This window comes from Protopterus annectens, chromosome 3.part0, assembly GCF_019279795.1.
Source record: "Protopterus annectens isolate FY-2018-M chromosome 3.part0, PAN1.0, whole genome shotgun sequence".
Taxonomy (NCBI): Eukaryota; Metazoa; Chordata; order Ceratodontiformes; family Protopteridae; genus Protopterus; species Protopterus annectens.
In genome coordinates, this window is record NC_056731.1 from 1,693,584,637 (window position 1) to 1,693,656,725 (window position 72,089).

The window sequence follows — 72,089 nt, forward strand, 5'->3', positions numbered from 1 at the left end:
AGTATTTGAATCCATTCATAGTGCATGGAGTGCCATGATTATGTTCTGATATCAAGAAAAAGACAGGCCTGTTAATCAACCTTCTGATGTTAGAAAGCACTGTTAAGATCGGATCTTGCACTAGAGATTAACAGCTGACAGTGCTGGCTGGCCAAGTCCAGTGGCAGAAGGAAAAACAGCTTTCAAAGCTTTTAGATTCTTCAGTTTACCACACTTTTAACAAATTGTCTGGCAGAACAAAGTGTCTAATAGTTCTGAAGCCACTGACTCTTCAGAGGGATACTTTGATTTTGTCTGTGAAGTATTGTGTCTTATCGACTTTCAAAGGCTGTAAAAGCCAATAAAACATTTTGCACTCCTGCATTTTTTTTGTAAGTGGTAATACATGGAGCAGATAAGGATCCATAGACTACAATGAATTATAATCTATTCCCACCAGTGATAACACTTATATGTTTCTGATATGGATGCCAAGAAATTCACTTATTGAGTTTCGCTCTTGAGGTGAATTTCTTGTCATAGGTTCATAGGTTGGTACTAGGCTATCAGCCCTAGGGCCTATACAAGCCTAGCCATAACAATTCCCTGGCTATTTCTTCCCACACTATTTACTTCCCTGGACCCCTGTCAGCAGGGCAACTGACGTGATCCCCAGGGTGAATTTCCAATCATCAAGGTTTCTTTTGAAGAGGACCAAAGAGGTGCTCTGCTTGACATGTATAGGCAGTCTATTCTAGAGTCTGGGGAGTCTCTGGGTCAGGAACCTATCCCTTCAGCATGTTTTGTTTATTGTGATGACAAGGTTTAGATCCCTGGAGCGTGTGGATCTGAGGGATTGGGATTTCTTTAAATGTAGCATGTCCAACAGCTCTGTGTTTGACATGGCCTTGTATGTTAAGCAGAGATCGCTTCTGAGTAGATGATATGCGAAAGAGTATAGCTGGAGTTTTTTAAGGCGGTCAGCATAGGGCATCTGCTTAAGGCCTGTGATTCTTTTAGTGAGGTATTTCTGCAGCTTTTCCAGTTGTTGCAGATGTCTTGAGAGGTACATACCAAATGGGGAGTTATATTCTATAATGGGTCTAATGAGTGATGAGTTCAGTGGGACAATGACCTCCTTTTTCCTGGATGAAAAACCCTTAGTGATGAGATGTGCCACATAGAAGGAGTTCCTGACTGTTGTGGCAATGTGGTTATCGAAGGTGAGACCACTGTCCACCTGTGTCCCTAAGTCTCTTATCATACTTTCAGTGTTTAGTGTACTGACACCTATGTGGTAATTCACGGGTACATGTTTTTTCCCAAAGGGGATAACTATACATTTCTTGGCATTGAGCTTGAGCCCATGGCTCCGGAAGGACTGTGGCTGACCAAGTTTGCAGATGACTGCAAACTGGGTGCCATAATCGACTCTCCAGCCGACACAAGCATCCTACAAAAGGGCCTCATAGAAACAGACAACTGGTGCCAGAGCCATGGCCTCAAGCTAAACGCCAAAAAGTGTATAGTCATCCCTTCGCAAAACAAAGTGCCCACAAATTACCACATAGATGGTAATCCATTAAGTACGGAAGAAGTAATTAGGGACCTGGGGATCCAAGTTGATAGCAATCTCTCATTCGACAACCACGTGGCCAAATGGTTAGAAAATCATTTTATATAGCCCACCTAATCATGAAGGGATTCACATCTAGATCAGGGGAGGTCATCGTGCCTCTTTACTCATCCCTCATCAGGCCCATAATTGAATACAATGCCCCTTTTGGGATGTACCTTACCAGACACCTGCAGCAACTGGAAAGACCCCAAAAGTACCTCACCAAGAGGATCAAAGGGCTCAAACAGATGCCATATGCTGCCCGGTTAAAGAAACTCCAGCTCTACTCAGTGGCATACCGCCTGCTCAGAGACGATCTGTGCCTGACGTATAAAGCCATGTCCAACCCGGAATTAATGGACATACTGCACCTCAGAAAATCCAAATCCCATCGAGCTACGCGCTCGAGAGACTTGAACCTCAGCACTGAAATAAATAGGACATGCTGGAGGGACATATTTATAACTCAGAGGCTCCCTTCACTCTGGAATAAAATCCCAGTCCAGGTTAGGCAGAGTCCCTCATTGACTCTCTTCAAGAGGAATGGATGGGAGATCGTAGATTTACTCCGGGCATCACTTCTGTGTCACTGTTAGACAGAGGCACAGTATACTAACCTCGAAAAAGGGCATAGCAAAATTCATTTAAAATGAGTGGCGAAAGCCAAACACACTCTGGCTAGGCTTGTAAATGCCCTAGGGCAGATAGCCTAGTATGAACCTATGAACCTATGAACCAAGCATCTATTTCTGTAAGGCCCTTTTTTAGAGTATCCACATAATTTGGGGATTCAATAATGGCTCACAGTTTTCAGTCATCTGTGAACTTTGTTAGCCAGAGTCCCTTGGTGTTGGCCTGTACTTCAGAGAAGTAGATGCCAAACAAGAGTGGTCCCAGGACTGAACCCTGAGGTACTCCACTTGTCACTTGTCTGGAGCTGGATTTGGAGTTGGCTACTTTTACAGTGTGGGTTCTGTCAGTAAGCCAGTTGGCAACCCTTTGAGTGAAGTAGGGATTAATGCCTAGCTTAGTAAGTCTATCTATGATTCCAGAGTGGGGGATGGTGTCAAAGGCCTTGGCGAGGTCTAGATAGACAGTGTGGACCACCTTACCCTCGTCCACGGCTCTGAAGACTGATTTGAAAAAGTCAATCAGGTTCAGGAGACAAGATCGGCCCTTCACGAACCCAAACTGGGTGGGATCCAGTGTTTGAAGGTTGCCAATGTCATTGTTTATAAGTTCCTTGATAATACGTTCCATGGCCTGGCAGATCAGGCTCGTCAGACTAATGGGGCGGCAGTTGCCAGGATCCAAGTCTTCAATACACAATAAGGTGGTTATGAATGGATTTTAATCCTGTGTGTTGTAAAGTTATAACCCTTTACAATGCCTGTTCATATGAAGGTGTAGCTAAAACTGATAACTGTAAGTCGGGTTAACGTTTTCGGTATAGGCAGCCTCGCACCCAGTTATTTTAGGGTCAAGCAGCACTTTGGATATACATTCTTTTCCGCTCTCTGCCGCATGTTACTTGGAAACAGCAGTGAGAAATGTTCTTTTCTAGCTTGTCATTAAGGAAATTCAAGGAAGGTACTGATGAAAGTATACAAGTTCTACATGCATTTTCATCAAATCATTCAGAATGGAGCCACTGCCTAATGCAATAGTTTCTAGTCGACTATTATTTATTTATCTATTTATTTGTTTACTTCATTTGTTTGCTAAGTAGATAAACAGATAATTTCAATAATACCCTTTTCATTCATAATGTAAAACAACAAATAACTCAGTAGAGAAAATGCAATTACACATCTCCAAATGCAGTTAAGCTATTAATACAATAAATGCACTAAGATAGTCAAGACTGAATAGGGAGCAACACGGTGCTTCAGAAGTAAGATATCTGCTTGACAGCTCCATGGTTTGGGGTTCAGTTCTGACTTCTGGGTCATGGTTGCATGCTTTCTGCAGATGTCCCAGTTTCCTCTCACTGTCCAAAAAGATTCTGTTTGATTATTTATAATAAGTTGTCCATGTGTATTGTTTTTACCCTTGCTTTATTGTGGACTGGGTTGTAGTTGAAAAAGGTTTATGGACTACCCCACGGTCCTTATAAGCAAATGTTAGATAAATAAAGTAAGCTAAAGCACAGTATGCAATATGTATAAATAGCAACAAGCTAAAAGAGGAAGAACTAATAAACACAGCTGTTATTGGTAGATACTTTCAGGATACTAAAACAAATAATATACACCATGCAAGAGTCAATTAAAATGAATGGGGTTATTCACAGACCATTCCTGTACTCATACTCATGACATGGCTGCAATTCTGCTGTAAAGTACAATTCAGACATAGAAGAAAGCAATGTACATGTATACTGTACAATTAAAATAAATAACATGGCTTGACACAAACTGCTCATAACTGATAGCTTGAATATGCATACGCTCAAAATGCACGCAGTCAGGCTTGTCATCTTACAAGCACAGGCATCACACATAAACATTTCATAAGAATAACGTTTTTTTGCAGGTGGGCAAGACTCCCTGTATTCCACCCCTCATATTATAAAATAAAATCATTAAAAAAAAAACTTCTTATTAGATTTTAAAGATATCAAAACATAAAATCAAAAACTTTTTAAAAACACAATGATTGTTTAACTATTTACAGAAGTCCATAGTAAGATTTCCTTATACAAAACTAGACCAGTAATACTTTTCAAGTAAATCACGTAATTTTTGCCAAGATATGTATTGATGAGTGAGTAACTAAATATCATATATTATTAAACAACATTATTAACCAAAATTATCTGGTTTACTTACCTATCCATGCCTATTGAGCATCACTGCTTAACATTAAATAAGGGCATGTGCTTACCCATCACTGCCAGAGCCAGATTTCTACTAAATACACTTACCTTCAAACTGCTGAATGAAAATTACTGTCCACCATTAATGAATATGCTTATGATACACAAAAATTACAACCTACAAGATTATGAAGCTACACAATTGGCAAAACCTAACTTTATATTAGCCTGCACAGAAACAGTATTGTGCAAAATTGCCCCAGCTTCATGGAATAATATGCCAAATCAATTAAAGACACTTAATAGCTCATTTGATAAAGGAAACATGCTGTAATTGTTTTAAAGATACAGGCTAATATATTCCTCCATATATCTATTGGCATTAATGCTAATGTTGATTTCTGTTGCATTAATCTTACCCATAATTCTTCATAGGCAATATTTGGATGCAGTAAGCTAATATATATTATATATGTATACACACACACACACACACACATATATATATATATATATATATATATATATATATATATATATATATATATATATACATATAGATAGACAATATATATATATATATATATATATATATATATATATATATATATATATATATACACACACATATACAGATATTTGAAAAATAACACTGACCGTCCAACTTTAGTAATCATAGGATGCTATTAACTATTACATTGTTTTTGGTTTGGTAAATGGGTCTAGCAACACAATAGCCGTTGCATTAATAGTATACATCTCTGTGCTGCAATTTGTTGACTGAGTTGCTCCTTAGCTATCCATACTAAAGAATAAAATCTAGGATGTGATGTATGCATATCTCTCAACCTCTTATCACAAAATAATCTGGACAAGGCTAAAATAATGGTGGGACAAAAGCCCAAAATAGGGACAGAGTTTAAATATTGATCTTACAAAATTGCTAGAATAACAGGATTCATGTTGACATGCATTTTTTAAAGAATATGAAGTCTAAACTCAAATGTATGTCATTATCTGGTGGCTTCCGTCCTCAGTGATTTGACAGAGAAAAACAAATTTTGTTAGGAACAAACCAAAAATATGAGGCCAAAATTTGCACATTCTGTAAAAATCTGGACAGTTGAGAGGTATGGATTTTGATTTTCCACTATTGATTGACAAACTACAGACACTTGTTTTGTAGTGCTGCCTTGAGCAGAAATTCAGTTTATTCTCTCCTATTGTTTGTATTTATGTGCATTCTGTTACTCTGCTGTTATATATAATAAACTTTACAAATTTGTTACACAGTACGTCTTTATCATGGTGCCTGGGTAGTGGCTGAAAACAGTCCTTTGACCTGTCTACCTACTTTATTCACAAATGTAAAATAAAATAAAAATAAGTAAAAATTACTTTGAGACCACCAAACCTAAGAAAAAGAGAAAACAGGTAAATATATTCTAAAATATTTTCAGTCCGTGAAAGCTTGTGATTTTGGAGAACAGAAAGCAAACTTAAAACTGGACAAAAACATATTGCTTCTTCTTAAAACAGCTGACAAAGTAAGAGCATTGCTGCCTTAAGCAATAAAGAGTGAATTGAGCAGTAGAGCATCCATTACTTGACACCTAGTTAGGAAAGAAATTTCTAAATAGATTTTTTTTCAGCAATAAAGGTGTAAATCCTTACATAAATTCCATTAAATATACTGATCCCAAGGATATTGCCAATATCCTGGCAGATCGATTCAGTGCAAACTTCACCCCCCTCTCACCCCCTAAAGGGCCCATCTCAATACCAAAATATTGCCAAATTCCAGCACTCACGGCCACACAGGTAAAAAATGCACTCTCCAAAGCTAAGAATACAGCATCCATGGTGCCAGACGACATCCCAGGCTGTGTACTACATGAACTACAAAATTAACTGGCACCTCACCTAAGTGCCATGTTTAATCATAGCCTCACCTCAGGCTTCATGCCCAATGAGTGGCGCACAGTTACAGTTATCCCACTCCACAAGGGGAGATCCACCTTGGATCCTGGGAACTATTGTCCCATCAGTCTGACAAGCCTGATCTGCAAAGCCATGGAATGCATTATCATGGAACTTATAAACAAAGACATTGGCAACCTTCAAACACTAGAGCACACACAGTTTGGTTTCATAAAAGGCTGATCTTGTCTCCTCAACCTGATTGACTTCTTCAAATTGGTCTCCAGAACCGTGGATAAGGGTAAGGTGGTCTACACAGCCTATCTGGACCTCGCCAAAACCTTCGACACCCTCCCCCACTCTGGAATCATAGATAAACTTACTAAGCTGGGCATTAATCCTTGATGGGTTGCCAACTGGCTTACTGACAGAACCTACACTGTAAAAGTAGCCAACTCCAAATCCATCTCCAGACAAGTGAAAGGGGAGTACCTCAGGGTTCAGTCCTGGGACTGCTCTTGTTTGGCATCTACTTCTCTGAAGTACAGGCCAACACTAAGGGACTCTGGCTAATGAAGTTCACAGATGACTGCAAACTGGGAGCCATTATTGATTCCCCAAATGATGTGGATATTCTACAAAAGAGCCTTGTAGAAACAGATGCTTGGTGCCAGAGCCATGGGCTCAAGCTCACTGCCAAGAAATGTATAGTTATCCCCTTTGGGAAAAAACATGTACCCATGAATTACCACATAAGTGGCAGTACCCTAAACACTGAAAGTGTGATAAGGGACTTAGGGGCACAGGTGGACAGTGGTCTCAGTTTCGATAACCACATAGCCACAACAGTCAGGAAATCCTTCTATGTGGCACACCTCATCACTAAGGGCTTTTCATCCAAAAAAAAGGAGGTCATTGTCCCACTGTACTCATCCCTCATCAGACCCATTATACTGTATAATGCCCCATTTGGTATGTACCTCACAAGACATCACTAACAACTGGAAAGGCCACAGAAATACCCCACTAAAAGAATCACAGGCCTAAAGCAGATGCCTTATGCTGGCCGTCTAAAAAAACTCCAGCTATACTCTGTCGCATATCGCCTACTCAGAGGTGATCTCTGCTTAACATACAAGGCCATGTCAAACCCAGTGCTGTTGAACATGCTACACTTAAAGAAATCCCAATCCCTCAGAGCTACATGCTCCAGGGTTCTAAACCTGGTCATCACAATGAACAAAACATGCTGGAGGGATAATTTCCTGACCCAGAGATTCCTCATTTCTGGAACAGACTGCCCATACATGTCAAGCTGAGTGCCTCTTTGGCCCTCTTCAAAAGGAACCTTGACGATTGGATGGGAGATAGGAAATTCACCCTGGGGATCACGTCAGTCACCCTGCTAGACAGGGGACCAGGGAAGTAAATATTCTGGGAAGAAATAGCCAGGGAATTGTTATGGCTAGACTTGTATAGGCCCTAGGGCTGATAGCCTAGTACCAACCTATGAACCTATGAACCTATAACTCTCTGGATTGCTGGCTGTCTCACAGATAGGACCCAAGAAATTAGCATCAGTAAGGCCACCTCAATCAAGGGACCGGTCACTGGCAGAGTACCCCAGGACTCCTATTCGGCATCTATCTTTTGGAAGTCAAGGCTGCCATTCAAGTCCTCTTGCTCACCTAGTTTACAGATGACTGTAAACTGGGTCCTATTAGATCCCCCCTTAGGCACCAACATCTTGCAAATGGGTTTGATGCAGAAAAAAATAGTGGTGCCAAAGCCATAGCCTGAAACTCAGTGTCAGAAATGGATTATAATGCCCTTTGGGAAACTGTCAATCCAAGTTAATTACTCCATTGATAAAACACCCCTAAGAGTCGACCCAGTAATAAAGGATCTGGGAACATATGTAGACAGTAATCTGGCCTTTGACCAACACATAGCCAAGATAATAAGAAAATCATTCTATGTTGTCCAACTAATAGGTAAGGGTATGACATCCTGGTTCAAGGAAGGTATAGAACCATTCTACTTGTCCCTTATCAGAGCTATCATTGAATATAATGCCCCTTTGGCATACATCTAACCAGACACTTGCAAAAGTTGGCACACCCAGAAAGGTTTCTCACCATGAGGAGGTGGAGGTCCAGTGAAGTTATAGTACCACTCTACTCGACCCTTATCTGACCTGCCATTGAATACAATGCCCCATTTGATGTATCTGACACTTGCAACAGTTGGAGCACCCATAAAGGTTTCTCACAAGGAGACTTCAGGGCATGAATACTCTGTCCAATCTCAATTGACTAAAAGCTCTGACTCTGTATTCAGTCTTCTATCAGCTGCTGAGAGGAGATCTTTGCTTGGCTTACAGGACTTCCTCCAATCCAACCCTGATGGATCTGTTGAACATATACAAAACAAACCACAGCAGGAACACTAGATTCAAGGACCTGAGCTTCACTTTTGACATAAATAGAACATGTTGGAGCGGCAGATATGTATCCCAAAGTATCCCAACACTACAGAATAGGTTCCCCATCCATGTAAAACAGAGTTCATTCCTGACCCTGTTCACATGAAACCATGATAATTGGATGAGAAATCATAAAGCTACCCCCAGTCTGGCCTACATGTCCCTTATGGACAGAGGCTGTCAATAAGAAAAGTATTATCCTAACTATCCCCCCCCCCCAAATCCTTAGTTACCTTCCTTACCTCCTTGGTGATTCTGTGTATGAATGTTTGCAGGTTAGGATTAGAGTATAGGTTAGGGAAGGGAATAAATTTTGTCTTGTGAATATATCGTTGTGTGAGTACTGTGTGTCTGTGTGTGTTTACTAACATTAATATAACATTTAGTGTTGGTGTTAGGTTTAGGCTTAGCACATATAAATAAGGTAGAGAGGAGGGACAAAGTTAGTGTAGTGTGTATCCTTTCAACATTCTTCACAATGTCCCTTCTACAGTGGTACCTGTTTAGTACCTTAATATTGCATATTCTGAATAAAAAAGATAGACAGATAGATAGATAGATAGATAGATAGATAGATAGATAGATAGATAGATAGATAGATAGATAGACAAAAACAGAGAGAGAGAGAGAGAAAGAGAGATGACTATATAAACTGTATGATATGAGTATGTAAGCAATAATACATCAAGATGCAAGTATTAAACAGCCATTCCTTCATGCCCAGGATGTTATGCTTTATAGGCTTAACATGCAATTGCCTTGCAAGGTTCAGATTACAATCTAATGTGTGAAATCATTTCAGTTTCAAAATGCATTATGTATTTATTTATTTATTTTGCTAAGCAATTATTTTATGGGGGTACTATTCAAATTGGGAATTGAAACTATTGTTAGGCAAGCAGATATATATTAGTAAATATATGCAGTATAAACACACACACACACACACACACACACACACACACACACACACACACACACACACACACACACACACACACACACACATATAAATATACATGAAATAGAACTACCATTCGAGACAGAAAATGTTGACTAACTTAAGTTAATAAAATACAGTAGAAAAGTCCAAACCCCTAGAAAAACAAAGAAAAAACATGCCAGTTCAGTAGTACAGTAATTCATAGGTCTGTCGGCACAGAGAAATAAGGCTCTGAGTTGTTTATAGATGCTTCCTGTAGTCAAGAGTGCAAGAGTTGATTCCTTACACATCTATATGCCTACTGTGTGACTCTGAATAAGTTACATGGCCAGACAATGTCCACAGGTCAGCCCTGAAAAGGATCAATAAGTTTTATATGTATATGTATATATATATATATATATATATATATATATATATATATATATGTATATATATATTTATATATATATATATATATATATATATATATATATACATATATATGTATACATATATATTATTTTTTATATGTGTGTGTGTGTGTGCATATATATATATATATATATATATATATATATATATATATATATATTAGGTTAAGTCAATATACTTTGAAAATTAAACTGCAATTTTGCCAAAAAGCAATGAATTATGAACCTTGCTCTAACAGTTGAAAGTGCCAGTGGGCTGTGCCTGGTGCACATCTTCTTTGAAGTGCCTTGAGGATTTTCTCATAATTCCCAAACCATGGCTTTGTGGCCATGCCTTATACAAATGAGAGCAATCCAGTGGAGAGGTGCATGCTAATTAGCCATGTGCTTTCCCTCCCAGAACAGGGTCCAGGAAAGCATCTGCACAGCCAGTGATCCCTGATATCTCACAAGTGTGTAGAAAGCCGGCCGCACCATGTTGCAGTAGCTGACTGTGTTCATCTGCTGGAACTGAAAGTAGTATGGGGATCAGAGGGTGGAGTGAGCCACTACACACTAGCGACTACTCTAAAGTCATGAGAAAAATGGTACTTAAACCAGAATGGGGATCAGAGGGCAGAGGGAGCCTCTAGACACTAGAGATTGCTCTAAAGTCATCTGATGTAATGGTACTTAAACCAGGACGGGGATCAGGGGGGTATAGGGAGCTACTAGACACTAGAGATGACTCCAAACTCACATGCTGTAATGGTACTTAAACCAGAATGGGGATCAGGGGGTGGAGGGTGCCCCTAGACACTAGGGAGTACTCTAAATTCATGTGATGTAATGGTACTTAAACCAGAATGGGGATCAGAGGGCAGAGGAAACCTCTAGACACTAGCGATTACTCTAAGTCATGTGATGTAAAGGTACTTAAACCAGGATGGGGATCAGGGGGGTGGAGGGAGCTACTAGACGCTAGAGATGACTCTAAACTCACATGCTGTAATGGTACTTAAACCAGAATGGGGATCAGGGGGTGGAGGGTGCCCCTAGACACTAGGGATTACTCTAAAGTCATGTGATGTAATGGTACTTAAACCAGAATGGGGATAAGGGGGTTGGAAGGAGTCACTAGGCACTAGGGATTACTCTAAACTCATGTGCTGTAATGGTACTTAAACCAGAAAGGGGATCAGGGGGTGGGGGTAAGCACTAGCCATCAGGGATGCGACACTTGTGCCATATTAGCACTTACAGCAATACAAGGAGTGGGAGGTAGGAGTAAACACTAGCCCCAGCAATATAACATTTCTACCATAGAGGCACTTAAACAAGTAAGGGCACAGGAGGTGGGAAGGAGCACTAGACACCAGGAACATTACATGTTAATGGCACTTAAAGCATTATGGGGATCGAGGTGTGGGGGGAACCACTAGACACAAGGCAGTACTCTATACTCTTAGACCTTAATGACACTTAAACTACTAAGGGGATCATGGAGACAACTCAGAGATATTTACAATGACTGTGGTGTGAATGTGAGTGTTTCTGTTTGAATGTGTACTTGAGTATGTAGGAGATTGACTGAGAAGGAAGGCCTATGCGTATATGATGTGGCTGCATCAGTTAAATACTATGATGTGCAGATCAGCAATGACCTGCATGTCATGGTAGTGAATATGATACATGTAAATTAGCCAATAATGAACTATTTCCTCATTGTGGCTAACGTGTCTCTGAATTGCAAAATACCATGTCATGGGAGCAGGGCCTTTACATCTCACTCTAGTCCCCTTTCGTGAATCCCCCAGGATTGTCTTACTCTCACGATATTTTACTGTTAACTATTTGTTGATACAGTTGATGCATTATAATAATTACACTTAACATTAATTACAAAATGAATCAAAAAGAAATATTGCACTGTTATCATCAGCACTTTCACTTCCCTCCTTATCACATAGCTACAGGCCAAGGCCAAACATTCTATGGTTTTCCACCACATGCAGAAAGAACTAACCTCAGTTGCCTAGATGAAACAATGTTATTCCCTACCTATCAGTCACCCTGTCATCAGGGATACTGATTTACGGTTTTCAAAAAACTAAAGTCTGTTTCCATGAGATGAAATAAAGGAATTATATCTATGATTTTTAAATGAAATTTCTAGTGATGAATGTGATTTAATTGTAATTTCTTACTGCATCTATATATATGCAAAATTAGAAAACATTCTAGGTACACAACAGCCAATAAAGCAAGCTGCCAGAATTATAATTAGTACACATGAGAAAGAATAAAGGCTGTGGTAAATGAGTGCTCTGGCCAAAAATTCCAAATTCTGTAAAATGTCCATGTTTTTCTAAACTCAGGACAGTAGAAATTCTGTATTTACTAACAATTCCCCAGAAAAAAGTGGAAAAATTGGAAAAAAAAAAGAAAACTGTGTTCTTGTTTATCACTTTCAGAAAATCACCAAATGGAGTTTATCTTATGATCTTCTGAGATTTATTCATTTGTTTATTTGTTAAGTGAAGGGGAGCTATTCTCTTTCAACTTTACATTAAAAAAGAAGAACACCAGGTAAATACATGGCCATTGTTAACAGGATACACTGTCTGCACTGATCACCCATATTTTTGGTTTTAAAAAAGTTATCGCAGTAGGATGGTGCAAATATAAACAGGCAAAATATCATTCCTTGCAGGAGACCAGATAATATGGAAATAGTCAAACATCAGAGATGTATCCAATCAGAAAGTAGTCCTTTTTGGGTTGTGAAGGTTATGTTTGTGTGCATGTGTGCATGTGTGGGTGTGTGCGTGTGTGTGTGTGTGTGTGTGTCTGTGTGTGTGTGTGTGTGTGTGTGTGTGTGTGTGTGTGTGTGTGTGTGTGGGCGTGTGTGTGTGTGTGTGTGTGTGTGTGTGTGTGTGTGTGTCTGAGTGTATGTGAGTGTGTGAGTGTATGTGTGTGTGTGCGTGTGTGCGTGTGCGTGTGTGTGTGTGTGCGCAAGTGTGTGCAGGTCACTGATTCTTACATCTGCTTGATCACAGATTTTCTCCTAGTTGATCACAATCAGTTATCAGAGGTGTACTCAGTCTGAAGGAACATGCTGTTAAGGAAAAGACAATATATCAGGTTTTTACATGAAAGTTACCAGTGAAGGCACTTAATCAAAGTTAAATGATCGTTGATCTAACTTAGTAGAGACTCTGTTGGCATGACTTTGTGTAATGAAGGGGAATCTTTGTGTGAAAAAATAAGTGACTTTGTCTTGGCCAAAGGAAGTACACTCTGTCGGAAGTTATGTCATTATTATCATCATTATCAAAATCAACCCTCTTTTTTTCCATTTTTTCTACTTGGGTTCGGGGTGTTGTATTGGGTGTTACCACCTTTTTTGATTTATGTCACTCCCCTACCTTATGACAGTCAAGCCTGACTGTCGCAGGTCTTCTTTCAGATAGTCCATCCATCTCTTGGCTGGACATCCTCATTTATTTTTGCCTTTTTCCTGTCTCTAACAAATCTTTTTCACTAAATCATTTTCTGGCTTCCTGCACATGTTCGATAACCACTATTCTGTTTGTTGTTCTTTGTGACTGGAACTGCTTTGGCTTCTGCTCTAATGTTAACATTTCATTATCTGGCTCACAGTGTGCATCCTACCACCTTTCCTAGGCACTTAATCTCCATCACCTCTAGCTTCCTCAGCTGTTCTGCCTTCACTGCCCAGGTCTGTGTACCATACAGAAGTACTGGATGCTCCACTGTTCTGTACACCATAGTTTACAGCTTCTTTGGCATTCTTCTGTCACACACTACCCTTGACATTCTGTGTCAGTTGGCTGCTGCATATCTGATTCTAGCTTTGACCTCCTCATTCAAACTTACCTTCTTCTTAACCACACCTCCCAGATACTTGATACTATTAATCTGTTTCACCATTTCCCTTCTATTTTAATTTTCAACTTCTTCTGATTTCCCCCATTTGCTGACATGTACTGTCTTGTCTGCACTCATATTCATACTATGTTCCTTCAGTTTTTCATTCCATTCCCTTATAATTTTCTCAAATTCCTTTTCAGAATCTGCTTGTAATGTCACATTTTCGCATAATGCAGCTTTGACCATATGTCCCCTCCAACCTGTTTTCTAATGTAGTCTATCTCCAGTATAAACAGCAGTGTGCTGAGAGCTGAGGCCTGATGCCTGATGCACACCCACTCGCACTGGGAATTCATTTGTGAATTCAAACACTGTTTTGCACTTGTGTCATTGTGTTGTTGCACATAGCTTGCACTAAGTATACCAATGTTTCTGTGACTTTGAACCATTGCAGGACTGCCCAAATCAGCTTTTTTGGGGCCTTGCTTTTTGCAAGTCTAGGAATGCACAGTTGGAGTCATTTCTGTTCTCCGTCTTCTTCTCCATCGTCTTTCTCACTGCAAACACTGGGTCAGTTGTGCTGCATTCTAAGCTAAATCTGAACTGATCACCTCCCATCCTGCTTTCTACTACTCTGTATATTCATTTATCAATCACCCCCAGCACTTCCATGCAGTGTTACAAGAGTTTGATACCTCTGTAGTGCCCACCTTTGTTCTTGTACATTGGTGCTAGCATGCTTATTTTCCAGTAATTTTAGATATGCATTTCTCTCCATACTGCTATGAGCACCCTCAGAAACCATTTTTCCCTAACTCACCCAATGCCTTGATCATTTCTGCTGTGATTTCATCTGAGTCTGCTGTTTTTCCCAATTTAATTTTCCTTAATGCTGTTCTTCTTTTAAGGTGGGTTCTTTTTCCTCTTTCACCATAGGCTGAGTATGGGACAGTAAAGCTTCTGTAGGGTTTTTTTCATTAATAACCCTGTCAGAAAGCATGCATTCTACATATAATGTCTCTGGGGAAGGATCCAGCACTGCTGTTTCGGGGTATCTTCTTCTTCTTCTTCCATCTTTCCCTGCTAGGGGTTGCCACAGTGGAATAACAGTCTGCAGAATGATTGGCAGTGGAGTTTTATCTTATGATGAGAAAAATCAAGACATAGCCTGTCTTTTGGCTTTCAGAAATATTTTATAATTGGAATTTCAAAGCATGCCTGCTACAAATGTCAAGTCAGCTCAACTCACAACAAATATATTTCTCATTGAGTAAACACTTAATTCACAAAAGCAGAAATATTTCAGTGTTTTTATAGCATCAAAATAAAAAAATTGTCCTGCAAGACTGATGATTTCAAGCATCTGAAATGCTCAAGAAGAAAAAAAAAACTTTACTGCGAACCATGAATTGGCACTCATAAAGTAAAGGTGAATGCATTTTATTGTTTGCACCTAAAAGCAAAACCTACATATAATTTATTAAATAATCTTCAGATTTGCTCTTCAAATCATTTTACTAGAAAATGCCAGTGTTTCAGCACTATAACCTGTATTGTTAGACATCAACAACGGGGCTGTTCTGACATCATAATGTGCCAGGCTGTTAAGTTACTTTGGGACTACAGGACTTATTTTTCAATTCAGGAAAGGAACACAGAACCAGAATATATTTTACTGAGACAGAATTATATAAGAATTGAAAACTGAATGTATTTCACCAATCAAGTGTAATTTTGGTTTCAAGTAGGAGTGTGCATACATTTTCCCTTCAGGGTAGAGAATGCAACAAAGAATCAGAATATACAGTGGATATAAAAAGTGTACACACCCCTGTTAAAATGCCAGGTTTTTATGATATAAAAAATGGAGACCACAATAAATCATTTCAAAACTTTTCCCACCTTTATTGTGACTTATAACCTGTACAATTTAACTGAAAAACAAGCAAATCTGTTAGGGGAAAAAACATAAAAAATAAAAATGTACAATAAGCTGCTTGCATAAGTGTGCACACCCTTAAACTAATACTTTGTTGAAGTGCTTTTTGATTTACTTTCAGCATTCAAGTCTTCCTAGGTAGGAGTCTATCAGCATAGTACATCTTGACTTGGCAATATTTGCCCACTCTTCCTTGCAAAAGCGCTCCAAATCTGTCAGATTGCGAGAATATCTCTTGTGCACAGCCCTCTTCAGGTCACCCAACTGATTTTTAGCAGATGCCTGAAGATTTTGGGCCAAAAGTGACTGGTATTTGGAACTGTTCATAACTCCCTCCATCTTGACTTAAGCCCCAGTTTCAGCTGAACAAAGCAACCCCAAAGCATGACAGTGCCACCACCATGCTTCACCATGGGGATAGTGTTCTTTTGGTGATGCAAAATGTTGTTTTTGCGCCAAACGTACCTTTTGGAATTGTAGCCAAAAAGTTCAACCTTGGTCTCATCACATCATAATACATTTTCCCACATGCTTTGAGAAAATTGATGTATTGTTTTGCAAATTTTACCCAGGCCTAGATTTTTTTTTGTGCAAGAAAAGGCTTCCATCTTGCAACCCTACCCCATAGCCCAGACATATGGAGAATACGGGAGATTGTTGTCACATGTTTGTTGTCACATGCAGTACACAATCAGTACTTGCCAGAAATTCCTGCAGCTCCCTCAGTGTTGTCGTAAGTCTCTTGGCAGCCTCTCTGACCAGTTTTCATCTTGTCTTTTCATCAGTTTTGGAGGGAAGTCCAATTCTTTGCAACATAACTCTTGCCCCATATTTTCTCCACTTTTTGATGACTGTCTTCACTGTGTTCCATGGTATATCCAATGCTGTGGAAATTTTTTGTACCCTTCTCCTGACTGATACCTTTCAACAATGAGATCCCTTTGATGCTTTGTAAGCTCTCTGTGAACCATGACATTTGCTATAGCAGGCAACTGAGTAAATGTCAGGAAAATCCTACTAGGACAGCTGAACTTTATTTGGGGTTAATCAGAGTCTCTTTAATTGATGGCAGGTGTGTACCCAAGAAGACTGAATGCTGTAATTAAATCAAAAGGTGCTTCAACAAAGTATTAGTTTAAGGGTGTGCACACTTATGAAACCAGCTTATTAGATGTTTTTTTTATTTTTTATATTTTTCCCATAAGAGATTTGTTTGTTTTTCAACTGAATTGTGCAGGTTATAGGACACATTAAAGGTGGGAAAAGTTTTGAAATGATTTATTGTGGTTTCATTTTTTATATCAGAAAAAACATGGCATTTTAACAGGGGTGTGTACACTTTTTATATCCACTGTATCTGTACTGAACTGGTATTATCCTGGAAGAAATCTAACTATATGTTTTTTATATATATATATATATATATATATATATATATATATAGCTGTGTGTGTGTGTGTGTGTGTTTCTGTGTGTGGGTCTACTTCAGATTGTTGAATGGCTGAGACCATATGCACGAAACCATGGAACATCAAAACCTAAAAAAAAGAAAACAAAAAAAACTTTTTTTTGCTGCAGCAGGGGGACTACGTGCCTCTGCACCCCCCACACCCGCTGGTACTTAAATATATCAACTCAGAGATCACGCTTAAATTGAAGTGAATGGGAATTTTCCCCTACAGCGATCTCCATGCAAATGGTTCAATGTTCTAAAAAAACAATGCTTTCGTCTCGGTGAACCGCAGTTCGACATTCCAGATGTTCAACAATCTGAAGAGGACCCATATATATATATATACACACACACACACACACATATATATATATATATATATATATATATATATATATATATATATATAAATAAGTGTGTGTGTATATGTATATACACATACACACGCACATATATATATAAATATCTAGTACATATGCTCAAATGCATAAATCACCGAATGTCAAATACACGAACACAAGCCACCAAAAACACTAAACAACGAAAATACATTCCACCGAATCATTAATCATCGAAAGTGATATCACAGCACTGAATTGCAGCATAACTACACTGACTTACGTAATGTTAGCACAAAACCCATCTGCAATAGAAACACTTCATTAGATAAGAAGTAAGAAACACATTATGTATTTATTCAGATATTTATGTAATTAGTGCTTATACATAATGGAAAAAGACATCCATAGATTAGCAATTGCTTTTAGGTACTCGAATGCAGTATACTCCTCCCTATGTAAGAATAAGGTTTGGAATTGTTTTTGCCGACGAATAACAGACTGCTTCTTTGGAGTGGGTGGGCATGCAGAAGACATCCTGCAGTGTACTTCTTCTACTCTGTTCTGCTCCCTGGTAACTGCTTGTAGAATGCTATACATGTCAAACAAATGTCTTCCAGCTATACAACAAAGCCTCCTGTGCCACGCTTCAACTGTGTTTTGCGTTCTGGGCAGATTCAACTCATTCAATTTACTGATGTTCCAGAATTGCACAGGAAATAGTGGAAGGAATCTGATAGAAGTTGTAGACCTAGTTTTCAGGCTTCTGGGTTTCCCTATCAGATACCACTCTTCAAAATACTTTAGTAGCACTTTGCCCATGATAGGAAAGTTCTGTTTTAACTGCTTGAAACATGCCTATCACTGCATCCTCTTTTAGGAAAGATAATGCTGTCAGCTGCTTAACACATTGCTGGAAGTAAATATCTGTGTTGTATAGTGAAGCCAGCCCTAAACACTGAATCTTCCTCCAAATGTTTCTTTCGAAATGGAAGAAACACCCTTTGCATACCACTCCATTAATATTGCGGTTTACGCTCTGAATTGCTGCAGGCTCAAAGTCACACAGCACAAATGGGATCTTTACATTTAGTTTCCGGTCAGTGAAAAACTCAAAGATACATCTCCACATTAGGTTGTATGCAAGTATTGACTTTTTATTCATGAAACAATACATAAGGGGTACACTTGCTTTCAGCACCGTACTTGACAACACTATGAATGGTGTACAGCTGACGACATTCTGCACCTCGTTTGAAGTAAGCGCCATCCATTAACCATATGTTTGCAACTGTTAAGTCATGCAAATTAGCATCTGTTGTCAGCACTAGTACCTTGATGTTATTGGTGATATCTTCACAGGACTGTTTAAAGAACATACCATTTTTAAGGGGGAATTGTGTTTCATCAAACTGAAAGAAATCTGTTTCAGTACACTTTGCAGTACATCTCCCTTTAGAACGAACACGCTTAACAGTTTGAAACATTGAACGTCTGTTAGGCAAATACAGTGCAAACTCTAAGGAAGTGGAGGCTACAGCATCATCCACTATAACACAAGGTGTATCTCTAGAAAGGCAAGCTCTTTGCTTTAGCTCCACTTTAATCCTGTATTTTTCCACTTCTTGTGGTTCACCTGTGTGACAATGTTCAACGGATTTTACAAGCTCCTCACCATCAGTTACAGAGATAGTAATTGCTCTATTGCTACATTTGCCAGTGATCTTGTATTTACAATTCCAGTATTTACGGCTTTTAGTTTTCCTCTCTAATTGGTAGACATATCCATCTAAAATTTGTATTTCTCCACATTGTGACATTGTAGTTTTGTAAGCTTGCCCCAGGACACCAGGTGGTAGCCTACACATATCAGCCATGTCTGTTTGTGTAATTCTAACACTTCACTCGCAGTGTTTAAATTTATATCACATGGACTGCTGTGAATCAATAAATTAGTACTTAATTGTGCTATTCTACGTTCTGTGATTAGTGATTCGGTGGAATGTATTTTCGTTGTTTAGTGTTTTCGGTGGTTTGTGTTCGTGTATTTGATGTTCGGGAATATGTACTAGACCTATATAGATATATATATATATATATATATATATATATATATATATATATATATATAAGGCACTACTTTTGTAGAACAGTATTTTTGTCGATTTTGTTGACATCTGTTAAGTCAACACAATGTAGTTAACTAAACAGATGGTTGACACCTGTTGACAAAGATAACAGATTGGACAATTTTTGGGGTTGGGGAATTTGCCCTTACTATGAGAATTGTGTGATCCTGATGTTAGAATATATAATTAACAGGTGGTGTGGAAGTGTGGTGCCCCACATGAGGAGTACAGGTGGGCTTGGTCCCCTAAAATACAATGTTTTATTTTTAATTTAAAGATTTTTGCATGCTCCGTGATAGATGCTTGGCACATGCTTAGTAGAGTGTCAATGTGATTAATGTTAATCATTTGATGATGATATTATTCATAAAGCAAAAGACCAGGATATTATTCATGTTGATATTAGTGCCATTCAATAAAGGTAAGTAAATCCATGTGTGTGTGTGTGTGTGTGTGTGTGTGTGTGTGTGTGTGTGTGTGTGTGTGTGTGTGTGTATGTGTGTATCAGGAATAGTAGCATCTTATGTCACTATTCCCGAGATATATATATATATATATATATATATATATATATATATATATATTTATATATAGATATATATATATATTTTTATATATATATATATATATATATATGTACACACACACACACACACACACACACACACACACACACACACACACACACACACATGCATACAGGAATAATGACAGTTTCTGTCAGTGAAAACATGTCATCAAGAAAACAACCTAAAATGAACATGGCAATATGGCTAGGTTAATTTCAAAACTAAGCTGCAATTAAGTCCTTCAGATCAGAAAGGTATGTAATATTAGGTACAATATGCACTTGTGCATGCAGTTATAACTCCTTAAATGTTTGCTAAGGAATGTCCATCTGTGATTGAGATATGGCCTGTTATTTATGGGTACCAAATGCAATATTTTGCATGGAGATATAGCATACTCAGTTTTTATTAGGGGTAAGAATAAGACTTCTTTTCATTTGGGAAATACAATACTTTTCCAGAATATCTTTATACTGAGGTGGCATTATAGCAGAACTAAAAATAATTTACACTTTTTAGAAACAGTGTCCTGTTCTGTCGGTTGAATGATACTACTGCCAAAACGTCCTGAGCAGACAATGGTGATAAAGCCATGCCAAGTTCTGCACTGACAAATATTTTGTATAAGTGCCTTATATACCTGAATATGCAAGAATGAATCTTATTAACTCATTGCATCCAAGTGACACCTCCAGGTGCATCTGCAGTTTAATCCTACTGACATCTCTAGGTGTCAAGTACTGTTTGTTCATATTTGCATCAATAATTCCAAAACCATGTTATGTACAAGGTTTTAAAATATTTCATCTGAAAGCTTACACAATGACATGGTCAAATGCATTAATATTTGACTTCTGTCTAGTGCAGGTAAATAGATATCAACTGTTGTTTTTATGCTATTAATTTATATATATATATAATTTTCACATTTTTCTAAATATTTCAACAAGCAAGTAACACAGACAGAACACCTTAGCCGCATATGAATGCTCTCAACTTGATGAATAAAATGCTACTTACAGCATGTGTGTAACTTGAGGGGTTGCTGAAATATTCTAAGTTGTTTACAAAATATTACAAATGTAGTAGTTACTGCGTTTATGTTACTTATAAAATTAGGTTTAAGACCTAGAACCTAAAATATATTACCACTATAAAAATAGTTTGTACTGAAGAGTTTACCATTTATACTTCTTTCATAATCTCTGTGGTTCCAGAAATACGAACATTTGTTTGAAATGTGAAGACATAATTTGATTTTGTCAAAAGGCTTAAGCTCCGACCATTGGAAGTTACAGTACAAACTTCCTGAGCTCCATTGGATTGAATGAGTTAAGAACTGTCAAACGATGATTAAGATATGATGTGCTACGCATAGTGACTGACGGAATGTATGGCTTTAGAGGCACTTCAAAGTGACAGTCTGGCATGTTGAATTATGCCTTGTTTCCACAAGCAGTGGGTTAATGCTTTCTTTTTGAGGTAGGGATTCTAACACATGTTCAGACTATGCCAGGGATTTAGAAACATTACATCTGTGATTGTGGAAAAGCCAATAGTGTTTAAAATGTGTGGGCAAAAGGTCCCAAGGCTCATTAATAATGCATGTGGCCTAGTAAGTGTGAGTGATGAATAGCTGCTCATCATGGCTACATCAGGGATCCATGGAAAGATCATGTTAGACCAACTCGTGGTCACAATAAAGTATGATCAGCTGTTGTAAACACTGATTGTGCAACAGCCTCTGTGGTAGTTGGTGTGAAACTATGTGCATAGATGGAAATGATAGGACACTGATCTATTGCTGTGACTCATAGGCTACAGGTATGCGGAGAAATGCCTTCTGGAAGTAAGTGGAACATACCTAAGGGGGAATGTAGTAGGGGGGTATTAGGGTGACAGTACAAATATAAATGGATAAAAGACTGCAAAAGGAGCAGATGACCAAATCAGGGGTGTAGAACACAACACACAGATATCAGTCTGAAGTGCTTGAACACAGAAAATGTGAAACTCAGACAGGACTGGTGAGATACAGAAAAGTAACAGGATTTACTGACCTTCACCAGACTTAACATCATTAGGGTTTGATCAATGTACCTATGCTGTGATGTAAATGTCATAAAGAAAAAACACCCAGTCAACCCTGAGGCAATATGAGCCATCATCTCTGTTCAGTTATACTCTATATACCATTTATTTAGCAAGCTAAGCCATTATACTTAAGTGTGTCAGGGAAGCACATAACAATTGTTACACATTTGCAAAATGGAAGGGAGAAAAAGACATGCCTCAAGGGATTTGAATCCGTTTCTCTCTTCTGTGATACTCTACTAAACACTGCATTTGTTAGATGAGTCATAGAAGTAATCACGCTGGATTTGTTATGGAAGCATATAGCAGGTAAATGTTATACATTTACAGACTGGAAGCAGAAAAGTGAAAAAACTTGAACACATACAATCTTGACAGGATAAGGTCTTTATGCTCTGTATACAGACACTCTTAGAAATCACTTCATCAGTAAGCTGAAACATGGAAACATTCATTCTAAACTCAAAATCTTTACCATGTTTCTTATTTGCCAACTGACATGCAACAGTGGTCAGCACATTTGCTCAATCACTGATAGCTGAGGCCAATATACATAAAATATAAGACTGATTGGACTTCATTGTTGCTATACAATGAACAGTGCCATTTCTTTTTAGTTGTACATGGGCATCACTGTTGCTGTTTATGATCCATTGCTCACAGTACAACCACAAAGTGAGAAGCAATTTGGAATCCCTTTTTGGACATGTGTGTGGTGTGTTTATCTATTTTTTGACTGAACTGTATGTTGGAAATGGGAGTATAGGAATAAGATGAAAAAGGGATGCAAGTAGAGGGTAGAACCAAAGGTGAGCTAAAAAGACATGATGAGCAGGATGGAGGAGGAACTGGAGGACAATACTTTTTTGTGGGACAAATTTCCATTTTATTTTTCTGAAGAGAAGGGAAAGTTGGGGAAGCATGTAAGGGAAGGAAGAGGAAGTTAAGAGGAGTATGTTAGGTAGCAGGGGAAGATAGACATGACTGACAGGGTGTGGGGTAACACAATGGTGATGGAAACCGTAGACAAAAAGAGGAAAAACAATGGTATAGGCAGGAGTGCATGACCAACAGAGATGGCCATGGACAGAAAACAGAGAGGAACTCCAGGTTGGGGATATGAGCTGGTACTTGCGATTGTCATCTTTGTCAGGTTAGACCCATTAAGAGATTACTTGTTACCCTAGGTACTGATATCACTGAGTCCTGTCTTAGATGATGAAGCTGATGCTCAGATAAGGGATTTGATGAGTTGCTGGAACATGTTCTCCATCTGGGTGATGTGGGCATCCAACCCCCTCTCAATATCTCCCACAGTCTCTACCAGCTTTTGATGGGTGACACTTCCACTTGCACTGCTACTTGTGGCTATAACTTTATCACTTTCCAGCACAGAGCTGTCTGCTGCAGGTGGTACAGGCAGAGCAGCAGATGTGGCAGCAACTGTGGCAGGCTGGGTCCCAGAAGTTCTGGCTGCTTCCACTGGTGGTGGTGGTGGTGCTGCTGCTGATTCTATTGCTGATGCTGCCACCTGTGGGGGACCAACAAGCCTTACTGGTGGGATGGGTGCAGGTTTCTGTGCTGCAGCATATAACAGTTAAAAACAGGAGAAAAACAAAAATAATAAGCAAAATAAATATATTTAAGAGGAAGGACAATAACAAAGAGTGTGAGGGAAGAAAAATACTAATACAATGAAAAATTAAATCTCTGTATCAATAATGAGACACCTAAAAACTTATGCAACACACTTATCCAACCAGTAACTATTCATGATTTTCAGTAGCCCATTTCTGAATATATATATATATATATATATATATATATATATATATATATATATATATATTTATGTGTGTGTGTGTGTGTGTGTGTGTGTGTGTGTGTGTGTGTGTGTGTGTGTGTGTGTGTGTCGTGGAAACCTAAACCAGCAGCCATCATGACATGACTCTGACAGATAGAGAATTAATGGGAGGGGCTATTTAGACAAAACCGTCAGAGATACAGTTTAATGTTTGATAATACTCTATATACAGAATAAACATGGTGCTCAGACATACATATTTCAAGCACAGGTGATAGGGAAAGAACAGTAATGTCTACTGTATATTGGGAAATATCTAGCAAACTATCATCTTACATATATGGTCCATGTAATGCTGTAGTGATACTACTGAGACAGAAAAAAAATACATGAATATTTTTCATAATAATACAACTGCAGGAAGGGATGGGAATTGAAACCACAGGCAGCCTGGTGATGTGAGAGCAGAGACTTAAGAGCATGACCTATTTGTCCACCTATACAGCAGGAGGCATGGACAAACACAGTTTTAACACTGCACACAGTGTGACCTTTGACCTATACTAGTACTGGCAGATGTGGTACAGGTGTATGAAAGTTAGACATTGTTTTTTTAGTCCTTCCTGCTATTAATATTAAAAGCAAGACATTATAAAGCATGCATACCCACCCCTGATCTCTGTTAGGCACCCGAATCTGCTCCTGTACAACTGTCTATTTCATTTGATCTCTTCAGGAGCTAGAAACATAAAAAGGGCATAATGCAAAATTTATGGGTGGCCAGTAACAGGTTATTTGTGCATCTCAAATAAGCTGTACTTACAGTACAGAGGAGGTGACTGCTTTTTAACTCCATTATTCTATCAGTGAAGGAGGTCAGGAGTGCAATGTCTCATGTCACTGTAATGGCGATAGCACTGTTCCCCCAGGCATGGGGTGCCAGCAGCATGAGTGACAGATTTGTCCAAACTATTGCAACCTTCATCCTTATACTGAGGCCCAGTGCAGCGCTCCTAAAAGAGTCCCCAGCTTACTCCTTATGACTCCTCACACCACCTTTGTGTTTCTAAAAGTAGCACTACCCTTTCCTTCTCCATCCTTGATGCCTCACCTTGAAGAATCCCAGGGTACAAATGGCGGATCAAACAATTCTCGCATGTCCTATCTTCTAAAAATGGCAGACCAAACAATTGTCACGTGTCCCATTTTCTCATGTGTGTCTCATTTGTGTGCTGGATGGCAAACACATAAAATATAGCTACTGTATTATTATGGGTCTACTGGCATTTTAAGGTATATAACATGGCGGTCCACCATGTTTCTGGATGCTGCTGAGAATGCATGCTCTACAGTACCTCTATCTGAAGATGGCTAAATGTAGTATGACAATTTTGCCACCCCTAAAATCATAGGCTGACCATGCACGTGTGCAGAGCTACCAGCTACCAGCAGTCTCAGAAGTGTGCACAACATTGAGTAGAAATCTTCACAATGTTTAGCGGGTGGGCCTGTTACAAAAACCTCAGTGATTCAGAGACATCAATGAGCTGAGTCCTACTTAGCATACTCTTCCTGATCAGAGGGGTGAATCAATAAGTCATGAGCATGACAAGAAACATGAGTCTTATCATGCTTTTAAAAAAAAACATGGTACAAGTATTTGATTCCTGTTAAGGGTGATTTTGAAGAGAAAATGCTTCTGACTAAGTTATCTTCTTATACAAGGAAATCCGATTTGTTACAAATCTGTTCCTTTGTACAATGCTTACTTGCTTTCGGCTGCTACATATCCTGCTATCCAGAGGGATGTCAGTTTGACAGTACTTTTAAATATATTGGCCAAAGCATCTTGAGGCATAGATTGCAATGATAATGAATATAGTAGTCTGCAGGATTGTTAAGCTAGATGGGTAGCCCCTGAGCTCATATTCAGAGTACTGTTCAGTACTAGTTCACTGTTGTAAACCTTGCACATATGTCATTAGCCACAATCTTTGTAACAGTGCTATTGTAATGGTCCATGTGTTCTTGATCAGTTGCACTGCTGTGATTGTTTTGTGGGAAATATGTGCCCAATATGTCTACATGCCTGACATTTACTTAATGATTATTGAACTTTCAAGCATAAATGCAGCTACAGGAGTATAGTAGTAGTGTGAGGATTTGCAAGGCTTATGCAGGAACAAGGCTGTTCATTCCACTGTTTTCATACCAACTGAGCAATGTCTAAAAAGCAAGGCACCCACAAAAAATAATGTTGCATCTGATGTGCAATCCACATCCGCCCACAAGCACAAATTCTCAAATACTGAGAATGAGGTAGGGCCACCGATATGATCCATGGCATTCCCCACACAGCAAAAGTCATGACACAGGTATGTAGGGCAACAGGTGATGGGCCATCAACTGAACCACTTCTTATGAAGATGGAGGAGTTCCTCACCTTTCTTAAAGGAAGTACTACCTCTATAGATTTACAGTATGGTACTGGATGTAAGGGCAGAGCTGGAGAGGTCCAAGAGAATCTCTGAATGCCCCAGGTATATAGTCAATAGCTGCAAGTCCTTTTTACCTCCTAATTACCATAAATTTCATTAAATCCTTGTGACTTATAGTATAGAAGTATATCAGGGATCCGACAAGGTATGGCCAAATGTATCATCATTATAGTTATAAACTTTATAGTCAGGCACACTGACATCTTACTCACTAGGCTAAACAAGGAGGAGGTTACTGTTAGCTGCCTGTCGGGTGCCAGGATCTGCCACATAACACAAGCACTCAGGTCACTCCAACAAGTACAAATATGACTCTGTCATTGTCCATGTTGGTGTGAATGACCTGAGCCATACCTCCCTGGACTACATAAAAAGAGCCATGGGGGAGCTCACTGATCATGTAGCCCAGGCCAGTATGACCTTGACCCTGAGTAGCATCCTGCCCTCACCAAGAATGATACCATGGTATAGAGAAAAAATTATCAATTTCAACAATTGGCTAAGCTTCTGGTGTCATTCAAAGGGGATCCAGTGTCTGTCAGCCTAGGATGACATGCTTGACAAGCCACGCTGCTTCACTAGAGATAGCTTGCGCCTGTCACCCTTAAGCTTTTGAATACTGGCCAAGGCTCTTGCCACCCCCATAGTGCCTTTTTTAGGCAAGGCTCAAAAGATAAACCCACCGCTGTAAATAGCACAGGTAACAAAAAACTGAGGGTAATGCTACTCAATGTCAGAAGTCTAAACCTCAAAATGCATGCACTCGAGGCACTCCTCAGTATGGAGAAAATCGATATATGTGCATTAACAGAAACCTGGTTTAAAGCTCCAGAGAGCACCCCAGCACTACCAGGCTGCAACTCATACCATACATTTCGGCCACAAAACCCGGACTGAAATACAAAAGGCGGGGGAGTATCCATATTCATCAAAGATACCCACACCTCCAGGTTAGTGGCACAGCACGATGCTTCAGAGATAATCCACATGCAACTAACAACAGGCAAAACTGCTATTCAAATTATAGCTTGCTACAGATCACCCACCATGTCCCAGGACCCCCAATCCGCATTCCTGGAAACACTGGGAAACATAAAGGTCCTACCAAACACCCTGATATTGGGTGATTTCAATTACTGAAACATTAACTGGGACAACTACTCAAGTACAAACTCCCTTGCCCAACTTTTCCTACAATTTATATAGTCAAACACCCTGGATCAACTGGTCAACACCCCCACCAGAGGTGACAACATATTGGACCTGGTCATCACCAACATGGGTGACCGGTGTTCCACACCGGAGGGCAACCCCTCGCTGGTTAGATCTGACCATAAACTAATCACTCTGGATATTCACATTCCGCCACCACCCCCGGTCAAAGAAACCACTGTAAAACCTTTTGAAAAGCAAACTTCACGTTACTTAAGACTGAGGTGGGAAGTTTCAGACTGAGGTGGGAAGTTTCAAAGCCCCCGTGCTAAAGGATAACGCTGTCCAAGCTGCAAATTCCTTTACTAATGCACTCTACAGGCACCTACAAGAATGCATGGATCGTGTTATCCCAAACAAAACCATGACTCACTCCTCCAAGAAAAGTAAACCAGTCTGGTGGACCCCTGCCATAAACAAGCTATACAATAGAAGGAGGAAACTAGTACAGAAAAGAGTAAAATCCCAAGAAGGGAAGACATCCCTGATCAGTATCAGCAAGAAACTATGTTCCCTCAAAAAATCATCCAATGCTAGCTTTGAAAGAAAAATTGCCATGGACTCCAAAGATAACCACAAGGTATACTTTAGCTATGTCAAGAATCTAAGTGGCAATTCTCAGATCTGCTCGGAGTTAGTGCAGAATGGCACAAAATACACTGAACCGACTGATATAGCTAACATCCTGGCAGACAGGTTCAGTGTAAACTTCATCCCCCTCTCACCCCCAAAAGGGCTCATAACTATACCAGAAGAATGTAGTGCCCCTGAAATCACAGACACTCAGGTTAAAACAGCCCTCTCCAAGGCCAAAAACACAGCATCAATGGGACTGAATGGTGTCCCAGGCTGTGTCCTAGATGATCTCAAAGATGAACTAACCCCTCATCTAAACACACTGTTTAAACTCAGCTTCTCCACAGGCTATGTGCCCACAGAGTGGCACACAGCAACAGTTATTCTGCTGCACAAAGGTAGAGCCACAATGGACCCTGGGAACTATCACCCTATAAGCCTGACTAGCTTGGTCTGCAAAGCTATGGAGTGCATCGTCATTGATCTCATTAACAGAGACATTGGGAACCTCCAAACACTGGACCCTACCCAGTTCAGCTTTGTTAAGGGCAGATCATGCCTCCTAAACCTGGTGGACTTCTTTGAGACAGTTACCAAGCCTATAGATGAGAGAAAGGTGGTCCACACAGCCTACCTAGACCTCGCAAAGGCCTTTGACACTATTCCCTACTCAGGTATTATAGACAAGCTCACCAGCCTGAACATAAACCCCTGCTACATGAGATGGGTTGCCAACTGGCTCACGGACAGAACCCACATGGTAAGAGTTGTGGGTGCTAGGTCTGACAATAATCCGGTTACAAGTGGCGTTCCCCAGGGTTCAGTCCTAGGAACCCTCCTGTTTGGCATATACTTCTCAGAGGTACAGGCAAGCACAGGAGGACTATGGCTGACCAAGTTCACAGATGACTGAAAACTAGGGGCTATAATTGAGTCTCTGGCTGACACAAACATCCTCCAAAAGGGTCTCACTGAGACAGATACCTGGTGTCAAAACCATGGCCTCATGCTAAATGCCAAAAAGTGCATAGTCATCCCCTTTGGAAAAAAACAAAGTACCCAAAAACTACCAAATAGGTGGTAGCCCCCTAAATACGGAAGACGTAATAAGGGATCTGGGGATCCAAGTAGATAGTAACCTCTCCTTTGATAATCACATTGCCAAAGTGGTTAGAAAATCCTTGTATGTGGCCCACCTAATCACAAAAGGGTTTGCATCCAGATTGAAAGAGGTCATTTGGCCCCTCTACGCATCACTCATCAGACCCATCATAGAGTACAATGCCCCATTTAGGATGTACCTTACAAGACACCTGCAACAACTGGAAAGACCACAGAAGTACCTCACCAAGAGGATCACTGGCCTCAAGCAGATGCCCTATGCAGCTCGAGTGAAGAAACTCCAGCTGTACTCGGTTATATACCGCTTACTCAGAGGTGATCTCTGCCTGACATACAAGGCCATGACCAACCCAGAATTGATGGACATGCTCCACCTAAAGAAAACCATATCCCCTCAAACCACACACTCCAGGGATCTAAACCTCACCACAACAAAAAAAAAATAGGATGTGCTGGAGGGATAGATTCCTGTCCCAGAGACTTCCCATGCTCTGGAACAAGATTCCAATCTACATTAGGCAGAGCTTCTCGCTAACCCTCTTCAAGAGAAACCTTGACGAGTGGATGGGAAACAGAAAGTTTACCCCAGGGGTCACTTCAATGGCTCTGCTGGAAAGATGCACAGGAAACTAATCTAAAATCTAAGGAGGCAGCGAAAGCCAACACATTCTGGCTAGGCTTATAAATGCCCTCGGGCAGAGAGCCTAGTACCTACCTATGAACCTATGAACCTATAAACATATCAGTTGCACTAGTAAATTTTGAGCTGGGTATTACTTACATTCAATATTTTTTGCTTTGCTGTAATCAGGGCTGATTATTTTTCTGGACCAGCACTGTGGAACTGCTCTGTTTGATGCTGGAGGATCTGTAGCCTCTGATAATGATGGCAAGAATGAATTGGCACAGTCATCGGGTGCCGAGTTTGACTACTGTATCCCATTCACAGACCATTGTCACAGTCTGTATGCCTGCAGATACCCAGGCTACACACACATTTGAGAGAGGACAACTTGATGGGAACACTATTGATCAGAGAAGTGTGCTTGTTAACCCAGCTGTCTGAATCTTCCCTTAACACTCCTGGACAGGGAGGTCCACACAGGGTGTTGGCAATGATGCCCACTGGAAATATGGTTACTGCCCTCCCCCTGAGGTAGGTTATTAGTGACTGCAACCCAAAAAAGTGCAGGCCATCATGGAGTCACAGGCTAGTGCCACTAGAGCCATGGCAGAAATAGTGAAGGTCATCCAAGGTGTGCATGCTGTCCTATGAGAATGTATGCCCTGTATGTGTGATTCCTTGGATAAAATGACTCAGACACTGAACCATGCAATGTCTTTTCTTGGTCATCTAGTGGGGGTGAAAGGCCATCATCACAAACTGTCATCTGTTATATTCACAGATGTTAACTAACATGGCCATGGTCATGCAAAGTCTTGCTCCCACAATACTAGCACTTCTAAAACAACATCTGTTGTCGTGGTTGTCATCATATAGACACATCTTCTAGCAGACATTGGTATAGATCACTTTGAAAACTAGCATCTGGCGAAGGTCATGGCACAGCCAGTGCAACTCCTGGCAGAGCCAACTCTCATGGATAGAAGAGTGCATGGGATACTGAGCCCTCTGTCATGTATACCTTGGACATGTCCAGTAAACCATGCCACAGTGCTGCACCAACTAATGAGGCTGTGTCCTTGCAGACACACAATCACATCATTACAGCCCCCAGCATATCCTTTTGTTCTTAGCATTAAACTCCCCATTCTGGTTCTGACACTTCCCATAAAAACATTTTCCTTTTATACACCTCAGCATTCACAGTCACATGCTTCCCTGTGAATGAAATGCATTCATGTACTTCCTTCTCCACTTGTACAAATGATAATGGCTTGCTCTTCGAACATTGTTTCTTGGATTGCAAATGCCTTATGCACAGTGTGACCAGCCTATGCATGATAAGCACAGTCTGCTGTTTTTTTTTATATACATTATTTTTACTGTAATGTATCTGATTAAGTCTTGATTACTATGTTGTGAAGCCTCCTTACTAGTGCCATGGAATATTGTAACTGCCTCCACCTGGCATGATCACCCCTTGCTGGTGGCTCCTCATCTGACTCAGCTTCCACTACCAGTTGTGCTGGGAACTGGTAGCCATGCAAGACTCCCCTTTCTGTAACTGTTTATGAAATTTAATATTGGTAAGACTGCACACACAGTCAGTATTTTGGCACACTTGGCAGGGTCATACTTCAGGGCATCAACAGATTAATCTAGACAATGAACGTTTGAGTTAAGAAGCCCAAACACACACTCAGTAAATGTTTTTAGTTTGTGACAGTGCATGGTTATACCTCTTGTCTCTTTGATTTTGTGGATTTCTTATGGGCATAATGAGCCAGGGTCCAAGGCATATCTGGCATCACCGACAAGATAACCCTGTGAGAAGTCACCCCTTACAAACAGTTGGTATAAGACATATGTGTGCTACATGTGGGAGCCATGAAAACTGCCCTAATGGTCTGTACACACATTGCTTTACAGAATGTCTGGCAGTTGATGGAGAGATATGTTTTGCTGTTCATGTATCTCCCTTCCAGTTCACTAGGTGGGGCCTTTATTTTAATGAAGGCACAGTCTATGCCCCCCAGTACCTCAAGAAAATGGACTATGTCATAGAACTCCCACATGATGTTGGCTTTCTCTTCTGGGCTATGTGGGAACCACATATGCTCTCCTACATGCTGAAGCATGGCATTGAGAAACTGATGGCATATTCTTCAGGCAGAGGCCAAGATACCATCACTGCATCCCCAGTAGATCACCAAAATGTCCTGTAGATATGTATTCCATGACTACCATGGGGTTGCAGATGAGACCAACACATTTCCATGAGTTGTTCTATGGGAGCTATATCAAAACTAAAATACTGGTGTTGCGGAGGCCATGAATTCCAAAAACTGTCAGAGAATGTATCACCTTCTGAGGCAAAGCTGCACAAAGCTGGCAAAATGCTGCAATGACAGCCTCCTGTAGAAACACATTTACTATGGTTGCAGCAACCCCTATCATAATTGTGCAATATTCCCCATCTGATCATGGGCATATGGCCAAGTTCAAATATACAGTGGGAATAGCTTAACTGTACCATATTTAAATGTTTTTTATTTACTTCACCATCTTGTTTTGCCTCATTCCCATATATGGCACTTTATTATACAGTCATTAGCATATAGCACAGCTAACCACATTATATTGCCTAGTCATGTTTTTTTATTTTAATAAAGTTGGATGTAAAGTTTTAAACACCCTTTGGATTTATTTTATGGAGCACTAGAATGTTGTGGTTGGCTGTCAAGCTGCTGACTTGTCATCTTTTGTTCTTGGTTTATCCTTATTGGAATTATTACCTGATTTCCTCTAACTTAGCTTTCAGGCCCGTGGCCTTTCATTGTGTAAATTCATTTAGAATAATGTGGTAAACCTTTCTGAATCTGGCATTACATCATATCATATGTAAAAAAAAAAAAAAAAAAAGGATATATTTCTCCAGAAAAGTCACATTTTCAGTCAATAGAATAATACCAGTGCCAAAACCAATTGTAATGGCAATGGCAATATAACCCTGGCCATATTTGGAATTAAGCTTCATTTAATTGCTTAAAGATGGAATGACAGTCTTACTTATGCAGTGGATTTCTTTTCCTCACCAGAAGCCTCAAACACAGACAACATTGCTTTTTTAGACTCTCTACTAGATTCAATGTAAAAAAGCATGCACTTATTTGTCAACTGTAGCTCATTCCTGATAAAATTAACCACAAAATGGCATACTATGTAAACTTAAAAATAATAAAAACACTGTACCAGTAGTCCCAGCCAAACGTTTATGCACCACAGTTTTAGCTCTTTCATTCCAAGACACAGAAACGTCATCAGAAACTGTAAAAAATTAACATCTTTCCTTTCTAAAACCTCAGAAAGAGGCATTATGCCTAGACCAGCAGCATTTAAAGGAACACACAGTTGTAAATGGACACTTACAAGTGAGACTAACAAAACACACGTAAAATGCTTGCACAGAATATACTTACATAGACTATAATATATAGAACACTTGCATAGAATATACTTGCATGAAATATGTTGCATAAAATAAATATATGTCAATAAATATTTCTTCAAATAATTTAACTGTAAAAAGTTGTTTAACAGCTTTCATAAAAATAAGTAAGACAAAGTTGGTGGATGTCATAAAAAAGTATTCTGTCATAAAATATTCATGTAAACGTATTAAAAATTGCAAATATCATTGACCTTGCAATATTATGAAAGGCAATTAGCTCTGATTTTCAAAATAGGCTTAACTGATTCTAAATCATAGACGCCTATGGAGTGGTGGCATTCAGTAAAATTTGCCAGTGGAGTTCTCTCTTTTCAACAATTTTTTCCCAGTCACCACCTCTTTCAGGATGTTCTGCTTTCTCCAAAATAGTGAAAGAAAACTTTTTGAAATCACCACACTGCAGCTAAAATGTTATAATAAAGGGCACTGAATTGATTGCCTTACTGATTGCATATACATGCTGGTAAATTCTTGTCTTTAACGGTCTACCAGTCTTCCCAACATAAAATGCTGGGAAAGATGAACATAAGGCAATATATACTACCCCTTTTGTGTTACGATCAAATCTGCCTTTGACTGTAATCAGTCTTGGAAAACCATGTACTGGGAAACTACTGCCTTCTAGAAAAAACCTAGACTGCTTGCACACTCCACACCATTTCATCCCCCAGTTTTTGGTAAATTTAATTATACAGCTTCCACCAGATTCAAATAATGTTTTGAATTTTTTGTTGTTCTTAAAAACAAATCTGGGCTGCTCCCCCAGTCTGTTGGTTAGTCCAAGACTACTTATAACATTCTTTAGACAGTGAATGCCTCTACTGTGTGGGTAAAACAAGTGCCTGTGAGTGATCACCCAAACTCAAACTGACGTTTTGCTCATTGAAATTCTTTGTACCCATTGTATGTTTAGACTGTCTAATAATAGGACCATTGCGAGAATTCTGATGTTCCCAAACAAATTGATCAACATTCCAACATATTCTGGGGGTAACCCCTGTTTCTGAACATATCACACAGTGTCTTGACCTCTATTTGAAATTATGTGTCATCAGAAATCAGTCTTCTGAGTCTAATTAATTGTCCCCTCACTCAGTTCTGTTTTGTCAGATAGGGTGTTGACTGTCAAAATGCAAATATGCATTTGAAAAAGTGTTATTTCTAAATATGTAGGATTCATACCTGTGGTCCTCAAAATTCTTACATAACATGATATCAAGAAAGTCTATTGTCAGCTTATAATATTGATTAGTAAATTCTAAGAAGTCAGTAGAGTAAGTTAGATAATCCTTAAATGATTTAAACTCTTCTAAGTTGCCCTTCCACAGAATAAAAATATTGCCCAGGTACCTCAAATAGACTTTCAGCTTGGAAGAAAAGGGCGAGTTCAAAACCGTGGAGGTTTCCCAAAACCATAAAAACATATTAGCAAAAATGAGGGCTGAAGGTGCCCCCATAGCCATACCTGTGTGTTGTTTGTAATATTCACTCTTGTAGTAAACATAATTATTTGTCAGCACTATCTCCATACATTGTAGTATCAGTCTAGTTTCTGTTGTGCTGAGGTTGGTATTGCAAACCATTGCTTGATGGAACCAATCCAACCCCTTCTCATGATGGATTACAGAAAATAAATCTTTGATGTCAATAGTGACAAATAAAGCCTCTTTAGAAAATATAATTCCAGAGATGGTCTCGAGAAAATGCCAGGAGTTCTTAAGTAGATGCTGTTTGTCCTCAGGGAATTGTTTGAGTTTGTAGTCTACAAATTTGGTCAGAGGTTCTGTTTTGGACCCTGTAGGTGCTGCAGTGGGCCTTAGGGGTGTGCCAGTGACTGATTTATGGATCTTTAGAATCCCAAAGATCCCTGGGATTCTTAGTTTGTTGACCACCAGAAACTCCCTCAGGGTTAAAGGCATGTCATAAGTCAGAAAAATATCCTCCAGTAATAGCTCAATGGCATGGTATGTAATGTTAATTTCATTGTGAGATACTTCAATGAAAAATTTTTCATTATGCAAATAGTCCAACATCTTGGAGGAATAAAGGTGTTTGTACATTATGACCACTTCCCCACCCTTATCCAGTTTCATAATACATAAGCTCTTCTCTCAGGCCAGAACATATAACAGCTCTCTCTCCCCATCAGTGAGGTTATAAAATTTAGCTTTTCTATTTTTGTTGCACCATTCCCTCATGCTTCCTTCACACAATTGCTCAAATAAGTGTATACTGGGTAGGGGTGGAGGATTGAAGGTGCTAATTCTCCTTAGACAAGAATTAAGTGCACTGTCTTTCCTCAGTGCCAAAACAGTTTAAATTCAGCTTCCTAGTAAACAATTAAGTTCAGTTACAAGGTTTATATATCAAGCTGCCTAGAGGGCGCATATTTAAATTATTTTTTAAATAATGTACTAGAGGTGTTAGTAATAGTGAGGGTAGAAAAACTGTATATCTTACAGCCTCTAAAACTGAAAATAAATTTGGTACCTTGGTCTCCATCAGTTGACAGCTTTGAAGAAATTACTTTTGATATCATCTGTTTCGATAAGTGGTCCTCTGAAAATCCTGGTTGTAATGACTTCCACCAGAATTGGAGACATTGTTGGTATGCCCTTCCCTCCTTTCCTGCAATCTCTTTGATCTTTGGAGACCATTAACATCCTCCACGTGTCTTGTATATTTTGTCTGAATTATTGCGGGAAAACCCACTACTGCTTTTTTTACATTCACTTCATCTTTGTGGGCTAGGGTAGACCTTTTTAGCCTTGTAATCACTAATGTCTTTTATAATATTTTTTTTTCCATGAAAAAGGTCAAGTCTCAATGAAACCCTACTTGCTTCATTATAAAAGAATCATATTCTTTACCAAACCATTAATCAACCCTGAGATAGTTTTACAAGTCTACTGTTCCACTAAAAAAAAATACCTAGAATGTAATTTTGCATTCCTGTAATAACCCATTTTAGTGCTATTTTGATAACTGAAAGTCAGTTTATAATTTTTGCTATTTTCTCTGTACTACCTTATACATACTCAACAGAAACATGGATTCCATACTGATATTTGTTTTATGTTCTAAACTCATTTTGTACCCCTTCAGGTTTATGTACATTTTCTTCTATAACATTTTTTTCTACCAGCTTTATTTGTATTTCAGTAAATTTTAAAACTGCTTGAGTAGATAATACATTATGTAACAATTCTTCACTGAACTTAATACTCAGATTAGTAAACACACTGTTTAATTTTCCAGCATCAGTTTGAAATAGATTTTGAAATTTCATGTCACTTTGCAGCATGTTAGTAGCACCTTCAGATATACACCGTAGGTTATTAGCACCTTGCTTGATTTAATGCTGCATTTCAGGTATACTGAGAGGATCAGCTTTTCCAGGCTGAAAATTGCATAGAACAACTGACATGCTTATGTCTCAGTTACATTTGTTTCAGCAGCTGTTTCCTCCTAATACATCTTAACAGTGGAACTAATACACATTTACCTTTAGAGCAAATATTGCTACTTGTTTGTTTCTTTTATTTTTCATCTTGTCTTTGCAGCATATTTCAACCCACAAGGTTTACTAAGTTTCAGTATCACATTTTTTTTCGGGCAGTGTCCTTTTAATTGTCTAACATCTCATCTAGATTCATTATTTAGAAAAGCACTTAATTTTGCATTTAGTTCATATGTGTTTTCTTTGACTTAGACCTTTTAATTTCTTTCTATTTTGATTTCACTATTGATCATAAAATGCACACTATTTAGTTCACAATTCTGTCTCAAAATTATCAGTAATTATTTATTTTCTGTGTGAAGATTTCTTTCACACAGCAGTAAAACATGATATAGTTAGAAGCAGTACTTATACTGTTTCAGCACAAATAAAAGCTCTATATTTTATGTTCTGCTGCTAACCTAAGCATTATAATATCCAATGAATAACAGATAGTTACTGCACTCACTTCATAATAAAAAGCAAACATACTTTTTGGTTACAGTTCATTGTCAGTGGCATTTTCTAACATTACTTTTTGTTATTGTAGATTTCAATACAGACAGTCTTACTTTCTGGACACTTTCAGTACAAACTAAGTTAATGTTTTGCAAATTCTTTAGTGCAGGTACAAATTTCTTTCACAGTATCATTTTACAGCAGCCATGGCTTCACTTTTTAAACAGACATCTTTTCATACTTTGCATATACTAGCAGTATTTTCTTACGTACACACGTTCTATAACTAGCTTCAGTAATTTCTTGAGCATATACTTCATAATGCAAGAACATTTCCCCAGTATATTTTTTCAGCAGCTCAGTACATTCAGTAGGCATATTTTTGGGTAAGCAAACTGTCAGCTATCACTTCCTTGTTAAAACATTCAACAGTATTTATCATTTGGCTATTACTTTCTATGTCCTGCTTAAGAGTACCCCTATGAATCATATGGGGATCCCATTTGACAGTGCTTTCTGTGAAAGGGTCACCTTCTACCCCATGTAACATCAGTGTACTCATTATTATTCCAGCTGTTATGAATGCAGTTTCAAACACTTCTGGAGTAAATTTCAATGCTGACTTGTTAATACAAGCATCCAAGTAAGTAAATGACATTTTTTCTTTCTTATGTGACATATTCAGAACACAAATAAACTTATGACTACTAATACTATTAATGTCCAGTCAATCAGCCATTCCCTCAGGATGTCTCATTTATACTCAGTAAGGCTTGAGCACTTTTGTAAGAACAAAGATTTTCCCCTTTAATGTACACTCTGCAGTTTAAACCCTTGGGGTAAGCCTACATATTCTAATGGTTTGTTAAATTATGCAAATAATTACCCCAACTATCAAAAAAGGGATATTGTGAAAGGACAATACATTTGTTTGACTAGAATGATATCTGTGGACAAGCAATATGAATGGGAAAGTCTGAAACTGGCTGATATGTTTGTAGCTCGTAGTTATCCTGAACAACTTGTTTCTGCAGTTAGCTCTAATGTAGCACAAAAAAGAGGAAAGGGGTAAGAGTGCCTTTATTAAAAAGTTCCTTTAATTCTGTGAGAAAATGTTTGGATGGTACCCAAAAGGTTGAAATGGATCATACGCTGTCTTTTATTAGGGAACACACCTTTGAGTATCAATATATCACAGATGTACTACATAAAAACTGGTTTGCACTTTCTTATTTTAATGAGGTAACTGAGAAGGTGGGAGAAAAACTGCTTATTGTTTATCATAAAGAGAAATTCTTTGATAATTACCTGGAACATGGGTGTCGGAGTAAGTGGTTATATGAGCAACAAGAAGGTGGGTACAGTCACATTTGGGTTTTGTTCCCAATGCAAAAATATATTGGTTGGTACTTCTGTTATGGTAAACTGAGTAAACATCAAAGCTTCCTTTTGTTGCAATTGTAAGAAAAAGGGGGTGGTTTACCTAGCCAAGTGTCAGAAATGCAATGGGTTCCATGTGGGTAAAACAGAAAGAAAATTGAAAGATTGTATTTATGAGCATTTATTGGATGTCAGGAAACAAAATGCAATGAACTCTTTGGCTAAACACATAATGTGCCCTGATCATTATTTTTTTTGTTTTTTGGCTTAGGTTATTTGGCTAAAAGTCCTACGGGGGGGGGGGGGAGAAAGAATTACACTGGCAGCTTAGACTTAATGCCACTTCCCCACCCAGATTTAATGATCACATTTCCATAGGCAGTGTTTTGAGAGTTAAATCAGGTGTTGTTTGATTTCAATTTGCTGATTCAACCTTGTCCAAGACAGTGTTTCTGGCTCTTTAAATATGCATTTATTTGTGATTTGTGTTAACTGATCATGTGACTTTCATGGAGGGGTATTTAAAAATGGGGTTTTATTTTGTCAATTGATTCTGATAAAGTCTAAGTGTAATGGACGAAAGCACCTAATCTTGTTTGTTTTTCATTGGGTGCTTTATTAAATCACAAACTTTTCCTATGACTTTTGCTTCTCTTGGTTTTATATAATTCTAAAGTAAATAATGTATTTTTGAAGTGAACTTATCACATCAATATACATGTTTAATAATTATTTGAAATGCTTTCATATGTGTAGTAATTCTCAGGCTTAAGTGACCGAACTTAGCATGGTCATTAAAGTTCAATAATGAAAAGTTTTCATCAGTGTCATGGAAACTTTCTTGCCTGTGTCTCTGGCCATGCAACAGTCTATCTTTTTTCAAGCCCTTGACCTTTTTCTGGTTCTTTGACCTTTCCCTGGATTGAGTCTTTCCCCTTTTTTAAGTCAGTAGAATTCTTTTCTCATACAGGCCCTTGTCTCCCACCTGTGTAAGTCTCTTGGATCTAGCCCCACATGTCCCTCTATAGTCTTTATGGTGAGAGACTAACACCTTTGTAACTTCCACTTTTAATTCCCTCTTATAGGAAATGCTGTCATCTTCCTAGTGTTACTTTGGCTCCACCTACATGCCAGTTCATTATGTAACAGACCTTTCAACTCATTCTGGCTTTCCATATGGACCATTTTATTGAATGACAGATCCTCCAACTCACTGTATCGCAATATGGGCATGCATACATAGTCAACCCCCCCCTCCTTTTAGATGACAAGTTTCACTTCAGGACCCTATGATGACATACTGTAGACAAGGATTCTATTCCTAGCAGCAGAGGTAGTTCACCAAAGAGAATCATGGAAGATACTGAATCCACTTATGATTAATGTTGTTATATGCACATATGATAACCAAAGAGTTCACTCCAGTAGGTAACTCCAAAAAGATGTTTTGTTAGTTAGTGTTTCATTCTTTCACTCACAACGGTCTTAATCAAACTACTGAACTTTTAAAACACAATTACATTTAAATAAAATTTGTTGAAAATCACATATTCAGTTTACACCAATCAACACACATTCCAGCTCACAAGCATTCCATTTCCTGTAGCTTAATACATAAAAAAAATATCTGTGAAAAATTCAAATAAAAATAAAATAGCAGCACATTTCAAGTTAATATCAGGAGCTGAACATCAGACCTTTTACTTATAACCAGAGAATATTCCCAATACAAAATGGAAATTTTGCTACTTCAGTCTCCTGTTTTTCAGTTCTTGCTTGTTGTTGTTCTTCTTCTTTTGGCTTTTCCCGGTTAGGGGTTGCCACAGCGGAACTCCAGTCCACTAATGATTGGCAGTAGACTTTTACAGTCCCAAGGTGCCAGCCCGACGCCCAACCTTCAACAAAGGCATGCCCATTCACACATGTCTTTCGAATGCCACTCAACCACGGGGAAGGCATGGAGACTCCACACAGAAGGCACTCCAGCTGAAAATCAAACGGGAGAACCTCTTGCTGTGAGGCGACAATGCTACCGCTGCACCACCGCTAACAAATTCATTCTGGCTAGGGGAATGTTAGCTGCCAGCTCATGTTGCCAGAAAAGTTCCCTCCTGTCAAGCAGTAACTTAACATGCCCCCCTGTTTCGTTAGTACATACACTCTCCATCACATAAAACACAAATTTCTTAAAATTTATAGATAACGTGGAATGTCAGTATAATGCATTGAAATTATCCTTATTTTTATAGCATATACATGGTTTTGTATTATTTACTGAAGTTTCCTGCTCATTTTATCAACATAAAAATAATTAAAGGAGAGTCATACATCAACAAAAAAAAAACATTTGTACTACCTTAGTTGAAATGTTCTAAAGCACCATGTGTTTTCCCTGTTTCCTCTTAACAATAATATGGACTATTAACAATGAACCTGCAAGCGCCACAAAAACCACAGGCATATGTTTCTTCTTTTTCTGGTTGACTCTTTCTCTCCCACTGTGTTTATTCCTTTATAATAATTTTTTTTCAGTTGCCACCTTGATGTTACAAAAATAAGTGTTCTCACCCACAGCCACAGAGATGGTTTGCTGCTATTTTATTTTATGTGAAAGTTTTCACAGATATATTTTTGATGTATTAAGCTATAGGAAAAAGTGTGCTTGTGAACTAGAATTTGTATTGATTGGTATAAACTGGATATGTGATTTTCAGCAAACTTTATTTAAACTTACTTGTGTTTTAAAAGTGTATTAGTCTGATAAAGTTGCTTGTGAGTGAAAGGATGAAAGAGCTAACTAACTGGAGTTACCTACTAGAGTTTGGTTATTTTATACTGGAATATTTGCAGTCAGCAGGACTTCTTTGGAAATGTGGTTTTGTTTTTGTGTGTATATATACATATCTACTTTAGTTCATCGAATTAAGAGAACACCAAAATTTAAATAACCGAGATGAGAAGAACAAACGTTTACAATAGCGAGAGTGCAGAAGATTGGAACTTAGAAAATCGAACTAGCTATATATTTTAAATGCAGATCATGGTACAGTGAGGATTGGTAAATCTACCATTTTCCTCACTGTAGTGCAATCTCGGAGCTGGTATATATAATTTGCAGGGGGTGTGGGGGTGCAGGGGAGGGGGCTTGGCCCCCTGCAAAAACATAAAAAAAAATTACACATACCTGCTGTATAGCTAGTTCAGTGTTCTAAGTTGTGATCTTTTGCACTCTCACTTTTGTAAATGTTCTTTCTTCTTGTCTCAGTTATTTAAATTTCGGTGTTCTGTTTATTTGATGACTGGAACCCATTAACCCAAGAATCAAACAGACAAGACAGCTTTGCTAAAAGCTTAGTTTAATGAACACTCGGATCACCACAATTTTACCATGGGAAATGAATCACTTGGCCACCAACACATAAAAAACAAAACAAAGCAAATCAAACCTATTCAAGTGGGGGGGCTTCACCCCTCCACACCCGTAACTAAATATACCAACTCTGAGATTGTACTATAGTGGAGAAAAAGGCAAAGTTCACCATGGTGGTCAAGTGGTTACTTTCTCGGACTAAAATTACTGTGATCCAAGAGTTAAGGAAATTAAGTGTTCAGCAATGTCGTCCTGGTGTTCAGAAGTTAAGTGAAGTGGGTTTTCAATAATTACAGGTAGATCCAAATATATATATATATATATATATATATATATATATATATATATATATATTTGTTATATTTCAATTTTACCATTGTGCTTTCTGGTGGCAGTTGTGATTGCTATTGTACTCTTTGTGGCAGCCTACCTGCAAGGATACCCTGCATGGATTTGACATTTTTTTGTATCTGTTAGCCATGTGTGTTTATAATAGAACTGCTTGTGAATAAAACTACAACTGGCACTGCATTTATTTCCTCAGGGTGGTGCATGTTTGGGTACCATAAAAGTGAAGAAATGAGCCACTGGCCCACACAAAAGAGGGAGTTGCTGTAGCACTGCTTATACAAAGGGAGGTGAAGATACCTGCATTAAGACAAATGCATATTGATTTTCATATCAAAAGAAAACATGGATTCACCTGTTAGCAGATAGGTTACTGAGATTCGCATATAATCACTGGCTGGGATCATTGGGGTGATGCCAAGTGGGAAGAAGATAAGTGGTTCATTGGCTGGGATCGTTGGGGTGATGCCAAGTGGGAAGAAGACAAGTGGTTCATTGGCTGGGATCGTTGGGGTGATGCCAAGTAGGAAGAAGACAAGTGGTTCATTGGCTGGGATCGTTGGGGTGATGCCAAGTGGGAAGAAGACAAGTGGTTCATTGGCTGGGATCGTTGGGGTGATGCCAAGTAGGAAGAAGACAAGTGGTTCATTGGCTGGGATCGTTGGGGTGATGCCAAGTAGGAAGAAGATAAGTGATTCATTGGCTGGGATCGTTGGGGTGATGCCAAGTAGGAAGAAGACGAGTGGTTCAGGATGCTGCAAGGAGTGCAGTAACTGATAATAGAAGGAAGTGCAGGAACTGAGACTGGAAGATACTGCTGTAGACCATGCACTACACTGCTTAGGGCAGTAGCTATTTCTTCCAAGCCCTGAAGGGATCATGTTTTTTTTTTTTTTTTTTGTCTGCTGAAAGCTGTTTCTTCCTGCAATGACTTAAGGCTGAACAGTTATATTTAACAACTGCAATAGTTTCTGCACACTGTTGCTTTCATATTTTGACAAGACTTTAAGATATCTATTTGCTACATCTTCTTCTTCTTCTTCTTTCGGCTTTTTCCCGGTTAGGGGTCGCCACAGCGGATCACCTTGTCCGCACATTGAATGGCAGTGGAGTTTTACGGTGTCGAGTTGCCAGCCCGGCGCCCAACCTTCCACAGAAGGCACACTCACACGCACACCTAGGGCCAATTTAGAGTGTCCAATCCACCTGCAGCATGTCTTTGGGATGTGGGAGGAAACCGGAGCACCCGGAGGAAACCCACACGACCACAGGGAGGACATGCAGACTCCGCACAGAAGGCACCCCAGCCAAGGATCGAACCGGAGAACCTCTTGCTGTGAGGCGGTAATGCTAACCACTGCACCACCATGGCCGCCCTATATCTATTTGCTACATCTAAAATTTGGAAATAATGACAATTGTTAATATTACTGCAATAGTCACTGCATTACCTGATGCACTGACTTTCTTTTTCTGATTTATTATTTATTACCTCCTCTATGCTTTCTATTAGCATTATGAAGACCTCAGGGAAAGCAAGGCTTGAAAGCTGTAAAATGATAATCAGTGCTGTAAAAATATGTTGCAAATGATTTGTAATGGCAATGGTTGATCAGGAGAACAAATCCTTTGTAGGATTAAATAATACAATAAGATGATAATCTTATGTTATATGTACACAGTTGTCAGACTTTATTAAACAAAGGATAATTTTATGTGTTATAACAGCCACAGGTTTGATTTTCTTTCATATTGTTTTATTAATATTTTAATAATATTATTACTTACTGTTTTACTCCTGATTGTCTTGGTCAGTATAGGGAAAGAAATGGTTAATATGTTGGAAGTTTAACTTGTGTGTGAATAATTCTCTAAATAAGTTATTTTGCCATATATTATTATTACAGTCACCAGATGATACGTATATGAAAGCATTTAATGACATGAAATTGAATCAACCCACAAGTGATTGAGCAATGGTTGAAATGAAAATTGTTTTCACATATTAGAGAGCTTCTAGCGAATTTAGCTTAGCTGAGCTGAGTAATATGCTTAGTGATTACTTATTGTCTAATGTGTTTAAATTGTAGAATTCTGCTTCTAAAAAATGACAAGGTATGTTGATTTCTCAGTTATCTTTCATGTGTAATAAATGTAGTTGTGCTAAATAAAACCACAGCGGATGATACAAAAATCCAGAAAGAAATCATCTTGAATGGTAAATGCTGCTTAAACAAAAAATCTTTATTGATTAATAAACCTAGAAATGTAATTAATCATTTAAAAGGTCTTATTTCAAAATGATATTGGGGCCAGAGGGTTTATGTCTAAGCAGACAACTTTTTGTTCCCTAAAAGCTGAGGACAACTTAACTCATTACTCATAAGCATCAGGTTGTGACACTTAAAACCAAATTAGTGAGCTGTGAAAACATTAAAACGTACAGTAAAACCCTGCTATCATGGACCCCATCATCTCTCTGGCCAGCTTGAGAGACATAAGCATTCTGAGGCAATGTAGCAATTGTCTCATGTGTACTGACAACCACTCATTCATGAAACAAACAAATACTTTTTGTGAGAGATGTAGTTACACTGAAATTGGAGACAAGACTCTCATATAAGGACAAACTGAATGCCAAGCAGGTTGTCAGCACGCACACACACTTCACACACTAAATAAGGACACGACACATAAACCTACATATGTGGAGGTACTCACTAGTAACTTACCAAAGAATCAGAGGCCTCCCAAACGGAAAGCACATACATACATAATAATATAAAAAACAACTCCAATACATAATAACACACATATCAGTCTCAACAAATAAGCCCATAAGGTGTAACACAAAAAAACCTAATGTATTGGTCATAGGTGACTCCATTGTGAGACACACAGATGTTCCCCTCACCAGGATGGATAAGGAGCGGGTTATGGTTAGCTGCCTACCAAATCATAGCTAGCTATAGCTCCCCCACCATGAAGCAGGAAAAGCATACTACATACCTGAATTTACTGGAGTCACTTGCCATACAGCCCATCACCTTAGTCATGGGTGATTTTAATTATCCTACCACTGACTGGGAAACAACTGGAAACATGCTGGCTCAGAGGTTCTTGGACTTTATCAGTGCAAATGCTCTGTGACGGCTATTCAGCACACCCAGAAGAAGCTCAAATGTCCTGGACATAGTACTCACTAACATGGGAGAGCATTGCACCCCCCATGTAATGTCCTCCTGGGCAAGATCTGACCATAAATCAGTCTCGTTCGATGTAATTATAAGACCAGATACCCCCAAGCTCAAAAATGCCTTAGAATTTTTGTAAGACAAATTATCTCCTACTGAGTAATAGTATAAGAAGTTTGAAAGCCCTGTTGAATGTAGATAACACAGACTCCTGTGCAGAGGTGCACACCAATGCCTTGTATAACCACTTAAGCAGTTGGGGTCTATATTAGAACATCGAAGTTTCAAAACATTGAATGTTCTAATATCGAACCCTATTCAGTGAAAATTGAAAATATCGAAGCAACAGAAAAATGAATTTTTTCCTAGGGAAAGAATTCAGTTGTCCGTTTCTGTTGCTTCGGTATTTTCAGCGCTGTGGTAGAAAGTTACAGGTCGGGTTCGGGTAAGTGTGTGATTGAGTGCGGGTTAGGTTAGTTAGGGTTAGGGTGCGGGTTAGGTATGTGTGCGATTGTGTGGACGTGAGGGTTAGGGCAGGTTAGGTGAGTTAGGGTTAGGGCGTGGGTCAAGCAAGTGTGCGATTGTGTGGACGTGAGGGTTAGGGTGGGGTAGGTGAGTTAGGGTTAGGGCGCGGGTAAGGTGAGTGTGTGTGATAGTGACGGACCTTAGGGTTAGGGTTTGAGTTAAGTAAGTGCATAGTTAGTGGTGTGTGTATAGTTTAGTGTAGGGTTAGGTGTAAAATTTTAGGTGTATGTGTGTGGATTGCTGTTTGTTTGGTGTGCTTGTGTTGTGCGTATGTGTTTTGGAACAGTGAATTGTTTCCCTAGGGAAAAATTTGCTGTTATGTATGTTTGATGTTTTCAGCTTTTGCTGAGTAGGGTTCGATATCAGAACATTAGACGTTTTGAAACTTCGATGTTCTAATATAGACCCAAGCAGTTGTATAGAATCAGCTGTACCTGACTGGACTGAAACCAGGTATTGCCAAAAAAACAAGGTGCCCTGGTGAATCCAAGTATAAACAGGTTATACAACAAGAGAAAGAAACTAATACCCAAGAGCAAGAGGCAACTGGCTCACCAGAGGAAGAAATCCCTCTCTAGCTTAAACAAACAAATTAGAGATCTTGTCAAGTCCTCCAAAGCTAATTATGAAGCAAATCACAAGACATTCTTTAACTACGTCTGAAATCTAAAAGGGAATACCCAGCTTTGCACTGAAATGGTTGTGGATCGCACCACCCATACTCAACCAGAGGTAATAGCCAACCTGCTAGGTGACAGATTTGGAGAAAACGTCATCCCCCGTCCCCTCCAGTCATCCCCTACAGTATACCTGCCACCATTGCTCAGCCTGTTATTTCAAGAGAGCAGGTCATCTTGGTGCTCTCCAAGGCCAAAAACACAGCATCAGTGGGACCAGACAACATCCCAGGTTGCCTTTTAGACAAATTAAAACATGACCTAGCAGACCAGCTTGGAACCCTGTTTGACCACACCCTGAGAACTGTCTATGTTCTGGCAGAATGGAGGACAGCAACAGAAATCCCTCTGCACAAGAAGGGACCATCAACTGACCTTGGGAATTATAGGTCTATAAGCTTGACTAGACTCATCTGCAATGCCATGGAAAGAATCATTATGGACCTTATTAACAAGGACATAGGCAATCTCCAAACTCTGGACCCAACCCAGTTTGGATTCATTAAAGGTAGATCATGCCTGTTAAACATGGCTGACTTTTTCAAAAAAGTCATCAAGTACCTGGACATGGGAAAGACAGTGCATACTGCCTATCTTGACCTAGCTAAGGTATTTAACACAATCCCCCACTCGGGTAGTATAGAGAAACTCTCCCAATTTGGAATTAACCTCTACAATACCAGACAGTTAGCCAACTGGCTAACAAACAGGACAGATACTGTCAAATCTGGTGACTTCACTTGCAGCAAAAGACCAGTCACCAGTGGCATACAACAAGGTTCTGTGCTGGGACCTATACTGTTTGGAATTTATTTCTCAGAAGTGCAGGCAAACTTGGATGGCCTGTGGCTGACCAAATTTGTTGATTATTGCAAATTGGGAGCAATCACTGAGCCCCCAAGTGATGTTAATGTACTGCAGACAAGGTTAATACAGACAAATGATTGGTGCCAAAGCTATGGATTAAAGCTAATTGCAAAAAAATGCATTATTATTCCCTTTGGATAAGCTGACATCCCTGATAATCATACCTATCAACTGTACAGATTTTCACAGAATGTCCAGATTTTTGCCAATTCTTTCATAAAATTGTGTTTTCCTGGAAAATTAGTGGCAAATCATTAAACAATGAAAATAGAAAATAATGACAGACAGTTGAGTTTCAGACTTCATACCCTTCAGAAAATTCATGCTAATGCAAAACATGTTATTCTATCTCCTTTCTAAGTCTGGAAGAGCAACATTTAAAAATTGTTCCTATTTTTGGACCTTTGTCCCACTTTTATTTATGACTTTTGTCCAGATTTCTTGCTCTAAGAGGTTGAGAGGTATGCTGATAATTACAGTATAGACCGCACCCTCCTAAGTGTAGACCCAGTGGTACGTGATCTAGGTACTCAGGTTGATAGCACTCTGAACTTTGACCACCACGTATCCACTGTAGTAAGGAAATCCTTGTATGTGGCACATCTTATAAGTAAAGGCATCATATCTAGATCTAAGGATGTTGTAATTCCATTATACTCTGCCCTCATCAGACCAATAATTGAGTACAATGCTCCCTTTTGCATGTACCTCACCAGACACATGCAACAATTGGAGAGAACACAGAGGTTTCTCACCAAGAAATTAGAGGATACACAAAATAAGTCTTATGTGGAAAGACTGAAAGTCCTGCCACTGTATTCTGTCTACAGGTTGCTAAGGGGTGACCTGTGCCTGATTTTCAGGGAAGTGTCTGACCAAGCCCTGATGGAAATGCTACACATTTGTAAATCAAACTGCAGAAGGGTCATTCACTCTGGGGATCTTAACCTAACCTCTGACATGAACATGTGATGCTGGAGGGATAGATATATCTCTCAGAGACCACCAGTTCTCTGGAACAAGCTTCCAGTTCACATGAAACAGAGCTCGTCCCTGAACCTCTTTAAGTGCAACCTAGATCAATGCATGGGTGACTGCAAATTCACTCCTGGGGTGGTGCTAATATCCCTCCTTGACAGAGGAAATCAGTATTAACTATCACTGACCTTTCCCTCTGCAAACTTCATTCACCTAACCACTGACAATTGGGTCAGCTCGGGATAAATATGGCTAAGCTTGTAAGGTCTTTAGGGCAGTTAGCTTAGTAACCTCCTATGAACCTATGAACATCTAAGTCCTGACCTGGGTTTGAAGGGAAAAATAATAAAAGGAAGAAGAGTAAGAAAAGGAAGAGGAAGTGTGACCCATGTAGCATCACGAATAGAAGAAAAAAGATAAAAATGTAAGATAAGTCAAGAAAGGGAGGGATGTTAGCAGTGGGAAAGTAGAAAATGATGGAAAACAGGAGAAATGGTGAAGAAGAGAAGAAACAGGAGAGCTAGAAGGGCCTAGTGGCTGATAGGATCAGAAACAAGGGTGGTGGAAGGGAGAGGGAAAATGGCAAGAACATAGTTTCAAGAAATTAAGAAATTAACCCAAATATATAAATATACAGAATGATTCTTTCTGTTTACTATCAGAATGTGGAAAGCACTTTGGTCGTTTAGTCTTATTGTTGAAATTCAATGTCGAATTTCAAAACGATTTTACTCCTCATTTTCAAACCATGTTAATATTGAGGGTTCGATATTCGCAGTTTTAAATATCTGACCGTTGAACTGCATTTGCTGTTCAATTATCGGGATTCCAGATTCATTAAATTTATTTCACTTTTACTACACTTTCAAACCATACATTCGATGTAAGTGTAAATGACGGAAGTACTTTCCACATTCTGATAGTAAACTGATTCTTTCCATATGATGAAGAAGAGTTATGCTTTGCTTACAAGAATGGAAAAAGTTCATATGATATTTAATAATGCCACTATTAGAGAGAAGTATTGCTCATAAAGAAAAATGAGCATGTGATCTGGAAGGTATAACGAAATGAGGTTTTCAGACTTGAATAATGTCTGTCTCAGGGAATTCAGTAAATAGAAAAGATTTTATAAATATTCAGAACGACAGATGAGATATTTATGGATGAAGACTAAAGTCTGATTCTAAATTGCTTAAAGAAAGTGTATATAAAAATGGAGAAATTTTCATGTTATATGGTTGGATTATGTTAGAGAGTAGAAGCAATTTTGAGGAAGAAAAAGAAGAAGAAAAAAGACAAGCAGAAAATTATCTATATGAAGAGAACTTAAACAGATTCCCAAGGCGGGGGTCAATGTGTGTGCTCTAAGAAATTAATATGTGCGCTGTATTTAACTTAACAATAGCTGCCTATGAAACTCCAAGTAAACAAATACATAGAAAAAGCTTTAAACGTTCTCCTGGAATCTGTTTCATGGGAAAAATATAATATTACCTCAATAGTATGGGAGAATAGGTCATAAGTGGATGTCCAGGATGATCTCTGATGCTCTTCTTCGATGTTTTCTCAAGTCCAAGCAATGTCTTTTACATTGGACAAGTTGTTATTTTTGAATGGACTGGACTTCAGATAATGAAGACAAGAAGGATAAGTGATGGTGGACAGTGTCAAGGAATTTAGGAAAAGATGCATGTATGAAAATAGTATGAGGGAATACAGCAGACTTAAGCACAAGATGGGGTGACATGGAATGGATGGAGACTTTAGAGGCGTATGGTGTATTAATATTATATAAAACATTGTTAAAGGATATAATACAGTTAAAATCAAAAGATTGTCAGGGTGTTTCTGAGTAAGCTATAAAATAAGGAAACAATGTGAGTCCAGGAAGTGGTTTAGGAATAGTTATCAGTTGAGGCTTATACTCTAAAGAACTTAAATATATCAGAATGAAAGTGTCCATGAGAATATTAGGTATTATTGGATATTTACAAATCATTCAGTAGGAATGTACAACAATAGAATTTATTAATATGGGAAGAGCCTGATAAACAGATAAATCTTGTAGAGAGCTTGGCACTGCACTTGGACAATACCATAACTAAAAGGCGTGACTAAAAATGAACAATTGGAGTAAGTCAGACAGTTTGAACACGAATAGAATTGGATGTCACTTATTAAAATTGTGCCAAAACATAACTTATATATATCCAAAAGATCTTGTATACCCTGGAAAAATAGTAGATATTCATACATGACTGGAAGGATGGTGTCAGTTCTTGGCTATGCTATAGTTCCACCAGAACTGGATGTCATTTTATTACTGGATATCATAGTCAGAACTAAATGGTATCATCTTCCTCTGAGACTTGAAATAAGACTTTAAAAAAGTTGTATGATCTATAGTTACTCAATGTAATGAGTCTCAAATTAAATAATTAAAAATCAATTTAAAGAAAATATTTTTAAAGAATATTTGTTTAAATAAATAGAGGTAGTCAAATTGAGAAAATTAAGAGAAAAAGAATAAAGTTGAGATCATAACCTATAACCAAGGCTGTTAAATAGCAGGGAAGGTACAGTTAGAGGAAGAAGTATGGAACATATGGAACCAGAAAAACTCAAGGTGAAATGAGCTTAACATGAAAGCATTACAATGTAGATCTAAAAGAGGGATACAAAAGGCGATTTTGCTATGGCTGACAAGAATATCTCTATCTTTATCTGTCTGTATCTATCTATATATATGTATATATGTTTGAATATATTGAAAAATGCAGACACTCATGCTGACACCATAATATAAGCAGTTCATAACATCATAATGTAGATACATCACAATACAGACACTCCAAATACAGTCAAAATACCTAAGCCCACATTAAATTAATAACAAAATGCAGGTAACACTCTACTTCTTTGATCAAGTTACACTAAAAGTACATTAAAATTAAAAAGCAAGAAAAACAGATCGAAAACCTAAACCATACCAGTACCATAGGATGTGGCTTGTCCTGTGGAAAGGATTTCTGCAGGATAAGGTGCAGTGTTAGAGCTAGAGTTTGGGGCAGGGTCTCCCACCTACACCACCCTACTAATGCATGCTAACCCAAACCTTACCCCTTGCCACAGAAAAACCCTTCATGTAACACTAACACTACACAAGACAGGCCCAGACACTGAGATATGCACCAACAAACATGCACAACAGTAAAGCTATGCCCTCACCTATCATTTACTCTAACCCAGGAACACTGACACAAACATATTCCCAACCCTAACAATAACCCACCTATTCTCTCTACATTATGAACGGTCTACATTTTGGCCTATCTATATGCTGATAGTATGCACACACATACATAAACTTATATATATATATACATATATATATATATATTCATAAGTAGGTATTAGGCTATCGGCCCAAGGGCCTAAGTAAGCCTAGTCAACCAGGTTCCCCGGCTTACGCCACCCAAGAAAGTTATTTTCCTGTGCCCCTGCCAAGAAGAGCCACAGCAGTGATCCCTGGGGTGTATTTCCTATTTCCCATCCACTCATCAAGATTTTTCTTTAAGAGTGCTAATGAGGAACTTTGCTTGACATAGATGGGTAGCTTGTTCCAGAGTATGGGAAGTCTCTGGGACAGAAATCTATCCCTCCAGCATGTCCTGTTTATTGCGGTGACAAGATTTAGGTCACTAGAGCATGTAGTTCAGAGAGATTGGGATTTCTTTAGGTGTAGTATGTCCAACAGCTCTGGGTTTGACATAGCATTATATGTCAGGCAGAGATCACCTCGGAGTAGATGATATGCCACAGAGTAAAGCTGGAGGTTTTTGAGATGGTCAGTGTAGGGCATCTGTTTGAGGCCAGTAATCGTCTTTGTGAGGTACTTCTGTGGCCTTTCCAGCTGCAGCAGATGTCTTGTGAGGTACATTCCAAAAGGGGTGTTGTACTCTATAATGGGTCTAATGAGTGTCGAGTAAAGGGGAACAATGACCTCTTTTTTCCTGGATGAGAACCCTTTTGTGATGAGGTGTGCCACGTAGAAGGATTTCTTGACTACTGTGGCAATGTGATTATCAAAGGAGAGACTACTGTCCACCTGGGTCCCAAGGTCTCTTATCACACATTCAGCGTTAAGTAGACTGCCATCTATGTGGTAGTTCATGGGTAAAGAGTTTTTACCAAAGGGGATGATAATACACTTTTTGGCATTGAGCTTGAGGCCTTGGCTCTGACACCAGGCATCTGTCTCAGTGAGGCCCTTCTGTAGGATGTCCACATCATTTGGGGACTCGACTATGCCTCCTAGTTTGCAGTCATCTGCAAACTTCGTTAGCCAAAGGCCTTCTTTGTTAGCCTGTACTTCAGAGAAGTAGATACCAAACAGGAGTGGTCCCAGGACTGAACCCTGTGGTACTCCACTTGTCACTGGTTTGAAGTCAGATTTGGAGTCAGCAACTTTTACAATGTGGGTTCTGTCAGTGAGCCAGTTGGCAACCCATCTTGTGAAGAAGGGATTTATACCTAGTTTAGTGAGTTTAGCTATAATTCCAGAATGAGGGATGGTGTCGAAAGCCTTGGCGAGGTCAAGATAGGCTGTGTGAACCACCTTACCTTTGTCTACGGCTTTGGTGACTGCCTCAAAGAAGTCGATCAGGTTCAGGAGGCATGATCTGCCTTTCACAAAGCCGAACTGGGTGGGGTCCAGAGTTTGGAGGTTACCAATGTCTTTGTTTATGAGTTCCATGATGATACGTTCAATAGCCTTACAGACCAGGCTCGTCAGGCTAATAGGGCGATAGTTCTCGGGATCAGTGGTGGCTTACCCTTTGTGAAGTGGGATAACTGTTGCTGTGTGCCATTCATTGGGCATAAAGCCTGACGTGAGGCTATGATTGAACATGGTGCTTAGGTGGAGAGCCAGTTCGTTCTGAAGTTCATGTAAAACGCAGCCTGGGATGTTGTCCGGTCCCATGGATGCTGTGTTTTTGGCTTTAGAGAGTGCAGCTTTTATTTATTTATTTATTATATATTTATTTACATTTGTTTACTGGGAAATTCCGAGTGGACGCAGGTCCTTTTTCAGTGGATGCCCGGGGAGAATAGCTCCACATCATGTACATGATAAATAGAGATACAAAGTTGCAGCAGTAATAAACAACATTACAGGTTGTTGGCTTTAATACAATAACAAGATATTGATTATCAACATTTTTTACCTGTGTAGTTGTGATTACAGGGACTCTGCATTCTTCCTGTATAGATATGGGCCTTTTAGGGGGTGACAGGGGGGTAAAGTTAGCACTGAACCTATCTGCCAGGATGCTGGCAATATCAGTTGGTTCTGTAATTTTCATGCCATTGTGCTGTAACTCAGAGCAGATCTGGGTGTTGCCATTGAGATTCTTCATATAGCTATAGAATGCTTTGTGGGTGTCCTTAGAATCAGTGGCGATTTTGTTTTCGTAGCTAGCTTTGGAGGATCTTATAAGGGATCTCAGCTTCTTACTGAGGATTACCGGGAAGCTCCTCTACTCTCTTTTGCAACAGTTTCTTCCTTCTGTTGTAAATTTTGTTTATGGCAGGGGACCACCAGATTGGCTTCACACACACACACATATATATATATATATATATATATATATATGTTGTTGTCTTTCGACTTTTCCTGGTTAGGGGTCACCACAGCGGAACTCCAGTCCGCTAATGATTGGCAGTAGATTTTCACGAACGCCGAGGTGCCAGCTCGACGTCCAACCTTCAACGAAGGCACGCCCATTTACTCATGTCTTTCGAATGCCCACCCAACCACGGGGAGGACATGCAGACTCCACACAGAAGGCACTCCCTGCACTCCAGCCGAGAATCGAACTGTAGAACCTCTTGCAGTGAGGCAACAATATTTAATATTCAAGGGAAAAAAAGCAGATATGATACATAGAGAAGAGCTGAGAAAGTTCCTGGCACTAATTAATAATGACAATAGAGCATTTTACTTATTAGTTGCCTGTTATCCTGGCCATTCTCCCAGCCTGAGAAACTGGCTGATATGTAAAGGAAAATGGTTTAGCTTCATTAGAGCCAAATTTGGTCTGGAATAGTTAAGTAATAGAACTGGGAAAAATGAGGTAGAAATTAACAAGATGTTGACTGCAAATATTCAAGTTACTACAGCATTAATAAGGAGATTTGTAGTGAACATGATAATGAATGGGCCAGAAAAATGGCCTGTCAGATCAGGGAATGTCTGAACTTGGCCCTGGAATTAGCAGGCTAAAATGTATGCCCTCTTCAGTATATAATAAAGTGCAGTGAATAGCTTTAAGGCTTCTGTCTTCCTTTCTGACAATACAATTGATTAAAGAATTTAGTTTAAACTAAGTATCCCCCATGGAATCCTAGATTCTAACTCTAAAGATAAAGTTAGAGATTTTTTTTTTCTTGTAAGATGTATAAATATGTGGGAAGAGGAAGAGAAAAGTATATAGCAGAGGGAAGGAATTAGAATTAGCCCAATAATAGACAGAACTGAACATTTTCACAACTATACGGATATGCTAATTTATGGTTTCATAAGCAAGATGTACAGAGATATAGTTATATTCCTGACATAATGACAACTGTAAGGTCTTTTTCATCCTTAAATGAATTACATCAATTTTATGCTATCACTTACTCTGCTTGCTATGCTCTTTAGTTGGTAATAATAATAATAATAATAATAATAATAATAATAATTATTATTATAGTAAACTATTTTTATTATGATTTGCCATCATGAGTTTATATGGACTGCAAGTTTAAAATACAGTTGGGGAATCAATGGTTATTAAGACTAGTAACATATATTAATAGTGAAATGTGTGTCTCCTGTATGCTGATGACTAAAGATCTTTTTCATATGATAATGGAATGGACTATGTATAAATATTTAACAGAAAAACTGTATAATGATTTGTTTGGCCTGAAAATTGAATTAGTATTGCTAACAGATAGCATGGCTATGGCTATACTACTGTTCCCTATCACAGAGGAGTAGTCCATGAGGCTATGGCTATATTACTGTCCCTATCACAGATGAGTAGTCTGTGAGGCTATGGCTATATTAATGTCCCTATCACAGAGGAGTAGTCCATGAGGCTATGGCTATATTACTGTCCCCTATCGCAAAGGAGTAGTCCATGAACTGTATCACCACCAACACCAAAACCATGAAAAAAAACTTAGAAAGACATTTTAGACATGGCTGTGATTTGATGTTTATTTGACATGTATTTCATTGATGAATGAAAGACTATAATGATTTGCATATATGCTGAAGACAGTATGATGCTGGTATATAGATTGAAGCAACTGATATTGAGCAATCTTAGAAAATTTAAAACTGAAAAAGAAAAAGAAAACTGAATCTGAAATTAAACATAGAACTTCTAATCCCAATAGGTTGAATGATAAGAAATAACATCATTCAGGATGTTATTTTAGGTGAATCAGATGAAAATAAGTATGGGGTGCAGAAATAGTTATTCGGGAATGTAAATTCACCTCTTTCTCTGAATTGTGTCACATTATATAATGCACTATATCTTGCCTATTCCCCAAGACATCTGCTCCTGCGTCTGTAGCTAGTGCTAATGCAGTGTTCCTATGGAAGTGTACCAGAATGTATCTGTACTGCAGTGGATGACTGGCCTAACCTGGGACATGAGGTAAGAATACATGTTCTGCCATGGTTAACTCAGTACAGAAGCCAAGTACTGAATTGCAAACCTGTATGCTGTCATTATTCATTGATAGTTCTGTGAGACAATGGTAAATCACATACTCTGTCGGTGTCATTATAATGTTATAGCATTGTGTATCTGTCCAACATATTGTCTTACATTTATACTGCATGTGAGTGAGTACATTAGTAGGACAACACGTTCCACGCAGCCTACGCTGAGTCTCCACATTTGCTTGTTGACACATACTGCTCCATCTAGTCAGATCCTTAGATCTTTATGTACTTTTGATACTGTATGTACACTCGGTCCCCATATGCCTTGATTCACAGTGGATGATGCTGAAGAGGCATACTTATCTGCAGTTGTGTGCCTGATGTACATCTCCGCACAACATAGCCAATGGTATGCTTACACTGTACAGTACTATTAGTGTGTGCGGTACCAAGTCAGTCTTCAGAGTAGGTCTTTGCTATGGTGTGCCACATTGTTGTAATCCACAGGGCACTAAATACCATAAGTGATTCTGTCAGATTCATTTTAATTATGCTTGAGTAGCCTTGAAGACTATACAGACTTTGTGCACCTTTTTCTTTGATGTACTACTGATCTTTCTAAATATACCACTCAGTAAATAGCAAAATCATATCATTAGCACATTATTCAGTCAGTAGCAAAAATAATGCTTATTTCTCAGACAAAATGTACTTTCTATCATTTTGAAATGTATAGCAAAAATGCAGTTTTACAAGGGCAGACAGACATTCAGGCATAACATATGTCACTAGTTTCATCTTTTTTTAGTCAATGCAATATACTTTTAAGTATTCATTTGTTTTATCTTGAACATTTTATAAGGATTTCTGAAAACAGTACAGTGATGTTGACTTTTGCAAGGTTGTAATGGCCATTAAAAATTTACTAACAACAGCATTTGCAAACCTTTCAATTTAAAAAAGTGCAGCTATCAGTTTTCTTGAAATGAACAAATACAGCAGTTAGCAGAAACATAAATATATAGTACTGTGATTAAAGCTGTGTATTTCTCTTTAACATTGAGATTTTTAATGTTCTTTGCATAAGCAAGGCATTACATTACTCATTTCCCATTAAAGCTCAGTATACAATGTTTCTTTACATTTGAAACTAGCAGTTCTCTCTAAAGAAATCATGGCAAACAAGTTTACAAGTTAAAGCCCCCGAACACTTTCATGGGACTATGCAAAGCAGTTTTAGAGATATAGTCCATTGTACTCCCGGAAGAAAAACATAAGTAGGGACACAGCATAGCTCTCAGCCTTACATATCCAAAATGAGGAACAGTAACCATCATATTGTGGAACAAATGGAAAAATATGGAGCACATCTTAATGGCTTACTTAACAACTTTAACTAGGAAGGTCACATGATGGTCACAATGTGCTGGTTTTACTTATAAATAAGATCATGTAATGAATTAATATGATTCATTTCTATTTACCGTGGTTATCAGTCAACAAAATTCCTAACACTGAATGCGCAACATACCCTTTCAGTGTGGAACTTCGAGAAAATTGAACTTTTTAAGACCTCAAATAAGGTACGTTCCTCGTAATGAGGTACACTTGAGAGGTACATGGGCTAGGGTCGGCAAAGGGAACTTCTTTTCGTTCCCTCTTAATAAAATTAAGGGTATCCTTGTACCCAACATCGTAAGAACGCAAATTACTTACAACATATGAACTTCTCCGTAGACCCACGCAGGTGCGACTAACAGAAGTTGCCAAGACTTGTGAGCACAGTGTATGTCTATTTCTTCTGGGATACAAGTGCCAAGTGCTCTTACTTGATGCGGCTGTTAGAGATGGCAGGCGCTAGGACCGCAAGGAATATGTGCAGAAGGAGGGGGGGGGGGGGTTAGGCGGCACCTCCCACTCTATAGAGCATCGTCCTAAAAGCAGCATGCCTGGAGTCGAATCCGAAATACTTCACAAAATCCTGGTGCACAGAGTGAGAGAAGCTGGAAGGACTTCACTTTATGCAGCTCGGCTCACTGAACTTGGAGAAAATCAGCAGACTACTAGACGGAATTTGGAAGTGTACTGCTAGCATCAGTCGCAGCTGCTGCAAATAACGAAACGAGTTATGCATCCATCTCCTGACTGCTGGAAGGGGACCGGTGGGGTCTAATATATACAAGCACCGTTATGCACAGTTTGTCATCATAACCATCACGGGCGTATAGTCACGTTACACCCCTTCTCCAAGACTTAAAGCTAAGGGGCAGATGAAATTTGGAGCATTGCAAAAGATAAAGATGTACTAGCTGAAGTGATTTCATCGGTGGGATTCTGGTTAACACTTGCTTCCTATGAGATAAATGATGGTCTGCGGTACAAAACCTGCCAAACTGTGACATTTTGAAGGAACTTTTTGCACAGTCCTGTATAAACTCAAATTGTCAGGTCGACAAAGGTAATTGATACATTGTTACTTGTTTTTAGGTAGTTGCATAGCTATTAAATTCAGTCACGTGTGCCCTGTAACATGCGATTCTTGACAGCTAAAGGCAGGACAGTATACTTCCAGATGGAGAAAAGACATCCTTTTGTCTATTGCCCCTTACTCCACTACCCTTAGAAAAGACAACTTTGAAGAAACACGTTTGTCTAGTGTGTTGGGTAGTGAGTTGCTTGTGGCATAGATTGTTGAATTCTAATGTGGAAATGGGATAGGAGTAAGGAAGAGGTCAGTTAAGTAAGGGGGTGGCAATAATTTTTTTTTTAAAAAGAATGCGCTAACAAAATTACTGTCTGACAACCCCAGAATCATTTTGCACCTGATGAAGTGCCATTGCTCCAGTAAACGGATTTCTGATGTCCTTTTCTATTTTTCATAATGTGTGAAATGAACGTCTTTTGTCTTGCAGATCAAACGGGAGGGATGCTTCACCTTCAGTCCCGGTTTGACACACCGTTTGGAGGAGGTGTGACAAAAAACTTAGCTTCCAGATCTATCCAAGTTGTGGTTTATGGAGCTCAAGACTCTTGAATCCAACATCCTGATTACTTGGACTCCGTTTCCCGGCTTCTAAAGTTTTATGCTGTGGATAAAAAAAGGACATTGAGAACCAAGGACGTAGATACATTTCACTGCTTTCTTTCATTTTATTTTTTTTTCTTTCATAAAAGACCCTAACGCCCAGATGCAGTTACAACTCGTTTCCTTAGCCCTGATCTTCCTAAATTGTATGGATTACTGTCAAAGTCAACCCAGTCGCTGGAAACGGAACAAGAGAGGTCAGTATACAGGGAAAATTAAAACTTAGAACTCTGGCAAATTGATGTTTGCTTTAGAGAAGCAGTTTCTAATGGTTTACGTTTTTTTTTCTTCTTTCACTCAGTTTGTTAATTAGGACTTGATGTTGATTTGCAGCTTTTCCATATTAACAGCTCGCAAGGTACAGTCCTTTGGTCAGTGCATGTGCTTATGAAGATATTCTTTTACAGAATGAACCCACTTTGGTTTATTATGGAGATGCTCTCCTGATGCTGCTTTGCCACTTACAGGTACTTTTTAAAGTAGGGACTGGGCACAGGTATGTAGCTTCTTATCTAACGTATGCTTTTGCTAGGAGGAGTTGATGAGAGTGAGTTAGCTCACGCGCCCGATGCCACTGAGATGGTCAAGGTAACGTAAGAAAATGGTACCTACTTTTAGTGATGGAAGGAGCCGAACACAATTTGAAAATGCCCTTCCTTGTTAGGGTTACCGCCTGTCCCACTTTGCGAGGGACAGTCCCTCTTTGGGCAGTTGTATCCTGACAAAAACATTTAAAAATGGCAAATGTCCTGAGATTTTAGGACAAAATTATTTCCTATATGTTATGTAATAGTTGCAGAAAACAGTTATGCTGTATCTAAAATACCTAAATGTTATAAGAAACAGAATAAGCAACTAAAATGCTACAAGAATAGACTTTTATTTAGGCAAACAAGTTCAGTTCTAACCTTTGTACTGGGTATGTGTCGGCCTGTAAAATCTGATGTTTGCACCAAAAATGTCCCACTTTGGCCATTTGAAAAGGTAGCAACCCTATAATGTTCACCCGTGCTCCGCAGACCTCTCCAGTGTACCTCATTTCGAGGGACATTCCTTACTGGGGTCTTAAAAAGTTCTTGTTCATCGAAGGTCCACGTTGAAAGGGTCCTTCATACATTTAGTGCTAGAATGTTTTAACTTATATCAGCAGTAAACAGAACTGAATTATATTGTTTCATTGAAATAACTATTATATAAGTAAGAATATCATATTAACTATCCTATGAGCTCCCTAGTTTAAGTTAGTAAGCGTTCCACATTTTGCCCACACATTATGAGAGGCAGTATTCTTCATTTTGTAGATGGGAGGTTGAGAGCTACTGCTCCCCACCCACAAAAGACCCCCATCAACGCGCACTCAAGCGCACTCACAATCCCCAGAGCGAAGGAGTCTTTTTCTTCTCCTTTTTTTCAACATAAAAGCCATGGTAGAAATGATGGGGTTTGCAAACATGCAGCTACAATAATGGTTTGAGTTTGTTCACTCCCAGAGATGATTAACAAACACCAATGCTTTGTGTTGCAGGACTTCAGTGCTTTGCTAAAAGTGGAAGTGCTATCCAAAAAGTGAAAAAAATAATCAAGACACTTATTTTTGAGACTTGATTAAAAGTATAAAAGTAAATCCTAAAGTTAGAAACTCATGGGGTCCTTCTTGTATTATCTTGAGGATTAAATCATGCGTGTCCAGTTTTGTGTTATGGAGCCCACGGACACGCTTATTATCGACAAACCTGATTGCATACTTTAGACAAGTCCTGGAAGCAAAAGGTATCCCACTATTTCATAATAATCTCATTTAAATGGAAAAAATGACTTTTGCATAAACTTTGTTTTAATGTGCTTGGTTAGCTTAGTGGTTTTCTGTCCTTGGCGATCATGATTGTCGGAAAAAATCCGTTAGACAACCGAGAGTTAAACACAAAATCACCTGTTACAGGACCATTATTGATGTATGATCGTAATTGTTTCTGATAATACAGTCGCTGTCACAGCCTTTTCTTTCTTTTTTGTTCCATGATGACATCTCATAGCATGTAATAGCATATCAGATAATTGTAATAGATAATACTCCTTAAAGTGCCTCGGAGAAAGGGATCGTGTAACTGTTTATTGATTGAGGTGCTGGGCATGTGTTTGCTGCAAGCAACCAGCCAATAATTTCTGAAGTAGGCACCGAAAACTAAAAGTCCTTTCTTTGTCTCCATCTTCTAACTCAGCTGTTTGCACGCAGACAGCAGACATCAGAAGGTTCAAGCTCCAGGGTTAATAGATCTTGATATTCCTAACTAGAAATTTCATTCCTTATTCCTGATATTTATCACCTGTAGAATACTTGTACTTCTGTGTGTACTGACTTTGAACTCTTTCTTGAGGATGAGCGCATCATAAGTCTTACGGATTTAGAGATATAATTTTTTGCGTGTGGATCCTTCACGAGGAGCAGATTAGCAACTGTAGCTGCATTCTGCATCTGCACGGCTTGATATTCGGTCTGTAATCTTTATCCAAAGTTCCAAATGGAAAACATGTAATTCAGGAAACCCGTGGAAAAGAAAACTCAACTCCCCCCCACAGTGATTAACTGCGTGACTTTTAACTGTTAAAACATTGCATTCCCTGGTGTTATGAGGAATGCCCATGTTCGGTCAGAACCAAGTGGAACTCCTTCCGTCAGATTTTTTTGTGTTCAAGATAATGTTGGAGATAATAATCTCCACTGGGTCATCCTTTTCCACACTGCAAATTTAGAGGCAGTAATTCCATTCCCTATCCCAGCCGACTCTCCAGACACTGAAGAGTTTATGTTTGGAAATATAGACATTTGCAGCTTGGGAATGCAGACGCTTCATTGTGATTGGCAATGCTACAACACTTTATAAAAGTTTGGTATCGGTACAGTAATGCTGCCTGGGGTATGCACCAGCTGCTCGTCTCTCTATGTCAATAGGGTCAAAGTCAAAATAATCTGGGTTTATTGTTTAAATGCAGGGGCCCTCTATTCCCCTTAGAAAACAGACAGAATAAGAGGCATTGTTTTACTGTACCTTTTTTGACATTGAATTTCAACTTTGCGGCATTATTTAATAATTGCAGTCCTCTATATTTTATGAAAGTGCCACTCATTTTGGAGGAAACGATACCATTCTAAGGCAAAATCAGTGACTACCAGGAATTGTTGTTAGGTCTGTGAAATTGAAAGAACGTTTTAAATTTTCATTGTTGATTTTTGGCATTGTCTTTTTGTTAAAGAGCATTATAATTTACATTTTAGAGAAGATGACATGCACTTATCAGGATGCCCCCAAACAACCGTGAATATATGTGTGTGTGCATGGGGGTGGGGATGATTTCATGGTGCTAAAAGACCATGAGATTGTAAATGCAGTGGTTAGAAGGTCAGAGGTACATAGCTTGGAAAATTAAGTAAGTACTTTTTTAATCAAGTTGTTTGGAATGTGCATACTGAATAAATAAAACACACTGCAGAACAACAAATCATAATTTCTGTAATAAAATACTGAATAATGGCTTTTGTCATTTGAAATTATCAGACCATATACAAATTCAATGATGGTATCCACAACACTGTTTTAATACACTGATGTGGAAAAAAATGTTATATTTGTAGGAATACAGTGAGGTGAAAATTTTAAATATCTTTTTACCTGTTTTTATGTTTTAGACTGTATCCAGATAAATTAAATAACATGCTAAACACAGTGTTATTGGGAAACCAACATTTTGTCATGTTTTGCTTTGTTGGATATTGAAAGTTGAAGCAGGCAGTTTGTCTATTTCTCTGTCAAGTCCTGATTTGTTTTTTAATGGAGCATTAAAGCAGGACGATTGTTTCCTGCTGTTGACATTTCAATACATCGCCTCTGGCTAGGTCACAGATTGCATCCATGTTTGCAGTCTGCTATACTCAGAGGAGGATATTGTGAGTTTTCTGGGTTTTGTTCTGTTTTTCACTTTTCTTCAAGTTTGTGTGACCTCAGAGTTAGTATATATAATGTTTAGTGCTGTTTGACCCTGGCCCCACATCAAGGAGGCAAAATCACATGCCCCTCTACAAAAACATTGTTTGTGTTTGTTAAAACATTTGGAATGTTGCTGTTTTGGTCTTGTGACCTCCCAAGGTTTTAGTTTCTTTAATTTTGACTAACTGTATGTAATTAAAAGACACATGATTATTTAAAGTGAATCAGAAGCTATCAAATATTACATCTCATCATGTGTTTATTATCCTTCACTTGTATAGATAGAATACAGACATTTGGATATTTAAAATGAAATTGTCACATGGTTGTGAATGTCATCAAATCAAAAGCACCATATCTGAACTTTCTTGATTGTAGGGAGGTTGCCTTTTTAGTGCCTTTGTGGAAGATCAGTAGCTATACCTTAGCTTTTCTTTATTATTTCATTTTATCTTTAATTGCTAAGAATATAGAGAACTAGAGGTCACCACACTGTCTCCAAAACTTGTTTTGCTTTTACTATAACTGAAAATAAAACAGTTCAGGTTTACTGTAAGTGCCATGTAATTTAATAATATCATCTAATATGTAATTATATTCCACAGTGCTGCACTATCTTCTAGCATAGTGAATTTATAGGATTACTGATTTTCCTTTCAGGGTTTTAGTCATTTAACCATATTATTATTGAATCATTGAATGAAAAACACTAGGATGCTTGTCTTTGGGAGATAATATTACTGCTAGAGATGCTTCAGTGTATACCGCTAGACAATACTTATGTGATTGTCTACCCACTGAGGTAAAATATAGGGATTCTGAGCAACAATATATACAGAACCATAAGTGGCTTGTGTTTCTATGGGGATGAACTTAAGGGGAATCCGAAGAATCTTAGCTCTAAGTTATTAGTGCAGGTGGATTGTGTAAAATGTTACACAATACATTCTGTGGCATTTTGTGTCTCATAATCCCTGCTACTTCTCTAATATAGTCAAGACAACACTAAACTGTGCTTTTTTTCTATGCATGATTTGTTAACAGAGGTTTCCATCTCATACGTTAAGTGAATTGGTTGATATCTGATTTTATGGCAGAATGTCGCTGTTGTGCTGTGCTGTCTTTCAACTCTTGTAAAACAGGGCTTAAAATGAAATGGACTGCCATGCGGACAAGAGTGCATGTATGCATGGACGCTTACTGGTTTTATGTTATGTGTTATAAGTATTGATGATCCCCTACTACAAAACCCTGAAAATATGCTAAATTCTGAGATGACGCTCTGAAGCTGCCATAAAACTTTCTAGCAGAGTGACCTTTTGCTGCTTAGGATAAGTAAACATGATGTACATATGCTTGAGTAGGCTGAAAACTAATGGAAGACACTTTTGGTTTCAGTGTTTCAAGCACTGGCTGCCAGATGGTTTGCAGAGTTTTACTGTTTTTAGTAAAATAATTGTACTCATCCGATGTGTGCCAACAAAGGGTATACTGTGTCTTTAATTAAATGTGGAATTATTTAGCAGGAATGGCTAGACAGTGTGGGGTTGATACTCAATAATGTATCTAAGAGCTTAAGAGCATTTCTATGGAAGTAGGAAAATGAATAAGGATCTCAGTGAAGTTGTATGTACCTCCACAAAAAGCTAAGCTGGTTTTAATTGATCTTGTGTCATCTGATTGATCTGTGACTGGTCAGTGTGTACAAAGTGATTGGCCTTCCCCTAAGTAGGTTGAAATTAATTCCTGGAGGAATTTTTGACAACTGGTATTGGCAACTGATGCTTTGGGGAGTTTTGCATTTAATAGTTTCTCTTTGCTTTCATTTTGTTGACTTGGGCATAAAACTGTATTTTTTGCATATGCATGTATGTGTGTGCATGTGTGGCCATGTCTTTGTTTATATAGGATCCTGCATATCTGTGTGTTATTTATCAAGGAGCATGGTGACTTAATATACCTTGAATAGGCTTGCTTTACTTTTTTTTCAAGTTTTGCCACTTATTTGTAATCTGATAGCATTTAATATTATTTGGCAGTTTTGTTGTTTCTATTGTCCATTGTATGATTATGTTGGATGTTTGAGTTTCAGGTTCAAAGGACCATCACTAAGTCTTCAGCTTTCAGCTGCAACAATAATAGCTCACTATGATGACTTACTTAGCTGTACACTACTGTGAAAACGTGGACATTCTAAATCAATCTTGATAGTCAGAGAACTTGGGTGCAGCAGTCATTTAATATATTGACAAACAGCATGATTAAATCAAATACAGCTTCAGTGAGTTGAGAGAATACCAGACAAATCATTTTCATGCTATTGTATAGCAATCATACGTCATCAAATTATTTTTTTAAGATATGGAGCAGTAGTCACATTTATTTTTGGTCTTAAACATGGGAAGGGTACATTCTGTTTTTGCAGTGAGCCTAAATGTTTTATATATTGAAACACAGGCCACTGCTCCTGCATCTTATCCTTTAAAAGAGTGTCTCAGCTGTAAAAATTTGTTTCACTCACAGTTTTAGTGTCTGAGGTTCAATTTGCACCCATGGTAACCATCTGTATGTTATACATGTGTCTACAAATCTTTTTTTCCAGAATTTCAGTTTTTTCCCCTATTTTAAAAACATGGTTGATGATTTTCTATTATGAACCATTCACATTTGTTGCATTTACCTTTAGCCTTGTCAGTCAAAAGGGTATATAGAGGGCCACTTTAGCTAGCTTGTTTTAGTTCTGTTAGTTGGTTATTAAGATAATACAATGGATAATAACATTTTACATCATTTATAAATGTAGACTTTAAGTTCTCCAATACATACATATCTTACATACACGTTTGCACACATGCGCATGTGCACACACACACGCACACACACGCACACACACACACACACACACACACACACACACACACACACACACACACACACACACACACTATTGTTAGTAAAGTGGAAAGATACCGAGTAAAGTGACAGGGCTTTCAGCCTGTCCACGTAGGTCATGGTTTGGAGTCCCTGTATTTTCTTAGTGAGAAAACTCTGATGTCTCCCTAATGGAAATGCTGCACATCCACAAGTCAAATGGCTCAAGATTCACTCACTCTAGTGATCTCAACCTAGCTTGTGACATAAACAGAGCATGCTGGAGAGACAGATATGTCTCCCAGAGACTGCTGCTTCTCTGGACTAGACCCCCTATTCACGTTAAACAGAGCTCCTCACTGACTTTATTCAAATGCAACCTAAATATTTGGATGGGAGACCACAAATTTGCCACTAGGGTGGTACCCTTGTCCCTCATTGATCACAAACCCACTCTGTTCATAAATTCATTCTGTGAACTACTCAAAAAAGAACACATGGGGATACTTGGGATTAACATGGCTAGGGTTGAAAAGGCTCTAGGGCCACTAGCCTAGTAACCTTCTATGAATATGTGAACCTATGAACACACACACACAAAACCACACACACACACACATGTGCATACACAAATATATTTTCACTTCAGCTATGTTTGTAACACCACTGTATTATATTGTTAGTTGTAGATGCATTTTTCTACTGAATAAATCAAAAATCATGAGGTAATTATAAATATATGTCATTTGAGCCATGTAAACAGTTGTACACAAACATGAGTTTCTTGAGTTTTCTTGTGACCGTCTGCAAGCAATCAAATATTTCCTGTAGAGATGTGGCAGTTAAACATTCTCTGGCATTCTGTTGGTTATATATGGCATGTCATGATGACAATGTAAGTAAAACTGTAATATTTTCTTATTGAAGTTTCATTTTTAACAAGAAACATTTATTACATTCACTTATGACATAGGCAATCATACATTTATATACATGAAAACAAACATATTGACATAATGTTAGTTGCAAGCATTATATATCACAAACCACACTGACATAATTTTAGTTGCAAACATTATGCATCACTTATAATTTACCCAAGCATTGTCAGTCAAATATTACATAGCTCATTTAAATCCTGCATTTTTTTAAACCTCATGCCTCCCTATGAATGTATTGTTTCCACAATTTCCATTTTTTCTATGTAATTTGCTTCCACCCTTTTCTAAACATGCTAATTCCAGGTGTTTTATCTCTGTTACTATATTCACTACAGGTAGTACAGTTAGTTTAGATTTGGATTTCCATTTTCTAGAAACTGCTTTTTTGGCAGCCACCATACTTAGACTCATCAAGGCCCTACTATGTCTAAGCAATTCCAATTCTGTATCATAGCTCAGAAAAATAATTTCCGTAGATACACCATTTTGTTCACCCAATATCTCTTGTCTTGGCAGCGAAAAGCTGGATCATAAAGGTTTATTTCTAACATTTTTTTTAAAACTTTACAATTCTGCATTCAAATAATAATTGCAGTTGTTTAATTAGCTGATATTTTAATGACTGTGAAATGTGATATTGCTTATTCTAGCAAAGATAACTCAAATTATGTATTACATATTTTTCTTGTACAGCAGAACTATTACATTAGTAGTATACAATAATTAATAATTTTGCTGACTCACAACTGAAATGTCTATAGTTTTAAAAATATTTTGTGTTTTAGGACTTGATCCAGGTATATGTCTTTTTTCCAACAGTTTAGTTCATGCAGCAAGTTGCTTTTAAAACAGGCTTCGGGAGTACATTGATTAGGCTAAAATACTACGATCTTAAGAGCAACCTCTTGTGATAAGTTTGTGAAGAAAGCTTTTCTGTTTCTGATTTTGCAGTAGACTTATCTTTATAATTCATATCATGATTAAAAATGGCATTATTTTATTGAATTGCATAAATTGCTGGTAGCTTTTAGATGTGAATTCTGATAGGGATATCTCCTGATGAAGGTATCTGAGCTGAAGAACTAACTCAATAGTCAAATAAAATTACATAAAAAGAAGATATAAATTTAACCTAGGTTTGTAAAAGTACGGTTTATGATCCTGCCACATCATATCATAACATTGCCCATTTCTGACATCTGAAATAACTGTTTAACCTTACCAGGATTGAGAGAATCCAGTAATACATTAAAAATGCTATCAAGCTGGAGGTAGATCGAAGTAGAAAAAAATAAATAAAACAGTTTCTGAATTATAATACCTTTGGAGTGTGTTTTACACTTTTACACTTTTGATTTATTAGTCTACAATTTTCTTGATGTTACAGTGACCAAGTTGGTAGATGGTAAACACACACACACACACACACACACACACACACACACACACACACACACACACACACACACACACACACACAAACACACACACTCAAGATGCCATTGTCTAGTGGCCCAATTTTTTAGAAAAGGTACAAATTTACAGTATTTTTGTCTCTTATGGCTGTTTAACATTTCACATTGAAATTTTTCATTATTGCTATAAAAATCTACAGCTGAGAAGTGGATTATTTTATAGCTGTTTCCTAATATGTGTACTAGTTAAGTATTTTTGGTTATTTTAGCTTATAATTTGAATGCTGATACTGAGAAGAGATCTTATGCTTGTTTGCACATTTTTATTTTTTATCTTAATGTTAGTAAATAATGTGACCAGTCACTGTTTAAATATTAGCATCTGTTTTATCCGTGAGCCGCTAGGTTATGTACATAAATATCAGCTTAAGTGTTATCCCACTTGTTGGATATGGGTATTGGATACTCTGATCCACACATGGATGTAGAGTGCAAGCTTATTACTGTGTATTGTTTCATGGTAGTGAATCAGCAGCCCAAGACAAGTAAACATAACAAACATCTAAGGCTGTTAAACTTGAATCTGATTAATTTCTAGCTTATTGATTGCAAAACATAACTTTAGCAGTTGCTGAATACAAACTTAATTGCACCCCTTTACACACAATACTTTAAGGTTAAATACTGCCCACCACCAGTCATATGCATTTTTTAACATATCATCTGGAACCCTAAAATGTGAACTAACCTCACTCCCTACTACTTAACCCAGTATGCCAGGCTTATCCTGTCATATGTTTTTATTTCCAGCCATTTGCCCTAGCTTGTCTTGACATGCGTTCCATACCCCTGAACTGTAGTCCACCTAGAATGTTAACTGCTTTACTACAAACAGCTTAAATATGTTGTAAATATTAACAGCATGATTCATAGACTACTTTCTCAATCCTTTTTGGAGGTGGGTCAGAGGATCCTTCTTTCATAGAGAAGACAGGCACAGTGTTTGAAAAAGAACAGAGCATATTTATATTCCCCACAGAAGCAACAGTATGCTGGGGAGAGTTCAATACACCCCCATGTATTAACATTTTTGTAACATGCCTATTGATCCCTCAACAGGCCCACTGTGTGGCTGTAATTTAAGGGAAGATATGTCACTGAAGGTCATAACATGAGGGCAGGCATGATTCAGGCAGCCCACACTAATTTGTCCTTATAGAGCGTTCTGGCCAGGGGAAATTAAATAGATGTGGAATATCTTATATTCCATACACATCTTTTTTTAGGTATGTGATGGTGTGTGTGTGTGTGTGTATGTGTGTGTGTGTGTGTGTGTGTGTGTGTGTGTGTGTGTGTGTGTGTGTGTGTGTGTGTGTGTGTATATACACAGGCATAATCCTAAATAGAGTTACATTTCTTTGTGCGGCCACAAGGACATTTATCTGAATATTACCAATCTTTGTCTGCTATGATCCAGACATGTTAGCATGATCACTGTGGAAAGCACATGCATTCTTTATGTTATGTATGACATTAAAGTGTAATGTATGTAGAAAAGTGACTGTCCTCAGTTTGTGGTCCTGCATACCATATATACTTATAATACAATTATGACTCCCACATATATATATATATATATATATATATATATATATATAGAGAGAGAGAGAGAGAGATACTTCACCTCTTAATGTATCATACCAGAACTTTCAGGAAGACATTTTTATGACTCAAACTGCCCTGTTTTGTTGACCCTGGATTACTGCAGAAAGAAATAAGGGACTTGCCTTATTGTCTTACAAAATGCCTGATAACAACTCAGCCACTGTCTTCACCCTTTCTAACCCTTTCAATGCTGATCAGTCTGATTACCTGATAGACAAACAAGTAAATGAAGCAATAAATGGTAGAAGTTTTGTACAGACCATATCATTTTTGAACAATGACTCCTGAAGGAAAGCTCTGGAAAAGAATGGTTGCATCAAAATGAATGACACTCTGTGATGAACATTGGTAATTTTTTTCCATGAGTTGGAGAGATGTAGTCATGATTGTGGCTCAGGAGTCTTGGGTTTGAATAGTGTGCCCACATACACTGGAGAAGCCAGCCTGGTGGTAGAGATGAACTGAGCAGTCAATGTCAGTCATTCTTCCTCAGCCTGTGGTAGTCGTGAGGTCAGCCGCTGCTGGTGTTCCCTCTAGGGGAGGATAGAGGGAAGTTTCCAGAGCTGTGCATGCTGCTTCATTGACTAGCATCTACAGGATTGATGGGGTAGACTCGGAGGGGATTATTCAAGTGGAGCATGGTCTGACATACATAGCTTCACTGTACCCTCAGTGTTCCTGGGAAAGAACATGTCTACCCTTTCGAGGTACACTCCCATTAAATCAATAAAGTTCCTTTCCAGATGCAGTATGACATCCCCTTTCGCAGTCTTCAACTTTTTGGAGGGAAAAGTCTGACAACAAGGAACACTGACAGAACATCTTCCCTGGATATGGAAGTCCCTCCAACTGAGAATGTTTTAGCATGATCTTGCAGCTTCCTCTTTACTAAATTAAAAAAAAAAAATATATATATATATATATATATATATATATATATATATATATATATATATATATATATATATATATATATATATATATATATATATATATATATAGTATTTTTTCTGCATAAGACATAGCTTTCTGGATGTTCTGGACTAGAGAGGTATTTAATGTTGTTCTAGTTCATTTGCCTGAAACTCAAATGTTCAAATCTATTGTCCCAAAAATTCATGTGAATGAAAAGTGGAGACATTTATTGAACTTATGTGATGATGTCATTTGCTATCATAGAA